The 72089-nt window shown below is 44.0% G+C and overlaps 3 protein-coding genes across 3 annotated transcripts; 2 read left to right on the top strand and 1 right to left on the bottom strand.

Moving 5' to 3' along the window:
* The first annotated feature begins 5646 nt into the window (after positions 1-5646).
* LOC146072868 (olfactory receptor 11L1-like) lies at positions 5647-6417 on the top strand. The gene has a single exon (XM_083180052.1). The coding sequence runs from the start codon at positions 5647-5649 to the stop codon at positions 6325-6327; it is 681 nt and encodes a 226-aa protein (XP_083036178.1). The 3' UTR covers positions 6328-6417.
* Positions 6418-40182: 33765 nt separating this feature from the next.
* LOC146073405 (olfactory receptor 11A1-like) lies at positions 40183-41112 on the bottom strand. Its single transcript, XM_083180582.1, has one exon. The coding sequence runs from the start codon at positions 41110-41112 to the stop codon at positions 40183-40185; it is 930 nt and encodes a 309-aa protein (XP_083036708.1).
* A 3858-nt stretch (positions 41113-44970) lies between these two features.
* Positions 44971-60566, top strand: LOC146073403 (olfactory receptor 11L1-like). Its single transcript, XM_083180581.1, has 4 exons — positions 44971-45061; positions 58484-58872; positions 59453-59594; positions 60298-60566. The coding sequence occupies exons 1-4, from the start codon at positions 44971-44973 to the stop codon at positions 60564-60566; spliced, it is 891 nt and encodes a 296-aa protein (XP_083036707.1).
* Positions 60567-72089: the final 11523 nt, after the last annotated feature.

The following is a 72089-nucleotide window of genomic DNA, read 5'->3' as shown; positions in this document are numbered from 1 at the left end:
AATCTACATAAACAAACATTTTAATTTTAAATTGCGCAGAGATCTGACAAGTCTGTCTGGGGAGTGGATGTGGTATATGATTGTAACAAGGAGCCTGTGCTTGTAATGAGCCCGGTGGGGACCGGTTAGTCACAATGGGTCTCTGTGGGTGACAGGGGTATTGTCAGATCTGCAACACAAACCATCGGGAATTAATAAGTAAATCAGTGTAAGTGAAAGACATACAGGTACATGGTGACAAAGATGTACATGTAATGGGCCCTATACATCAGCAATCACAATTTATGGATTTCCAGATACAGGGATTTTTTGGCCAGATAAATGGATTTTACAATCTATCTGACTTTGCCCACACATTACAGATTTATTTCAGTGATCGGCAGATTTTTCCATCTAAAGATTGCATCTTCATATCTGGAAATTGCCCAATCGATTGTCATTTCAGCTGTTCATAATGTAAATAGATGAAGAAGACGAATTGGGAATGCCCACACATATAAAAAAGATCTGCAGATAATACCAGATTATTAAACATGTTTAAAAACCTGATTAAGCAATCGATTGGAGATTTTGATTGGGATTGCCAAAAGGGGGAGCCCACACATCTAAAATTAATTGTGGCAATCATCTCCATATCTGAAAATTGTCACAATTAATTGCTGATGTATGGGGCCCATAAGGACACCACGGAATGTCTATATTGTTGTTTTTGTTCAAAGAAAGGTGAATAGACGATCTGCCAAGGCTGAACGGGATACATACAGATGACCGGTGGTCAGAATACCAACACCAGCATCCCAAAAAGGGTCAGGAAAATATACTGACCATCCTGCTGCCTCCTGATATCCCTATTCCTCCCTTCTAGCAGCTTAACGCCAATAGTACCTAACTCTTGTACCCTGCCACCTATATCTTACCACCCCCCACCCTGCAACCTATCCCTAACCCCCCTCAGCCATAACACTCCCCGCTAATGCCTAACCCGTTCTCTCGTACCCCCACCTATATCTTACCACCCCCCACCCTGCTACCTATCCCTAACCCTCCTCAGCCATAACACTCCCCGCTAGTGCCTAACCCGTTCTCTCGTACCCCCCACCTATATCTTACCACCCCCCACCCTGCAGCCTATCCCTAACCCTCCTCAGCCATAACACTCCCCGCTAGTGCCTAACCCATTCTCTCGTACCCCCCACCTATATCTTACCACCCCCCACCCTGCTACCTATCTCTAACGCCCTTCTAGTTGCCTAACTCCCTCAGCCATAACACTCCTCGTTAGTGCCTAACCCATACTCTCATACCTCGCCACTTACAGTACATCTTACCACCCCCCACCCTGCAACCTATCCCTAACCCCCCTCAGCCATAACACTCCCCGCTAGTGCCTAACCCGTTCTCTCGTACCCCCCACCTATATCTTACCACCCCCCACCCTGCTACCTATCCCTAACCCCCTTCTAGTTGCCTAACTCCCTCAGCCATAACACTCCTCGCTAGTGCCTAACCCATACTCTCAGACCTCGCCACTTACAGTACATCTTACCACCCCCCACCCTGCAACCTATCCCTAGCCCCCTCAGCCATAACCTTTCCCGATAGTGACTAACCAATACTCTCGTACCATGTGCCTGATTCAGGCCTGTTCGCTAGGCTAGTGAACAGGTAAACACCGCCCTGCCATTCACTCGCATGCCAGGGGATGTGTACACTAACAAATCCCCTACCAAACGGCCGCAAGGAGGAGTCATAATTTGATGGTCGCATCACCATCGAGTGATTTCGAAAAACCTTTGCTAAGAAAAGTCAGCCTGGATCTCACCTCTCTAGTGGCTGCTGTCCGCCGAATCAGGGACGGGCACAGATGTCATGTGACATCAGCCGCTCACCTCAAGCAGGAATCAATATGTCTGTGTCTGCAGGTGGACACCCAGCATTTTTGTGGGAACGCACATAAGACACGTTCCCTATTTCCTCCCCCTGGCCGCCCATCTTGGAGCTTGGTGTAAAATACTAGTGCTGTCTATGAAGTCTACGGACAACCTAATGCAATATGTTCACACTACCAGTCCATAGGTATAGTCAACAAATATAGACAAACTGGATGCAATGATACAGTTACAAATGCAGCTTCAATTGTTATGCATCCCAACCAGTGGTGGATCCAGAGGTGGGGCTGCAGCACAGTTCACAATTCAAAAAGCCAACTGGCACCAACTGCCACTGAGTCAGATTGGAATTTAGATCTCTGATGCCACCCCTGGACTCAACTTAATTTCTGTCTAAAGGGGATTTTGATATATCTTAGGAAGATGTGCCCCTGGATTCAATGTTCCAAAAACAAGAGCAACATTCCCCATTAACCCTGACTATCTCCAGTACACAATTGGTACGGTACGGTTAGCAACACGTAGTAAATATTAAAAGTTGTGAAGTTTGTAACTGTCAATACAACAAACAAGCGGACACTAGTAATACATAATGAACTTCAGTACATTCCTTCAGTGGAATGCCTACAATAAAGATACTTCCAGTTCTACACATTGCGGCCAAGAAGATAATCAGCAATGGACCAATAGTTACTGGCACTAGTTGGGTTCATGGATGGTGTCGCACAATGCCAGAAAGTGAAGGGGTCCCTCCAGCTCGAGCACACTGACCAGAGGAGCTTCCTGAGCAGAGGAGAGATACAGTATTAGTGGGTAAAGAGCTGTTATATATCCCATATATCCCAGCTTTTTCTCTTGCCTGTCTGGTTGTCTGGGTCCTGTGTAACTTGTTAGAGCAGGGTCAATAGTTCGGCACAAGCATTAAGTCGACATTGGGAAAGTCGACAGTCGAAAGGCTGACATGGGTTTTTCATGTTTTTTTTTGGGGGGGGGGATACGAACATGTGCCAACCAATAGTATTTCATGTCCTACCATCCACCAGGGCATGGAAGGAGAATAAAATAGCTGAGCCCGAAGCATGATGAGCATAGCGAGCCATGAGGATGCGGTGCACTTTTTCGGTGTCCATGTTGACTGTGTCGACATTCGGGGCAAAAAAATTTGAAAAACCCACGTTTACATTTTGACTGCTGACCTTTCCAATATCAATCTAATGCTGACGTGGACCATTTGACCCTGTCGACCTAAGCCATGTTGACTTTTTTCATGTGTTGACCTAAAGCCTGTCAACCTTCCGTGGTCAACTCAATGCACTTCAACCTTCCTCCAATCAACCTAATGGTCCACACCCCTGCTGCCATCATTGTATTCCCTCCTGAAATAGGCATGGTGGAAGCTATGCCCAACCTAATATATAACACCCCCTCCCCATCTTCAGTGTCTCACCACACTTAATCCAGCCCTGTAGCGCATTTTGGGAACCTCTTCTATTCCTCAAGACGCCGCCTTGTAACTCTCTCTAATCTGTTGCATTTTTGTCTGTTATTTTTATTTTATTATTTATTAACAGTTTCTTATATAGCGCAGCCTATTACGTTCCGCTTTGTTGTGAAATGTAGTCAATTGTATCGTTCTGGAAATATGATATTGTAGAATTTTAGACAACAATTCATAGATTTTATATTAATAAGCACTAAATTAAAACCATTTACTTTTAAAATTAACGAAGCCAGACCTTTCCCTGGATAGCCTATTTATACTTAAATATAATCAGGCAACTCCCATGTAGGCAATCAGCCCTAAATACCTTATTAATGCAAAAATATGATGAAAAAAAATAAATAAAAAGCAATCCTCGTGGCATTCGGCAATACATTAAAAGCTCAGACACATCCGTAAACCTACAGATATTACACTCTGCCATAACTCCGCAACAGTTGCCACAGCTTGTATTAGGTAAATACCGGTAACTAGCAATTCAAATTTAATCTCCTTAATAACATGGAAGACCACAAGTCAATGGAACATGCATTACCTCCAACTGTGAGCATCTACTCTACTGCAAAGGTCTCCTGTGAACATGCACTGAATGATTTGCACATGTTCCAGTGTTTTGAGTTACATCTAACTAAAGAATGATTTTATATGGGAAGGAAAATATTTAATAGTCCTGAAAAAATAACCTGTGGTTCATTGGTGAAGGCAACAGGCAATTCTAATGGTGGCTGTGAAATGCAAACAGGTCCTTGTTTGTCAGCCTGACTATAGTAATATAATTTCCTTATCTTCATTCTAGCAAGGCTTGAATTCCAGAATTACTGTATCACACTGAAGTTTCCTAGTATACTATAATTATTCCATGACAGGTGAAACATACTGTAGGTGATCACTAAGAAGAGCAGTCAATGAAGAAAAGTTCTGTGCCCAACACAACCATGGTCCGATGATCTATTTCTCTTCAGAGGTCTTTACAACTTTTGGTACTCTTTACCTAGAAGGGCGCCCGTCGCGGGCATCGCGGGTACATTTATGTATGGCCGCGACGCGACCGACGCGATGCCCGCGATTTCCCATTGAAACCAATGTTAAACTTTGAAATCGTGTCGGTCGCGTCGCGGCCGTCCATAAATGTGCCCGCGACGCGATGCTCCCGATTTCCCATAGGAATCAATGTTAAAAGGCGCGATGGACCGGATTTTACTGTTAAATGGCTCAATCCACCCGATTTGGCCATAGGAATCAATGTTAAATGGGCCACAGAGCCCATTAACCCTTAAATGTCCCCCCAAATTTTTAACGCCACCCCACGATCCACGCCAACCCGAAGCGTGGCGAGCGCAGGGAGCCCGCGAGGGGCGGCGGTACGCGTCCTCCGACCTTTTCATGCCCTACTATCCACTAGGGCGTGGTGTGAGAATATAATAGTGTGGCGAGCGCAGCGAGCCACCGAGCCCGAAGCGTGGCGAGCGCAGCGAGCCCCGCGAGGGGACGCGGATACCTTCACAGTTATACGCGTCCCCTCGCGGGCTTCACAGGTGTCCGTGGCGAGGTGGACACCTGTGAAGCCCGCGAGGGGACGCGTCTACCTGTGAAGGTATCCGCGTCCCCTCGCGGGGCTCGCTGCGCTCGCCACGCTTCGGGCTCGGTGGCTCGCTGCGCTCGCCACACTATTATATTCTCACACCACGCCCTAGTGGATAGTAGGGCATGAAAAGGTCGGAGGACGCGTACCGCCGCCCCTCGCGGGCTCGCTGCGCTCGCCACGCTTCGGGTTGGCGTGGATCGTGGGGTGGCGTTAAACATTTGGGGGGACATTTAAGGGTTAATTTGGCCTATTTGGCCCCAAATCGGGTCCATTGAGGCATTTAACAGTAAAATCGCGGTCAATCAGCCGTTTTAACATTGTTCCCTATGGGAAAATCGCGGTGATCGCGGCCATCCCGATTTACCCGCGATGACCGCGATGACCGCGATCACCGCGATTTTTACCCACGACGCCCGCGATTTCAATCGCTGGCGCCGTTCTAGGTAAAGAGTACCCAACTTTTTCTGTAGGCGCTATGGCTAATTGTGTACATTCAGAGAAATAACGAAATAACTTCTGATCAGTTTGTCAGGCTCAAAATAAGTATGACCAACCAAACCTTGGTCAATGCATTCGTACTATTGGGTTTCCCAAACATCAATGGTTCCAATGCCATCATGTTATTTCTACTGACACTGATTGTCTACTTTATAACACTTATACTCAATTATATGATCATCGTATTGGTGTCAACCAGACCACAGCTACAGTCTCCCATGTATTTCTTCCTCCAACAGTTGTCATTCAGTGAGGTTGTGTTCCTGGCTGTTATCATCCCCAACATGCTACGTGTCATATGGTTGGAAGGAGCCACCATCTCCATCATGGGTTGTATAACTCAGACTTATCTTTATGTTGCTGTAGGATGTACAGAATGTCATCTCCTCGCAGTTATGTCTTATGACCGATACCTGGCCATATGCAACCCTCTTCGCTACAGCACCATCATGACCATGAAACAACAGCATTCCCTTGTTATCTATTGCTGGGTGTTTGGCTTTCTTATCACCCAGATTACTCTTATTTTTCTGTGTCAACTTCAGTTCTGTGGACCCAACGTCATTGACCATTTCTTCTGTGACCTTGTTCCTTTCGTTGAACTTTCCTGCTCTTATAAATATGGCCTACAAGTAGATATTCTAATTCTTTCTATCCCTATAATAGTCATGCCATTTATCTTTGTATTTATTAGTTACATCTGTGTCTTCTTAACAATTCTTAGGATCTCCTCTACAGCTGGTAGGAAGAAGACTTTCTCCACATGCAGCTCCCACCTCTCCGTGGTGACTATGTACTATGGAACCTTGATTGCGATTTACTTGGTCCCAGCTAAAGGACATTCCCTGACGTGAACAAATTTATCTCCTTTCTGTACATTATGGTTACACCCCTGTTTAACCCAATCATCTACAGCTTGAGGAATAAAGAGATGAGGGCCATCATGGGGTATTTATTTGGGATTAAAAGACTATGACAAAAATGAGACATATTTGCTTGTAAGGTTTATCTGAGACTTGAGTGAATTTACAGTAACTACAATTTAATATTATGTTGGCCATATCTACTCATATACATATACATATACTTGTAGAGGCTTGGGGTCATCTTGAGATTTGGCTGCAAGCTAAAATATTTGTATCTGAATATTGTCAAAATTCTCATGCCTTTATTTGCAAGATAGCCACATATTTGTAGTATATTGTTAACAGTGATGGCAAAAGTTTTTTCTGTTTTATATGCATTGAGTATACAGCATTAATACTGTACTAGTATCATGCAGAATAGGGATAAAAAGGAGAAGGGTGCATTTCTTTTCTCATTCCTCTCTGTTATACATATTTGCTGTTAGGTCAGAGCTTGGACACGCGAACAAATTTGAGAATTACTCCAAATTATTGGCTGCCAAACTCTATGGAAACCACAAAATGTATCAAATTCAGTGTCATAAACTCCTCCCACACATGGTGCTGACAACAGAGTTGGACATCGCTGAGGTCTACCAAATGACCCTTACAGTTATCCCTTCCTAAAAGTAAACTAACTGGGCCTAAACCATTGTCACACGCTACACATAAAAGATTTGCCTTTTGCACACGCAACTGTGTCTGTTGTCTACTAGAAGGGGCTAATTTTATTCATAGAATTGCAAGTCAAATTTAGAGACCATGGCAGCAGAAATGTACTGTAAGGGGCATTCCTTGATGGTACCGTAGCTTAGAAAAAACAAGGGTGCAGCTGGCAAGACTCATATCTCCATGCATCATGCCAGCTTCGCCCTTGTTTTTTCTAAGCTACGGTGCATTTTATGGGAATGTTGTGGGCACGTTGAAGGTGTGCCATAGTGCTGGTTCATGTTACGGTGGTGTAACTGGTGGTGCACTCAAAGCAGTATATCAGTCTCTATGGTCACCAAATTTGGGCTTCCCAGCTCTTGCATATTTGGGTGCAGGGATTTACACTGTGAAAGGGGCTAAATAAATAATTAGGCTAAGGCCAACATCCCATCTTCAATAGAACTCTGATTTTAGTAAATTTACACCTACATCTTCTTGAACTTAATTTGCTGTTTTTTAGAGAATGCGAACAGTGAAAATCCCTACATCCAATCCACAAACATGACTATGGTCAACTCTATTCTACTTAAGGAAGCCCTAGGTTATTCATGATTTGGTGATGAAGGAGTGGGTGGGGGGGATAGGTCAGGGGAGAGAGTTAATTTGAGTCTCTTTAGCATGAAGCTTTTAATGGAGGCTGAAGGAGGTGATGAGATTTTTTTAAAAAGTAGAAGAGTTGAGAAGAGTGACAATTCCAGATCTACGGGGAAAACTGAAAGCAAGAACAATGGGGTAAAAAAATCAAAATAAATTATTTTTTTATTTTATGTATTAACAAGTTCTTATATAGTGCAGGAAATTACATTTACAATTGGAAACAATGATACAACAAAACTGGGTAACAATAGACAGGCATAGAGGTAGAAGGGCCCTGCTGGCAGCTTAGCAGGCATTTATACACATGGAAAGGTATTATTTATTGCAGTGGTCAGGGATCAGGGGTAAATTACCCCAAATGTGGTCAGAATTAAATTCCTGGGAGTAATACACGGTGGCGCTGCCAAGACACAGCCAGGCATGTATATGTATCTATATGCATGCCCGGCTGTGTCTTGGCAGCATGGCGGTTTCAATACCCCCAGGAATTTAATTTCATTGCATATAGAATCTATATATATATAATATATGCATGCCCGGCTGTGTGTGTTACAGTACTGCAGTGAACAAGAACCTAAAGCAGTGCAATTTGTCAGGCCCCTGTGTATAACATGCTTCCCTATTTGAAGCCCCGGGCCCTGCCACAAGTCCACCCACTTCTTAAAGTAGAGTCAACTAGTTGCTGCACCATCTCGGCAGCGTGAAGCCTGTACTGCCGCTATGGCGCCGAGTTTCTTTGCCTTGATATAGGTTCCTGTCAAGGTATACCCATCTCTAGTCTAGGGGAAAACATTTGCACAGGCTGTCACTGTATCATCTTGTAATACTGACACTAATAGTTACCTGGACATCACATTATACCACACACAGCCTGGCAGCCATTGATGATGATGACTACCATGTGTGGCTGTGTGCGGTACACATTTTGTACCACACACAGCCATACATGGTAATTGTCATCATCATCTTCAATTGCTGCCAGGAAAAGAGGAGAGAAAGGGATTGTACGGTCGGATGCACACCTTTGATTAAATCTACAGGAAAATGGAGTAAAATTTTCTCTTTGTTTTTCATAAAATGTCCTTCTAGTTTTTCTTTTAGTAATTGAAACTAGGGGACATGAGGACTTTTAGATATGATGAAAACAAGAGGTTAAAATGACGTACAGTTAAAAGATAAATAGACCATAAAGTGCTAGAATAGATTGAAAAGTGAGACAAGTAGTATTAAAATTGTACAATATATATATATATATATATATATATATATATATACTAAATTCAACTCCTGAGTGCCCGGCACAGATATGTTAAATTTGTAGATATACAAACTGATAGCCAGCAACATTAGATAAATGCAAAAAAGATTTTTCTGGCATATTAATAAAGTGCAGAAGTGACAATGTACACATAAAGTATACAAAAAGAGATCCGGTACATGCAAATATAGTGCAGTAAAAAAATACTTAGCAGCATAGTGGGAACCGATGCATCTCCAATAAGGTCATGGCACGACGGCCGTTTCGGTGCAACCAAGCACCTTAGTCATGTGCCATGTGCACATGACTAAGGTGCTTGGTTGCACCGAAACGGCCGTCGTTATTGGAGATGCACCGGTTCCCACTATGCTGCTAAGTATTTTTTTACTGCACTATATTTGCATGTACCGGATCTCTTTTTGTATACTTTATGTATATATATATATATATATATATATATATATATATATATATATATATATATATATATATATATATAGATATATAGATATAGATATAGTAGATTCGAAGAACCGCACTCCATCCATTTTCTTAAGGACAACTTTGTGGTGCTCCGCTCTAAAGGAGAATGTCCCAAATATAGCAATTTTGTGGAAGCAGGCACTCACCATAGACACCAAACGTAGTTGAAGCAAGGATTTATTGCATTGTAATGGACCATTACAATGCAATAAATCCTTGCTTCAACTACGTTTGGTGTCTATGGTGAGTGCCTGCTTCCACAAAATTGCTAGATATAGATATAGATATATAGATATAGATATAGATATATATATGGAATATACAAGTGTAGGTGTAATGGTAAAAACAAGACATAAGATTTTTATCTTACAATAAAGAATTTAGAACAATTTTTTCCAACATTATTATGTGCTTTATTACAGGTAATATAAAGTGTCAAATGTACATTTAAAAAAGTTTTTTTTGGGTGACAATAAATTACATGTATTCCCTGACAAGAGATTAATGGGTCTATTTACGAAGATTTGGACAGAGATGACATAGACAAAGTACCATCCAATCAGCTCCTAGTTGTTTTTTTTAAAAACACAGGCTGTGTTTTTGGCACTTTGGAGCTTATTGTCTGTTATTTATTGTCTGTTATTTATTTTTATTTTTTAACTTTTTAATACTAACAATGTACTGTTAGTGAATAGACTTTGTGGGGGACCGAGTAATGTGTGTATGTGCGTTCTGCCGGGTACAATACTCTCCATGCATCAAATAGATTATATGACGTGATGGTCTCGATCAGTCTTTTTGATTCTCTAGTTGCGGCATGGCTAGGAGGATTTAGTGATGATCCGACCCATTGTATATCTGGAACTGCATTAAAGTCACCTCTGTGATTATCCTTCCCTTTGCTATTTTATTAAATTGTAAGAAAAAATCTTTATGAAAGACACTTTGTTCCATATTTGGAACATATACTGATGCTAGAAAAGATTGACCCAGGGTGAAAACCAGGATGCTGAACTGTCCTTTCGCAATCAAATAAGATCTTTTTGGCATACCAATGATTTATGTAACAAGATGGCCGTTCCTTTATTTTTTTGTGAAAGATTAGCAAAAATGCCTGGGGAAAAGTAAGTGAGGTCAGAGAGGGGTGTAAAGTTTTAAAGTGAGTTTCTTGTAATAATAATTTATCTATCTTCTGGACTGTATCGCCATGGTTCTTTTGCACGGAGAATTTAATTCGTTCACATTTAACAATGTTAAATTTAGCGTGAACGCGTGAACAAAACAAGTGAGCTGTGTAAGTAGCATTTAAGACAAGGGGAAAGGGAAATTTGGTGAAAATAAACAAAAAGACATATTGGTAAAGATGACCAACTGGACATCAGAGTAACTAAAGAATGGCCGATGGCTCAAGGACACAGCTACCCGCAAATTTAGTAGGTGTCACACTATCCAGTTTTTGTGGGGGTCTCAAAAATAAGGGCTTTGCTGCCGCTATAGATTCTATGTTTTAACACTCCTTTAACTTAATTTGAGGAGAGCGGGCTATTAACTTTATAGATTAGCTTTTCCTTTGACAACTTTCTCCTGAGTATTCTATTAAACAGTTTATTTCTTGAGTAAAATAAGAAATAATAAAGGAAAAAGAATTTAAAAAAACTAATATTCGACAGAGGGAGTCTTCCTGGGAATCCATCTTTGCTGCCACCAATGAAAATTTAACAGCTACTGAGGGATTCAACCCAATGGAAGAGAATAACCTGGTTAACTTCATTTTTTTAGTTTTAATCTTACCCCTTAATTTGACTCTGATTCTCTTCTGAGACTGGATAATGCTTAGAGAAGGAGGTAACCTCTACATAGGTGCAGGTATTACATTTAACCCTATTAGGTAGAAAAAAAGAAAAAAGGGGGAAAGTTTATAAAACCGTGAGCCGTATATACCGTATATACTCGAGTATAAGTCGACCCGAATATAAGCCGAGGCACCTAATTTTACAACAAAAAAACTGGGAAAACTTATTGACTCAAGTGGGACCCTCACTCGAGTATAAGCCGAGGGGGGCTTTTTCAGCATAAAAAATGGTCTAAAAAAGTAGGCTTATACTCGAGTATATATGGTACTTGTGAAAATCTAAACCGTGAAGATGTGTGAGCAATAACTATCCAAAAGAGAAAAGGAAAAAAAAAAAAAAGGTGAAAAAATGTACAGGTAAACTACAAGTGCCAGCATGCGGGACATTAATGGGCCTGCTGGGACTTGTAGTCCACCTGTAAAAAGAATGTTAAAATAAAACATACACACACACACACAGAAAGTACAACTTTGTTACACACACACCTCAATTTTACACCAATATACTTACAGCACCAGGGTCCAGCGCAGCCTTCCTCCTCCACTGCCTTCCTCCTGTCACAGCACTATAGAGGCTGCTAGTATGGTTGGCTCTATGTGTCTCCATGGAGACGCATAGCTCAGCCATGATTGGCTGAAAGCATCTACATGTGACAGCGCTATAGAAGCTGTTAGCAGCAACAGAGGAAGCCGGCTCACCCCGGAGGAGGAAGGCAGCGTTGGACCCTGATGCTGTAAGTATATTGGTGTAAAATTGAGGTGTGTGTGTAATAAAGTTATACATTTCTGTGTGTGTGTTTTATTTTAAAATTCTTTTTACAGGTTGACTACAAGTCCCAGCTGACCCATTAATGCCCCGCATGCTAGGACTTGTGGTTCTCTAAGTCCCAGCATGCGGGGGAGGCCTGCTGTCACTTGTAGTTTACCTGTATAAAGCAATGTTTGGTATAGATGATTTAACCCTATAAGGCCGGTGTCCACAGCCCACGGACACCGGTGAAAGCCCCGGGCTTCAGCCCTGGATGGGTGAAGCCTGGGGGAGACCCCATTATTGGGGGTTCCCACTCCCCCCAGGTACCCAGTCCAAGGCTGACCAGCCACGGTGCTCATGGTACGGCCGGGTGACCTTATGTAAAAAGTGTCCCCTGGCTGTGTAATGACACCGCGGGCTGTTGGAGCCCAGTGCTGATTCCAAAATATGGGGATCCTCAGATTTTTTGTCCCCCGTATTTTTGGAACCATGACCGGTCCAAGAGTCTGGGGCTGGTTTCAAAAATACAGGGGACCCCTACACTTTTTGTCCCCTGTATTTTTGGAACCAGGTCCAGCTCCATGCAGCTGGTTATGCTCAGGAGGGGGGACCCCATGCCATTTTTTTTTACATTTTTACTTTTACACATTTTTAAAGACAGAACCACGCACAGATCTCAATGATCTGTGCATGGTTCTGTCAAATTCGCCTGTCAGAACCTGGTTTATTTTTTGGGCGATTTTTGGTAACGTTTGCCAAAAATCGTACCCTATTACTTTTGCGAGTTGTATACTTTATAATGGGAAAACACCTGGATGCGAATTGATGTGTGAATAAAAATCGTCATTTCAAAATGTGCAAATTCAGGGCAAAAATATTTTTTTACGGCAAATCACACCTTATTAGATGTGCGATTTTCGGAAAATGTGCGATTTCGGACGTTTTTGGCGATTTAATCACAAAAGTCACAAATTTGGACCCTATTACATTTTGCCCATTATGTTGTCTCTCTCTAGGGCCTCTCATGCATTGGACCATTCTGCTTGTGGGGGTGCTCTGTCTTTGACCTTATCCGTTTCTGTTGCGTTTGGGGGTAGCAAAGAAGTTCCCTTCAGGCTCAAACGTTTAAGGGTCTCCAGTCCCATTTCAGGGCTTTTTTCTATCTGTATAGTTCTGTTTAGGGTGAACTGAAGTGAAAATGGGAATCCCATCTATACAAGATCTTCTGTTCGTGAAGAATTTTACTCACAGGACCCATCTCTCTTCTTTTTCTCAGGGTCGAGGGGGCTAAGTCTTGAAATATCATCAGGTTTGATCCCTTATATGAGATCGGTGATGTCTATCTAGTTGCTTCCATAATTTTTACTTTGATATGTGAATAGTGCATTTGCAATATAATGTCTCTAGGAGGCTGATCTGTAGAGGGTTTGGCTCTGAGTGCTCTATGGGCTCTGTCCAATAGGAGTTGATTTTCTGTGCTCTCTGGGAGTATTTGATGAAAGAGACACATCAGATAGCTCTTGAGCTCCTGATTATCTACTAATTCAGGAACATTTCATATACGCAAATTGTTTCTTTGCAATCTGTTTTCAAGATCCTCGATATGGTCCCGCATTTGGTCCATTTCTGCTCTCAGTTCTGTGATCTCTTGTGACATACAGATGGAGCCGGCCTAGGTCTTCCAGGGGCTAGCGATTCTACCGCCAGCCCCCGCCAGTGGCTGGCTTTCACCAGGGGCAAGCATGAGATGCTCCTTGGCTATGGTGATTTCTCCACCGCCCGCCGTCTCCCCCAGTGACCCTCGCCGCACCGCCGCCCCCCCCCCCCCCCCCCCATCCCTGCTCGTCTGCCTGAAGTGGAGACGGGCAGGGACCCACAGCGGTGCCGTCCAGAAACTGGGACATGCGTGCGTGCGAGACGCATGCGCATCCCAGTCAGATGGAGCGCCTCTGTGCCGGGGATCGCCAGCGCAGGCATGCTGGCGATCCCTGGGGAAATACCAGGGGCGCTCCATCTGACTGGGATTATCTGTTTTATGTTCTAGCGTATCTGTGTATGTGCCTAACAAGGCAATTTCTGTTTTCAGTTCTTTTGTGACCGCTTTAAGTTCAACTTTTTAAAGTGGTTATTAATCTCTGGATCAGTGATTCATATGGATCTATATCATGGCTTCTGTTAGACATTTTTATATTAAAATGTTAACGAATAGTAGCTTATACTAGTAGTAGCTTGATTTTACTGTTCCATAGTTAATTATCCGCTATTATCGATTTTAAACAGAGGAGGCAACCCATAGGCCCTTTTTACTTGATGTATTCCATCTTAATCAGTCATTGAGGGAGAGGAGGAGGTCTATGAATAAGTGCCGGGTTTAATGTGATCCACTTCATTGGACTGCCTGTTGCTTAAATTATATCATTTTACCACCCAATAAAAGTCTTGCTCAAAATCAATTATTATTCAAGATATGACTGTTTTTTCTTAGTTGACCCTTTAGGGCTGATAGAAGCTTCTGTGTGGCCCCTTGAGGAAGCTGATTATAATCTAAGCACAGAGTTCACCTTTCCAGCTGATCGCAGCAGAGGCAGGTTGTCAGGGTTTCCAGCCCTCTGTCCTCTCCCGCTCAAGCCGGGCACGGAGAACCCCTCGAGCAGGTGAAGGCAGGGGATGTACAAGTCCTGTTAGTTGCTGTAGTATTCCAGCCCTGATTAGACTCACTGCTCAGGCATTGTCCGATGGGGTGCAATCCACGGGAGCTCCAAGGTGCTTCACGATTCTGCATCCCTTGTACTCTGTGGTCCACTGTATCTTAGAGCACTCCTCAGTCCTCCGTCATTACCCTAAATCAGGTAAGGATCTCCCCTCAGCAGCTGTATCCCAAAATGCCGCTGCCTCCTCTATCTCTCCTCCCGGCTACTATTCTGACCACTCAGCTTTGCTGTGTCTCTGCCATCTGGCCTCCTGGTAAGAGCTCCTGTATCCTACCTCACTCCCTTCATTGCAGGCCGCCTCAATCCACAGTGCACCCAGTTCTGAGGATTCCGCGATGTCCCTAGGGGGGCGAGAGGGTGGTATTTTCCCAGACAGGGAACCAGGATGCCAGTCACACTCCAGTCCAAGTGCGTGGTCTTCAGCACCCGCCGGAGATGCCAGAGCATACCAGGACTCGGGTTTGCTCAGGCAAGCTCTGTCAGAGTGGAGGTGAGGGGGGTTTCCAATGTCCTGTGGTGGGTTTTGCTGGGGCAAGACAAATCTGCCCTGGTCGGTTTGTCCTGCCCTCGCAAAACCCACCACTCAAGGGGTTAAAGGTCACAATAAAATTATATGCCCAACCCAACCCAATATAAGCCGCACATGCTTCCAAATGGATATTAGAGTGTTTCTATCACCAGCCATTGCCAAGGGGTACGAGTGCATTAGATGCTCACGCACCCTGTTGTGACAGAGCTCCCCGACGCCATCTGCCGCCACCCCCACCACCATTGTCGTTCCCCACCGCTTCCCCAATCCCCCTAACCCTGCCCGTCTCCCTGAAGTGGAGACAGACAAGGTCCTGCTGCCCAGCAGCTGAGAGACTGGGACGCATGTGCGTGTGAGATGCATGCTCATCCCAGTCTGAGTCCCTCTCTGATGGTGCTCACCATTGGGGATGTTCTGGCGAGTGCCGGGCAAAGAAGAGAGGGGCTCCATCTGTACGTTGAGCCTGTGGGGTCGACCGAAAGACTGTCGACCATCTTTAGGTCAACCAACTGTCCGTACCCCTCCAAAATACAGGGGACAAAAGTAATAGGGGTCCTCCATATTTTTAAAACCATCATGGACTCAAACAACCAGCAGGGTAATGCCATTACCTGGAGAAACTATTTATATCAGTTCCCCCGGCCAAAGCATTAACCCTGTGGCTGGTCAGGTCAGACAGGGACTCTGTAAATAGTTAAATAAAACACACAGACACACACAAAAGTACAAGTTTATTACACCCAGAGTCCATACATACTGATACTTATCTACCTTCAAACAAATCATCGGTCCCCTCTCCAGTAGAGAACCATATGGGTTACCTGTAGAAGGAAATTATACTTACGAGCTCCTCTGGCATGGATCAGTCCTCTTCATGAAATGTGGCTCCTGATTGGTCACAGCACAGCCAATCACCCATTTCAAGGGAGGATCGGAGAATATAAACATTACATGGGAGAGGGACCCTACGCCATTTTTTAAAATTATTTATTTATTTTTACTATTGCTTAACACTGCAGCCTGCAGGAGTCTGACTGATCTGGGCAGGCTGTCTATTTATATTTGTATTTGGCAGCCATATATACAGCAGACATTCCGAATATGAATGCCGAAATACACTAGAGAAGTGACGTTTAAGAGGGGACATGCTCAACATGTACAAATATATCAAAGGCCAATATAAGGAACTGTCAAGCACAATTTTTACTGCAAGGAAAGGAGTCTAGGCCATGTGGGAACGAGTTTAGATTAGAAGAAAGAAGATTTCATTCCCTTAGAAGGAAAAATTACGGACACTACTCACCACCGCCTCCGTCGACATCCAGCGGCCGCAGCTGCTCACACAGTACAGCATTGCCCAAAACAAATATGGCTGCCAATGCTGCCGTTCGTGACCAGGCTGGGCTGCGGCCGCTTCTAACGAAGCTAAGCGGCCCAGCCAGAGTGAAATCTGGTCCGGCCCACCGGGAAACGGCCCGGTTTTCCGGTGGGCCAAATCGTCTCTGATAGACAAGCATTTACTGGTTAAAAACATCCAAGGGTACAAATAAGAATTATAAACTGTCTTTAAAAATATCAGAATATACTATATAACAAGGGAAAAGCTATTAAAACCTAGGTTGAACTCGATGGACGCAAGTCTTTATTCAGTCTGACCTAATATGAAACTATGTAACTATGTAACTATGGTCCTTATTCTGGTTGGTGCGGTAATATCCGCGTGCGTTCGTGCCGCCGATGTTTTGTGTCTGCGCATGTGCAGAGGCGTCTCTGCGCATGTGCAAGCGGGACGCACAGCATCATTCCGCATGAAATGTGTACACTATGAACAGGGGGTGGAGAGGGGTGTGAAGGGCTGTTTGGGCTCATTACCACCCCGCGTTTCATGGGCGTTCCCATGCAAACGCTGGGCGTACGTATGGTAATGCGGCCGTGACGCACGTGTGGGGGGCGGACATATGACATTGCCGGATGTCAGCTACCCGCTCAGATCCCTGCTTTTGCACGGAGAAATGCCCGTGTGGTCTGAGGTTGCGGGTGCTGGTGGAGCACACGGTCCTGCATTCGATGGTCTGCGACCATCGGATGATGGGGGAGGTTCCCTGAGATGGAGGAGGTGTATTCATGAGAAATACACGTGCGGTCCGTTCGGACAGCGTCTTACCACGTACGGACGGAGTTGGCGATCCGTATGGAAGGCGGGGTTTAGGACGCACGGTGCTGGCCGCATATTCGGATCCGGCCGCACCGATCAGAATAAGGCCCCATGTGACTGAAAAAATCCAGAAATAAAGCAGATTATTAAATTTGCCCTATTTACAAATTGTATTTTCCAGAGAATATGGCTGATGCTGGTCGTATGAAGTCGTACCTGGCATGGGCCATATTCAAAATTTTTTAGTAGTTCCCCCCCATAAGTGAAGATATGTGTGGACTGTACAGTGGGGATGTAATTTGATAGGACAGAGGATATGTGTGGACTGTACAGTGGGGATGTGATTGGATAGGAGAGGATATGTGTGGACTGTACAGTGGGGATGTGATTGGATAGGAAAGGATATGTGTGGACTATACAGTGGGATGTGTTTGGATAGGAGAGGATATGTGTGGTCTGTACAGTGGGGATGTGATTGGATAGGAAAGGATATGTGTGGACTGTACAGTGGGGATGTGATTAGATAGGACAGAGGATATGTGTTGTCTGTACAGTGGGGATGTGATTGGATAGGACAGAGGATATGTGTGGACTGTACAGTGGGATGTGATTGGATAGGAGAGGATATGTGTGGCCTCTACAGTGCGGATGTGATTGGATAGGAGAGGATATGTGTGGTCTGTACAGTGGAGATGTGATTGGATAGGAGTGGATATGTGTGGCCTGTACAGTGGGGATGTGATTGGATAGGAGAGGATATGTGTGGACTGTACAGTGGGATGTGATTGGATATGAGAGGATATGTGTGGACTGTACAGTGGGGATGTGATTGGATAGGAGAGGATATGTGTGGACTGTACAGGGGAGATGTGATTGGATATGAGAGGATATGTGTGGACTGTACAGTGGGATGTGATTGGATAGGAGAGGATATGTGTGGACTGTACAGTGGGATGTGATTGGATAGGACAGAGGATATGTGTGGCCTCTACAGTGCGGATGTGATTGGATAGGAGAGGATATGTGTGGTCTGTACAGTGGAGATGTGATTGGATATGAGAGGATATGTGTGGACTGTACAGTGGGGATGTGATTGGATAGGAGAGGATATGTGTGGACTGTACAGTGGGGATGTGATTGGATAGGAGAGGATATGTGTGGTCTGTACAGTGGGGATGTGATTGGATAGGAGAGGATATGTGCGGTCTGTACAGTGTGGATGTGATTGGATAGGACAGAGGATGTGTGTGGACTGTACAGTGGGATGTGATTGGATAGGAGAGGATATGTGTGGTCTGTACAGTGGGGATGTGATTAGATATGAGAGGATGTGTGTGGACTGTACAGTGGGATGTGATTGGATAGGAAAGGATATGTGTGGACTGTACAGTGGGGATGTGATTGGATAGGAAAGGATATGTGTGGACTGTACAGTGGGATGTGATTGGATAGGAGAGGATATGTGTGGTCTGTACAGTGGGGATGTGATTGGATAGTAGAGGATATGTGTGTGGACTGTACAGTGGGATGTGATTGGATTGAAGAGGATATGTGTGGCCTGTACAGTGGGATGTGATTGGATAGTAGAGGATATGTGTGTGGACTGTACAGTGGGATGTGATTGGATAGGAGAGGATATGTGTGGACTGTACAGTGGGATGTGATTGGATAGGACAGAGGATATGTGTGGCCTCTACAGTGCGGATGTGATTGGATAGGAGAGGATATGTGTGGTCTGTACAGTGGAGATGTGATTGGATAGAAGTGGAAATGTGTGGCCTGTACAGTGGGGATGTGATTGGATAGGAGAGGATATGTGTGGACTGTACAGTGGGATGTGATTGGATATGAGAGGATATGTGTGGACTGTACTGTGGGGATGTGATTGGATAGGAGAGGATATGTGTGGCCTGTACAGTGGGGATGTGATTGGATAGGACAGAGGATGTGTGTGGACTGTACTGTGGGGATGTGATTGGATATGAGAGGATATGTGTGGTCTGTACAGTGCGGATGTGATTGGATAGGACAGAGGATATGTGTGGACTGTACAGGGGAGATGTGATTGGATATGAGAGGATATGTGTGGACTGTACAGTTGGGATGTGATTGGATAGGAGAGGATATGTGTGGACTGTATAGTGGAGATGGGATTGGATAGGAGAGGATAGGTGTGGACTGTACAGTGGGATGTGATTGGATATGAGAGGATATGTGTGGACTGTACAGTGGGGATGTGATTGGATAGGACAGAGGATGTGTGTGGACTGTACAGTGGGATGTGATTGGATAGGAGAGGATATGTGTGGACTGTACAGTAGGGAAGTGATTGGATAGGAGAGGATATGTGTGGCCTGTACAGTGGGGATGTGATTAGATAGGAGAGGATATGTGTGGTCTGTACAGTGGGGATGTGATCGGATAGGAGAGGATATGTGTGGTCTGTACAGTGGGGATGTGATTGGATAGGACAGAGGATATGTGTGATCTGTACAGTGGGGATGTGATTGGATAGGAGAGGATATGTGTGGTCTGTACAGTGGGGATGTGATTGGATAGGACAGAGGATATGTGTGGCCTGTACATTAGGGATGTGACTGGATAGGAGAGGATATGTGTGGTCTGTACAGTGGGGATGTGATTGGATAGGAGAGGATATGTGTGGTCTGTACAGTGGGGATGTGATCGGATAGGAGAGGATATGTGTGGACTGTACAGTGGGGATGTGATTGGATAGGACAGAGGATATGTGTTGTCTGTACAGTGGGGATGTGATTGGATAGGAGAGGATATGTGTGGCCTGTACAGTGGGGATGTGATTGGATAGGTGAGGATATGTGTGGCCTGTACAGTGGGGATGTGATTGGATAGGACAGAGGATATGTGTGGTCTGTACAGTGGGGATGTGATTAGATAGGAGAGGATATGTGTGGCCTAAACAGTGGGGATGTGATTGGATAGGACAGAGGATATGTGTGGTCTGTACAGTGGGGATGTGATTGGATAGGACAGAGGATATGTGTGGTCTGTACAGTGGGGATGTGATTGGATAGGAGAGGATATGTGTGGTCTGTACAGTGGGGATGTGATTGGATAGGACAGAGGATATGTGTGGCCTGTACATTAGGGATGTGATTGGATAGGAGAGGATATGTGTGGTCTGTACAGTGGGGATGTGATTGGATAGGATAGGATATGTGTGGTCTGTACAGTGGGGATGTGATCGGATAGGAGAGGATATGTGTGGTCTGTACAGTGGGAATGTGATTAGATAGGACAGAGGATATGTGTGGTCTGTACAGTGGGGATGTGATTGGATAGGAGAGGATATGTGTGGCCTGTACAGTGGGGATGTGATTGGATAGGTGAGGATATGTGTGGCCTGTACAGTGGGGATGTGATTGGATAGGACAGAGGATATGTGTGGTCTGTACAGTGGGGATGTGATGAGATAGGAGAGGATATGTGTGGCCTGTACAGTGGGGATGTGATTGGATAGGACGGAGGATATGTGTGGTTTGTACAGTGGGGATGTGGTTGGATAGGATAGAGGATAAGTGTGGACTGTACAGTGGGGATGTGATTGGATAGGACAGAGGATATGTGTGGACTGTACAGTGGGGATGTGATTGGATAGGAGAGGATATGTGTGGACTGTACAGTGGGGATGTGATTGGATAGGACAGAGGATATGTGTGGTCTGTACAGTGGGGATGTGATTAGATAGGAGAGGATATGTGTGGCCTGTACAGTGGGGATGTGATTGGATAGGACGGAGGATATGTGTGGTCTGTACAGTGGGGATGTGGTTGGATAGGAGAGGATATGTGTGGCCTGTACAATGGGGATGTGATTGGATAGGACAGAGGATATGTGTGGACTGTACAGTGGGGATGTGATTGGATAGGACAGAGGATATGTGTGGACTGTACAGTGGGGATGTGATTGGATAGGAGAGGATATGTGTGGCCTGTACAGTTGGGATGTGATTGGATAGGAGAGGATATGTGTGTGGACTGTACAGTGGGGATGTGATTGGATAGGACAGAGGATGTGTGTGGACTGTACAGTGGGATGTGATTGGATAGGAGAGGATATGTGTGGACTGTACAGTGGGGATGTGATTGGATAGGACAGAGGATATGTGTGGTCTGTACAGTGGGGATGTGATTAGATAGGAGAGGATATGTGTGGCCTGTACAGTGGGGATGTGATTGGATAGGACGGAGGATATGTGTGGTCTGTACAGTGGGGATGTGGTTGGATAGGAGAGGATATGTGTGGCCTGTACAATGGGGATGTGATTGGATAGGACAGAGGATATGTGTGGACTGTACAGTGGGGATGTGATTGGATAGGACAGAGGATATGTGTGGACTGTACAGTGGGGATGTGATTGGATAGGAGAGGATATGTGTGGCCTGTACAGTTGGGATGTGATTGGATAGGAGAGGATATGTGTGTGGACTGTACAGTGGGGATGTGATTGGATAGGACAGAGGATGTGTGTGGACTGTACAGTGGGATGTGATTGGATAGGAGAGGATATGTGTGGACTGTACAGTGGGGATGTGATTGGATAGGACAGAGGATATGTGTGGTCTGTACAGTGGGGATGTGATTAGATAGGAGAGGATATGTGTGGCCTGTACAGTGGGGATGTGATTGGATAGGACGGAGGATATGTGTGGTCTGTACAGTGGGGATGTGGTTGGATAGGAGAGGATATGTGTGGCCTGTACAGTGGGGATGTGATTGGATAGGAGAGGATATGTGTGGTCTGTACAGTGGGGATGTGATTAGATAGGAGAGGATATGTGTGGCCTGTACAATGGGGATGTGATTGGATAGGACAGAGGATAAGTGTGGACTGTACAGTGGGGATGTGATTAGATAGGAGAGGATATGTGTGGCCTGTACAATGGGGATGTGATTGGATAGGACAGAGGATATGTGTGGACTGTACAGTGGGGATGTGATTGGATAGGAGAGGATATGTGTGGCCTGTACAGTTGGGATGTGATTGGATAGGAGAGGATATGTGTGTGGACTGTACAGTGGGGATGTGATTGGATAGGACAGAGGATGTGTGTGGACTGTACAGTGGGATGTGATTGGATAGGAGAGGATATGTGTGGACTGTACAGTGGGGATGTGATTGGATAGGACAGAGGATATGTGTGGTCTGTACAGTGGGGATGTGATTGGATAGGAGAGGATATGTGTGGCCTGTACAGTGGGGATGTGATTGGATAGGAGAGGATATGTGTGGCCTGTACAGTGGGGATGTGATTGGATAGGACAGAGGATATGTGTGGTCTGTACAGTGGGGATGTGATTGGATAGGAGAGGATATGTGTGGCCTGTACAGTGGGGATGTGATTGGATAGGACGGAGGATATGTGTGGTCTGTACAGTGGGGATGTGGTTGGATAGGAGAGGATATGTGTGGCCTGTACAGTGGGGATGTGATTGGATAGGACAGAGGATATGTGTGGACTGTACAGTGGGGATGTGATTGGATAGGAGAGGATATGTGTGGCCTGTACAGTTGGGATGTGATTGGATAGGAGAGGATATGTGTGTGGACTGTACAGTGGGGATGTGATTGGATAGGACAGAGGATGTGTGTGGACTGTACAGTGGGATGTGATTGGATAGGAGAGGATATGTGTGGACTGTACAGTGGGGATGTGATTGGATAGGACAGAGGATATGTGTGGTCTGTACAGTGGGGATGTGATTGGATAGGAGAGGATATGTGTGGCCTGTACAGTGGGGATGTGATTGGATAGGAGAGGATATGTGTGGCCTGTACAGTGGGGATGTGATTGGATAGGACAGAGGATATGTGTGGTCTGTACAGTGGGGATGTGATTAGATAGGAGAGGATATGTGTGGCCTGTACAGTGGGGATGTGATTGGATAGGACGGAGGATATGTGTGGTCTGTACAGTGGGGATGTGGTTGGATAGGAGAGGATATGTGTGGCCTGTACAGTGGGGATGTGATTGGATAGGAGAGGATATGTGTGGACTGTACAGTGGGGATGTGATTAGATAGGAGAGGATATGTGTGGCCTGTACAATGGGTATGTGATTGGATAGGACAGAGGATAAGTGTGGACTGTACAGTGGGGATGTGATTAGATAGGAGAGGATATGTGTGGCCTGAACAATGGGGATGTGATTGGATAGGAACAGTATAAGAGGGTATGTGTGGCCTGTACAATGGGGATGTGATTGGATAGGACAGAGGATAAGTGTGGACTGTACAGTGGGGATGTGATTAGATACTGTAGGAGAGGATATGTGTGGTCTGTACAGTGGGGATGTGATTGGATAGGACAGAGGATATGTGTGGACTGTACAGTGGGGATGTGATTGGATAGGAGAGGATATGTGTGGCCTGTACAGTGGGGATGTGATTGGATAGGAGAGGATATGTGTGGCCTGTACAGTGGGGATGTGATTGGATAGGAGAGGATATGTGTGGCCTGTACAGTGGGGATGTGATTGGATAGGACAGAGGATATGTGTGGTCTGTACAGTGGGGATGTGATTAGATAGGAGAGGATATTTGTGGCCTGTACAGTGGGGATGTGATTGGATAGGACGGAGGATATGTGTGGTCTGTACAGTGGGGATGTGGTTGGATACGATAGAGGATAAGTGTGGACTGTACAGTGGGGATGTGATTAGATAGGAGAGGATATGTGTGGCCTGTACAATGGGGATGTGATTGGATAGGACAGAGGATATGTGTGGACTGTACAGTGGGGATGTGATTGGATAGGAGAGGATATGTGTGGCCTGTACAGTTGGGATGTGATTGGATAGGAGAGGATATGTGTGTGGACTGTACAGTGGGGATGTGATTGGATAGGACAGAGGATGTATGTGGACTGTACAGTGGGATGTGATTGGATAGGAGAGGATATGTGTGGACTGTACAGTGGGGATGTGATTGGATAGGACAGAGGATATGTGTGGTCTGTACAGTGGGGATGTGATTGGATAGGAGAGGATATGTGTGGCCTGTACAGTGGGGATGTGATTGGATAGGAGAGGATATGTGTGGCCTGTACAGTGGGGATGTGATTGGATAGGACAGAGGATATGTGTGGTCTGTACAGTGGGGATGTGATTAGATAGGAGAGGATATGTGTGGCCTGTACAGTGGGGATGTGATTGGATAGGACGGAGGATATGTGTGGTCTGTACAGTGGGGATGTGGTTGGATAGGAGAGGATATGTGTGGCCTGTACAGTGGGGATGTGATTGGATAGGAGAGGATATGTGTGGTCTGTACAGTGGGGATGTGATTAGATAGGAGAGGATATGTGTGGCCTGTACAATGGGGATGTGATTGGATAGGACAGAGGATTAGTGTGGACTGTACAGTGGGGATTTGATTAGATAGGAGAGGATATGTGTGGCCTGTACAATGGGGATGTGATTGGATAGGAACAGTATAAGAGGGTATGTGTGGCCTGAACAATGGGGATGTGATTGGATAGGACAGAGGATAAGTGTGGACTGTACAGTGGGGATGTGATTAGATACTGTAGGAGAGGATATGTGTGGTCTGTACAGTGGGGATGTGATTGGATAGGACAGAGGATATGTGTGGACTGTACAGTGGGGATGTGATTGGATAGGAGAGGATATGTGTGGCCTGTACAGTGGGGATGTGATTGGATAGGAGAGGATATGTGTGGCCTGTACAGTGGGGATGTGATTGGATAGGACAGAGGATATGTGTGGTCTGTACAGTGGGGATGTGATTAGATAGGAGAGGATATGTGTGGCCTGTACAGTGGGGATGTGATTGGATAGGACGGAGGATATGTGTGGTCTGTACAGTGGGGATGTGGTTGGATAGGATAGAGGATAAGTGTGGACTGTACAGTGGGGATGTGATTAGATAGGAGAGGATATGTGTGGTCTGTACAGTGGGGATGTGATTGGATAGGAGAGGATATGTGTGGCCTGTACAGTGGGAATGTGATTGGATAGGAGAGGATATGTGTGGCCTGTACAATGGGGATGTGATTGGATAGGACAGAGGATATGTGTGGACTGTACAGTGAGGATGTGATTGGATAGGAGAGGATATGTGTGGCCTGTACAGTTGGGATGTGATTGGATAGGAGAGGATATGTGTGTGGACTGTACAGTGGGGATGTGATTGGATAGGACAGAGGATGTGTGTGGACTGTACAGTGGGATGTGATTGGATAGGAGAGGATATGTGTGGACTGTACAGTGGGGATGTGATTGGATAGGACAGAGGATATGTGTGGTCTGTACAGTGGGGATGTGATTGGATAGGAGAGGATATGTGTGGCCTGTACAGTGGGGTTGTGATTGGATAGGAGAGGATATGTGTGGCCTGTACAGTGGGGATGTGATTGGATAGGACAGAGGATATGTGTGGTCTGTACAGTGGGGATGTGATTAGATAGGAGAGGATATGTGTGGCCTGTACAGTGGGGATGTGATTGGATAGGACGGAGGATATGTGTGGTCTGTACAGTGGGGATGTGGTTGGATAGGAGAGGATATGTGTGGCCTGTACAGTGGGGATGTGATTGGATAGGAGAGGATATGTGTGGTCTGTACAGTGGGGATGTGATTAGATAGGAGAGGATATGTGTGGCCTGTACAATGGGGATGTGATTGGATAGGACAGAGGATAAGTGTGGACTGTACAGTGGGGATGTGATTAGATAGGAGAGGATATGTGTGGCCTGTACAATGGGGATGTGATTGGATAGGAAAGAGGATATGTGTGGACTGTACAGTGGGGATGTGATTGGATAGGAGAGGATATGTGTGGCCTGTACAGTTGGGATGTGATTGGATAGGAGAGGATATGTGTGTGGACTGTACAGTGGGGATGTGATTGGATAGGACAGAGGATGTGTGTGGACTGTACAGTGGGATGTGATTGGATAGGAGAGGATATGTGTGGACTGTACAGTGGGGATGTGATTGGATAGGACAGAGGATATGTGTGGTCTGTACAGTGGGGATGTGATTGGATAGGAGAGGATATGTGTGGCCTGTACAGTGGGGATGTGATTGGATAGGTGAGGATATGTGTGGCCTGTACAGTGGGGATGTGATTGGATAGGACAGAGGATATGTGTGGTCTGTACAGTGGGGATGTGATTAGATAGGAGAGGATATGTGTGGCCTGTACAGTGGGGATGTGATTGGATAGGACAGAGGATATGTGTGGTCTGTACAGTGGGGATGTGATTGGATAGGAGAGGATATGTGTGGTCTGTACAGTGGGGATGTGATTGGATAGGACAGAGGATATGTGTGGACTGTACAGTTGGGATGTGATTGGATAGGAGAGGATATGTGTGGACTGTATAGTGGAGATGGGATTGGATAGGAGAGGATAGGTGTGGACTGTACAGTGGGATGTGATTGGATATGAGAGGATATGTGTGGACTGTACAGTGGGGATGTGATTGGATAGGACAGAGGATGTGTGTGGACTGTACAGTGGGATGTGATTGGATAGGAGAGGATATGTGTGGACTGTACAGTGGGGAAGTGATTGGATAGGAGAGGATATGTGTGGCCTGTACAGTGGGGATGTGATTAGATAGGAGAGGATATGTGTGGTCTGTACAGTGGGGATGTGATCGGATAGGAGAGGATATGTGTGGCCTGTACAGTGGGGATGTGATTGGATAGGACAGAGGATATGTGTGATCTGTACAGTGGGGATGTGATTGGATAGGAGAGGATATGTGTGGTCTGTACAGTGGGGATGTGATTGGATAGGACAGAGGATATGTGTGGCCTGTACATTAGGGATGTGACTGGATAGGAGAGGATATGTGTGGTCTGTACAGTGGGGATGTGATTGGATAGGAGAGGATATGTGTGGTCTGTACAGTGGGGATGTGATCGGATAGGAGAGGATATGTGTGGTCTGTACAGTGGGAATGTGATTAGATAGGACAGAGGATATGTGTTGTCTGTACAGTGGGGATGTGATTGGATAGGAGAGGATATGTGTGGCCTGTACAGTGGGGATGTGATTGGATAGGTGAGGATATGTGTGGCCTGTACAGTGGGGATGTGATTGGATAGGACAGAGGATATGTGTGGTCTGTACAGTGGGGATGTGATTAGATAGGAGAGGATATGTGTGGCCTGTACAGTGGGGATGTGATTGGATAGGACAGAGGATATGTGTGGTCTGTACAGTGGGGATGTGATTGGATAGGACAGAGGATATGTGTGGTCTGTACAGTGGGGATGTGATTGGATAGGAGAGGATATGTGTGGTCTGTACAGTGGGGATGTGATTGGATAGGACAGAGGATATGTGTGGCCTGTACATTAGGGATGTGATTGGATAGGAGAGGATATGTGTGGTCTGTACAGTGGGGATGTGATTGGATAGGATAGGATATGTGTGGTCTGTACAGTGGGGATGTGATCGGATAGGAGAGGATATATGTGGTCTGTACAGTGGGAATGTGATTAGATAGGACAGAGGATATGTGTGGTCTGTACAGTGGGGATGTGATTGGATAGGAGAGGATATGTGTGGCCTGTACAGTGGGGATGTGATTGGATAGGTGAGGATATGTGTGGCCTGTACAGTGGGGATGTGATTGGATAGGACAGAGGATATGTGTGGTCTGTACAGTGGGGATGTGATGAGATAGGAGAGGATATGTGTGGCCTGTACAGTGGGGATGTGATTGGATAGGACGGAGGATATGTGTGGTTTGTACAGTGGGGATGTGGTTGGATAGGATAGAGGATAAGTGTGGACTGTACAGTGGGGATGTGATTGGATAGGACAGAGGATATGTGTGGACTGTACAGTGGGGATGTGATTGGATAGGAGAGGATATGTGTGGACTGTACAGTGGGGATGTGATTGGATAGGACAGAGGATATGTGTGGTCTGTACAGTGGGGATGTGATTAGATAGGAGAGGATATGTGTGGCCTGTACAGTGGGGATGTGATTGGATAGGACGGAGGATATGTGTGGTCTGTACAGTGGGGATGTGGTTGGATAGGAGAGGATATGTGTGGCCTGTACAATGGGGATGTGATTGGATAGGACAGAGGATATGTGTGGACTGTACAGTGGGGATGTGATTGGATAGGACAGAGGATATGTGTGGACTGTACAGTGGGGATGTGATTGGATAGGAGAGGATATGTGTGGCCTGTACAGTTGGGATGTGATTGGATAGGAGAGGATATGTGTGTGGACTGTACAGTGGGGATGTGATTGGATAGGACAGAGGATGTGTGTGGACTGTACAGTGGGATGTGATTGGATAGGAGAGGATATGTGTGGACTGTACAGTGGGGATGTGATTGGATAGGACAGAGGATATGTGTGGTCTGTACAGTGGGGATGTGATTAGATAGGAGAGGATATGTGTGGCCTGTACAGTGGGGATGTGATTGGATAGGACGGAGGATATGTGTGGTCTGTACAGTGGGGATGTGGTTGGATAGGAGAGGATATGTGTGGCCTGTACAATGGGGATGTGATTGGATAGGACAGAGGATATGTGTGGACTGTACAGTGGGGATGTGATTGGATAGGACAGAGGATATGTGTGGACTGTACAGTGGGGATGTGATTGGATAGGAGAGGATATGTGTGGCCTGTACAGTTGGGATGTGATTGGATAGGAGAGGATATGTGTGTGGACTGTACAGTGGGGATGTGATTGGATAGGACAGAGGATGTGTGTGGACTGTACAGTGGGATGTGATTGGATAGGAGAGGATATGTGTGGACTGTACAGTGGGGATGTGATTGGATAGGACAGAGGATATGTGTGGTCTGTACAGTGGGGATGTGATTAGATAGGAGAGGATATGTGTGGCCTGTACAGTGGGGATGTGATTGGATAGGACGGAGGATATGTGTGGTCTGTACAGTGGGGATGTGGTTGGATAGGAGAGGATATGTGTGGCCTGTACAGTGGGGATGTGATTGGATAGGAGAGGATATGTGTGGTCTGTACAGTGGGGATGTGATTAGATAGGAGAGGATATGTGTGGCCTGTACAATGGGGATGTGATTGGATAGGACAGAGGATAAGTGTGGACTGTACAGTGGGGATGTGATTAGATAGGAGAGGATATGTGTGGCCTGTACAATGGGGATGTGATTGGATAGGACAGAGGATATGTGTGGACTGTACAGTGGGGATGTGATTGGATAGGAGAGGATATGTGTGGCCTGTACAGTTGGGATGTGATTGGATAGGAGAGGATATGTGTGTGGACTGTACAGTGGGGATGTGATTGGATAGGACAGAGGATGTGTGTGGACTGTACAGTGGGATGTGATTGGATAGGAGAGGATATGTGTGGACTGTACAGTGGGGATGTGATTGGATAGGACAGAGGATATGTGTGGTCTGTACAGTGGGGATGTGATTGGATAGGAGAGGATATGTGTGGCCTGTACAGTGGGGATGTGATTGGATAGGAGAGGATATGTGTGGCCTGTACAGCGGGGATGTGATTGGATAGGACAGAGGATATGTGTGGTCTGTACAGTGGGGATGTGATTGGATAGGAGAGGATATGTGTGGCCTGTACAGTGGGGATGTGATTGGATAGGACGGAGGATATGTGTGGTCTGTACAGTGGGGATGTGGTTGGATAGGAGAGGATATGTGTGGCCTGTACAGTGGGGATGTGATTGGATAGGACAGAGGATATGTGTGGACTGTACAATGGGGATGTGATTGGATAGGAGAGGATATGTGTGGCCTGTACAGTTGGGATGTGATTGGATAGGAGAGGATATGTGTGTGGACTGTACAGTGGGGATGTGATTGGATAGGACAGAGGATGTGTGTGGACTGTACAGTGGGATGTGATTGGATAGGAGAGGATATGTGTGGACTGTACAGTGGGGATGTGATTGGATAGGACAGAGGATATGTGTGGTCTGTACAGTGGGGATGTGATTGGATAGGAGAGGATATGTGTGGCCTGTACAGTGGGGATGTGATTGGATAGGAGAGGATATGTGTGGCCTGTACAGTGGGGATGTGATTGGATAGGACAGAGGATATGTGTGGTCTGTACAGTGGGGATGTGATTAGATAGGAGAGGATATGTGTGGCCTGTACAGTGGGGATGTGATTGGATAGGACGGAGGATATGTGTGGTCTGTACAGTGGGGATGTGGTTGGATAGGAGAGGATATGTGTGGCCTGTACAGTGGGGATGTGATTGGATAGGAGAGGATATGTGTGGACTGTACAGTGGGGATGTGATTAGATAGGAGAGGATATGTGTGGCCTGTACAATGGGTATGTGATTGGATAGGACAGAGGATAAGTGTGGACTGTACAGTGGGGATGTGATTAGATAGGAGAGGATATGTGTGGCCTGAACAATGGGGATGTGATTGGATAGGAACAGTATAAGAGGGTATGTGTGGCCTGTACAATGGGGATGTGATTGGATAGGACAGAGGATAAGTGTGGACTGTACAGTGGGGATGTGATTAGATACTGTAGGAGAGGATATGTGTGGTCTGTACAGTGGGGATGTGATTGGATAGGACAGAGGATATGTGTGGACTGTACAGTGGGGATGTGATTGGATAGGAGAGGATATGTGTGGCCTGTACAGTGGGGATGTGATTGGATAGGAGAGGATATGTGTGGCCTGTACAGTGGGGATGTGATTGGATAGGAGAGGATATGTGTGGCCTGTACAGTGGGGATGTGATTGGATAGGACAGAGGATATGTGTGGTCTGTACAGTGGGGATGTGATTAGATAGGAGAGGATATTTGTGGCCTGTACAGTGGGGATGTGATTGGATAGGACGGAGGATATGTGTGGTCTGTACAGTGGGGATGTGGTTGGATACGATAGAGGATAAGTGTGGACTGTACAGTGGGGATGTGATTAGATAGGAGAGGATATGTGTGGCCTGTACAATGGGGATGTGATTGGATAGGACAGAGGATATGTGTGGACTGTACAGTGGGGATGTGATTGGATAGGAGAGGATATGTGTGGCCTGTACAGTTGGGATGTGATTGGATAGGAGAGGATATGTGTGTGGACTGTACAGTGGGGATGTGATTGGATAGGACAGAGGATGTATGTGGACTGTACAGTGGGATGTGATTGGATAGGAGAGGATATGTGTGGACTGTACAGTGGGGATGTGATTGGATAGGACAGAGGATATGTGTGGTCTGTACAGTGGGGATGTGATTGGATAGGAGAGGATATGTGTGGCCTGTACAGTGGGGATGTGATTGGATAGGAGAGGATATGTGTGGCCTGTACAGTGGGGATGTGATTGGATAGGACAGAGGATATGTGTGGTCTGTACAGTGGGGATGTGATTAGATAGGAGAGGATATGTGTGGCCTGTACAGTGGGGATGTGATTGGATAGGACGGAGGATATGTGTGGTCTGTACAGTGGGGATGTGGTTGGATAGGAGAGGATATGTGTGGCCTGTACAGTGGGGATGTGATTGGATAGGAGAGGATATGTGTGGTCTGTACAGTGGGGATGTGATTAGATAGGAGAGGATATGTGTGGCCTGTACAATGGGGATGTGATTGGATAGGACAGAGGATTAGTGTGGACTGTACAGTGGGGATGTGATTAGATAGGAGAGGATATGTGTGGCCTGTACAATGGGGATGTGATTGGATAGGAACAGTATAAGAGGGTATGTGTGGCCTGTACAATGGGGATGTGATTGGATAGGACAGAGGATAAGTGTGGACTGTACAGTGGGGATGTGATTAGATACTGTAGGAGAGGATATGTGTGGTCTGTACAGTGGGGATGTGATTGGATAGGACAGAGGATATGTGTGGACTGTACAGTGGGGATGTGATTGGATAGGAGAGGATATGTGTGGCCTGTACAGTGGGGATGTGATTGGATAGGAGAGGATATGTGTGGCCTGTACAGTGGGGATGTGATTGGATAGGACAGAGGATATGTGTGGTCTGTACAGTGGGGATGTGATTAGATAGGAGAGGATATGTGTGGCCTGTACAGTGGGGATGTGATTGGATAGGACGGAGGATATGTGTGGTCTGTACAGTGGGGATGTGGTTGGATAGGATAGAGGATAAGTGTGGACTGTACAGTGGGGATGTGATTAGATAGGAGAGGATATGTGTGGTCTGTACAGTGGGGATGTGATTGGATAGGAGAGGATATGTGTGGCCTGTACAGTGGGGATGTGATTGGATTGGAGAGGATATGTGTGGCCTGTACAATGGGGATGTGATTGGATAGGACAGAGGATATGTGTGGACTGTACTGTGAGGATGTGATTGGATAGGAGAGGATATGTGTGGCCTGTACAGTTGGGATGTGATTGGATAGGAGAGGATATGTGTGTGGACTGTACAGTGGGGATGTGATTGGATAGGACAGAGGATGTGTGCGGACTGTACAGTGGGATGTGATTGGATAGGAGAGGATATGTGTGGACTGTACAGTGGGGATGTGATTGGATAGGACAGAGGATATGTGTGGTCTGTACAGTGGGGATGTGATTGGATAGGAGAGGATATGTGTGGCCTGTACAGTGGGGTTGTGATTGGATAGGAGAGGATATGTGTGGCCTGTACAGTGGGGATGTGATTGGATAGGACAGAGGATATGTGTGGTCTGTACAGTGGGGATGTGATTAGATAGGAGAGGATATGTGTGGCCTGTACAGTGGGGATGTGATTGGATAGGACGGAGGATATGTGTGGTCTGTACAGTGGGGATGTGGTTGGATAGGAGAGGATATGTGTGGCCTGTACAGTGGGGATGTGATTGGATAGGAGAGGATATGTGTGGTCTGTACAGTGGGGATGTGATTAGATAGGAGAGGATATGTGTGGCCTGTACAATGGGGATGTGATTGGATAGGACAGAGGATAAGTGTGGACTGTACAGTGGGGATGTGATTAGATAGGAGAGGATATGTGTGGCCTGTACAATGGGGATGTGATTGGATAGGAAAGAGGATATGTGTGGACTGTACAGTGGGGATGTGATTGGATAGGAGAGGATATGTGTGGCCTGTACAGTTGGGATGTGATTGGATAGGAGAGGATATGTGTGTGGACTGTACAGTGGGGATGTGATTGGATAGGACAGAGGATGTGTGTGGACTGTACAGTGGGATGTGATTGGATAGGAGAGGATATGTGTGGACTGTACAGTGGGGATGTGATTGGATAGGACAGAGGATATGTGTGGTCTGTACAGTGGGGATGTGATTAGATAGGAGAGGATATGTGTGGCCTGTACAGTGGGGATGTGATTGGATAGGACGGAGGATATGTGTGGTCTGTACAGTGGGGATGTGGTTGGATAGGAGAGGATATGTGTGGCCTGTACAGTGGGGATGTGATTAGATAGGAGAGGATATGTGTGGCCTGTACAATGGGGATGTGATTGGATAGGACAGAGGATAAGTGTGGACTGTACAGTGGGGATGTGATTAGATAGGAGAGGATATGTGTGGCCTGTACAATGGGGATGTGATTGGATAGGAACAGTATAAGAGGGTATGTGTGGCCTGTACAATGGGGATGTGATTGGATAGGACAGAGGATAAGTGTGGACTGTACAGTGGGGATGTGATTAGATACTGTAGGAGAGGATATGTGTGGTCTGTACAGTGGGGATGTGATTGGATAGGACAGAGGATATGTGTGAACTGTACAGTGGGGATGTGATTGGATAGGAGAGGATATGTGTGGCCTGTACAGTGGGGATGTGATTGGATAGGAGAGGATATGTGTGGCCTGTACAGTGGGGATGTGATTGGATAGGAGAGGATATGTGTGGCCTGTACAGTGGGGATGTGATTGGATAGGACAGAGGATATGTGTGGTCTGTACAGTGGGGATGTGATTAGATAGGAGAGGATATGTGTGGCCTGTACAGTGGGGATGTGATTGGATAGGACGGAGGATATGTGTGGTCTGTACAGTGGGGATGTGGTTGGATACGATAGAGGATAAGTGTGGACTGTACAGTGGGGATGTGATTAAATAGGAGAGGATATGTGTGGCCTGTACAATGGGGATGTGATTGGATAGGACAGAGGATATGTGTGGACTGTACAGTGGGGATGTGATTGGATAGGAGAGGATATGTGTGGCCTGTACAGTTGGGATGTGATTGGATAGGAGAGGATATGTGTGTGGACTGTACAGTGGGGATGTGATTGGATAGGACAGAGGATGTGTGTGGACTGTACAGTGGAATGTGATTGGATAGGAGAGGATATGTGTGGACTGTACAGTGGGGATGTGATTGGATAGGACAGAGGATATGTGTGGTCTGTACAGTGGGGATGTGATTGGATAGGAGAGGATATGTGTGGCCTGTACAGTGGGGATGTGATTGGATAGGAGAGGATATGTGTGGCCTGTACAGTGGGGATGTGATTGGATAGGACAGAGGATATGTGTGGTCTGTACAGTGGGGATGTGATTAGATAGGAGAGGATATGTGTGGCCTGTACAGTGGGGATGTGATTGGATAGGACGGAGGATATGTGTGGTCTGTACAGTGGGGATGTGGTTGGATAGGAGAGGATATGTGTGGCCTGTACAGTGGGGATGTGATTGGATAGGAGAGGATATGTGTGGTCTGTACAGTGGGGATGTGATTAGATAGGAGAGGATATGTGTGGCCTGTACAATGGGGATGTGATTGGATAGGACAGAGGATAAGTGTGGACTGTACAGTGGGGATGTGATTAGATAGGAGAGGATATGTGTGGCCTGTACAATGGGGATGTGATTGGATAGGAACAGTATAAGAGGATATGTGTGGCCTGTACAATGGGGATGTGATTGGATAGGACAGAGGATAAGTGTGGACTGTACAGTGGGGATGTGATTAGATAGGAGAGGATATGTGTGGCCTGTACAATGGGGATGTGATTGGATAGGAACAGTATAAGAGGGTATGTGTGGCCTGTACAATGGGGATGTGATTGGATAGGACAGAGGATAAGTGTGGACTGTACAGTGGGGATGTGATTAGATACTGTAGGAGAGGATATGTGTGGTCTGTACAGTGGGAATGTGATTGGATAGGACAGAGGATATGTGTGGCCTGTACAGTGGGGATGTGATTGGATAGGAGAGGATATGTGTGTGGACTGTACAGTGGGGATGTGATTGGATAGGACAGAGGATGTGTGTGGACTGTACAGTGGGATGTGATTGGATAGGAGAGGATATGTGTGGACTGTACAGTGGGGATGTGATTGGATAGGACAGAGGATGTGTGTGGACTGTACAGTGGGATGTGATTGGATAGGAGAGGATATGTGTGGACTGTACAGTGGGGATGTGATTGGATAGGACAGAGGATGTGTGTGGACTGTACAGTGGGATGTGATTGGATAGGAGAGGATATGTGTGGACTGTACAGTGGGGATGTGACTGGATAGAAAAGGTTTATGTAGGTTATGTGGGTGGTGCTGGAATCTGATAAGCTGCCTGAAGTGGTGAGTTTTCAGGGACTATTTGAAGTTTTGGACACTAGAGGAGAGTCTTATTGTGCTTGGGAGAACATTCCACAGAATGGGTGCAGCCCGAAGAAAGTCCTACAGTCACATGAAATAGTCTTAACAATACACTATAATAATACACTATAAATTGCTGGAGCAGGAAGCGTTATCCCAGACTGCATGGATGTGGATAAACTTTGTGCGCAATTAGTGTATAAGGTGTCGGGAGTCCCACAATAGTTCTATTAATTATCGAAGTAGACGGCTTTACAAGCAGATTAAGTGGATGTGTAGTATCGCCAAGCCCCTATGCCATAGCCTATAAAGGAGTTGTGGGTACCAGGGCCGGATTAACAATGGGCCTGATGGAGCTACAGCTCCAGGCCCACTCTCCAAATAGGCCCATTTTATAGCTGAGGGCCGGGGCTTTCCAACGAGACTAGCCCCGTGTCTCTAGCCCCCCGGAAACCGGAGACACAGTCGGGAAAAGCTGGAACGTTTTCTCCATAGGATAACATGGGACCCACTAATTCCGACCCCCACCCGGTTCCAACGGCTGCCAGCATCACAGACGCTTGAGGTTGATCTCAAACCCAAATCGCTGGGCCTTCAATCTGATACCAGACTGGTCCATATGGGTTAATTGGTTCCAGAGATATTGCCGGTAAACCAAATTTTTCATTTCTGAAATGTAATTTCATGGCTATTCATGTTGTTTGAGGGCAGATTACTCTGGAACCAAATGGCTCAGTTTCACGGGACCAAAATAATTCAAAGCCCATTCAAAAGTTCTTCAATATGATACTGATCTCATGTAAATGGGTCAGTTGGTTCCGAAGCTATAACTGGTTAAAGGGGGAGGGGGTTATTATAGCTGGGACCTGTAGTGCTCTGAATACAGCCGGGCAGCGCCTTGCTCTCTGCACCGCTGTCAATGGCTGTCACTTCTGCCCGGCGACAGCTGTCCTCCAGTTACCGCAAGCATGTATTCTCCCTTGGCAATGAGCATGTAATCCCACATGGCAACAAGCATGGAACCCCTGGCAATGAGAATGGAACCCCTGACAATGAGCATGTAGGTAAGCAGCACTTATGTAGCATAATTTTTAATAGGCACTATGCTGTTTGGCATAATACATAATGGAGATTATGGTGTGTGGCTTAACATGTAATGGGCAAATATTTAATGCGTGCCTTTGGCGCGCAGTGCCCCTATTTATAAAGCATATTGGGGCAGATGTATTAAGCTTTAACAAGAGATAAATCCAAGGGTGATAAGGAGAGATAAACGTCCAGCCAATCACATCCTAACTGCCATGTTACAGGCTGTGTTTGAAAAAAGTCAGTAAGGAGCTGATTGGCTGGACTTTTATCTCTCCTTATCACCTTTGCATTTATCTCTTGTTAAGGCTTAATACATCTGCCTCATTGTGCATTATTGCTCAATCTGTTTGGTATAGTGCAGGCATGTCCAAACTATGGCCCTCCAGCTGTTGTGAAACTACAAGTCCCATCATGCATTGCCACAATTTTGTTATTAGGGGATGCTAAAACTATGTCAAGGCATGCTGGGATGTGTAGTTTCACAACAGCTGGAGGGCAACTATTTGGAAATGCCTGGTATAGTGTGTATTTTGGCTCAATCCATGTGGCACAATGTGAATTTTGCCTTAATCTGTGTGGCATAACGTGAGTTTTGAATCAATCCGTGTGCCATAGTGTGAATTTTGTCTCAGTCGGTGTGAATTTTGGCTCATTCCATGTGGCACTATGTGTAAGAGGCAAGTACAGTATAAGGGGGTTACTATTGTGTTGCATGATTTTTATAAGGGGTATATGGTGTGGTAAACTTATATGACCAAAAGGTGCTGAAGTCAACCAAGTTTCGGCTTTCAGTATTTTTGTTATGACTGGAGTGCCGCCTCACCCCGCAAGTATGTTAGGACATTGGCATCCTGCGGGTACACTTTTGTAGTGCACCCGCCAATATATCTCCCTGCATTTTTCTTATGCCAGCCCCTGCCTTTTCCAGGTATATATAATTAGTTAAAAAGTATTTACACAAATACAGACACACCCATGAGCAGACCACCCAACCAGAACACTGGTCACTCCCCCCACATTATTAGGAGCTAGCAACAACCCCAATTATTGCGGATAATAGGCCCTTGATAATTGTCAGCTCCAGGCCCATTTAGACCTTAATCTGGCTCTGGTGGGTACCCATGTCCACACTGTCATATATATATAGAGTGCAGGGTGTGTTGTGCACACGGATCCCTGTGTCCATGGGTGCTCACACACCTGACACCCTGCAATCATTTAATTACACTCACCCCTCCATTGATCTGGCAGCACAGAGTCAAAAATCACTGGAAAAATTAAACTACTGCAGCCATTTTTAAATGTGATTCATGCATGTGCAATAGAGGTGTCCTCGGGAACATGGCACGGGCACCATTTTCCTGGAGACCTGCACATGTGCAGAAGACTCTGGCATGTTCACAGGTTTTAGTGCACCGCCGGAGAGGAGAGAGTCCAATCAGAACCTGCACACAGGCCCCTCCTCTCGTAAATCGCCTCTGTATGTTGGTGGCAGCCCCATGCTTGGAAGAACTGCATTCTGATCAATAATTTGAGAGCAGGGAATTCCCCCAAAAGTCAGGGATAAAGTGAGGTCCCCGACATCTGGCATTTAAGTAGTTTATTTTATTATAATTTAATATAATTGTTTATATTATATAATTATTTATATTCTGTAAAGTATATTATCTGTTGTTGTTTTGGTGTGATCCTAAATATTAGGAACCATGCTTTACCAAGTCATCCTCATGTATAGCACCCAAGGCACCTCACAATGGGGTTTATTCTAGTTCATTCTTTCTGACAAAATCCTTCTTAGATGGACAAAACCACGTGCACTGCAGGGGGGCAGATGTAACATGTGCAGAGAGAATTAGATTTGGGCGAGTTATTTTGTTTCTGTGCAGGGAAAATACTGACTGCATGATTTTACACTTCAATATAGATCTCACTTTGAAGAAAAACCCCACCCAAATCTAATTCTCTCTGCACAAGTTACATCTGCCCCACCCGCAGTGCACATGGTTTTGTCCATCTAAGAAGGATTTTGTCAGAAAGAATGGACTAGAATAACCCCCAATATGTGCACTGTAAGATATTACTGGTTGAGTATTTAGTGCTGCAAAAAATGTGTGTGCTATATAAATAACAATAAATAAAAAAATATTGTCTTATTGGCACCATGTCCATGTTTATTGTGCATTTCTACAGATTACATCACTATACTATTGTTTATAAAGGCAATTCCAAATGATAATGTTTTGGAATTTTAAATAATGGAATAATTATCCAAAATTTGTCTACACATATTTGTGTTTTGAGTTAAAAGTTTGAAGACAACTTCTCTACATCCAACTTCTCTACATCCTTCTCCTCTACATCCTTCTCCTCTACAGCCAACTCATTTACATCCAACTCATATACAGCCAACTCCACAACATCCAACTCTCCAACATCCAACTCCCCTACATAGAATTCCCTATAATCCAACTTCTCTACATCCATCTCCTCTACATCCAACTCCTCTACATCCAACCCCCCCCAACATCCAATTCATCTATGTCCGACTCATCTTCATCCAACTCCCCTACATCCATCTCCCCTACATCCAACATCTACATCCATCTCCCCAACATCCACATCCAACTCCTCGACATCCATCTCCTCTACATCCAACTCCTCTACATCCAACTCCTCTACATCCAACTCCTCTACATCCAACTCCTCCACATCCATCTCCTCTACATCTAACTCCTCCACATCCATCTCCTCTACATCTAACTCCTCCACATCCATCTCCTCTACATCCAACTCCTTTACATCCAACTCATCTACATCCAACTCCTCTACATCCATTTTGTCTACATCTATCTCCTCTACATCCAACGTCTCTACATCATCTCCTCTACATCTGGATCCTCTAAAATATTTATTTCCTCTTTACCTTTACCTTTATGACACTACTAAATTTTGCCATTCTACAAGAAAAGATACTTTTTTGTAATTTAGGATGCATTTGACACTTTCCCTGATATTCATACAGTATTACTTTTAATAGTACAAGTGACATTGTAAAAGAAAAAACTGTGTAACATAATTAAAATACATTAATTTCTTGACATTTTCATGGTCACTTAAAGCTTAATAATTTTCCAATGATAAGTCTCATCTCTTTATTCCTCAAGCTGTAAATGATTGGGTTAAAGAGAGGAGTTACCACAATATATGAAAATGCAATCAATTTATTTATAGTCAAGGAATGTCCGTTAGCTGGAACCAAGTAAATAGTGATCAAGGTTCCATAGAACATGGTCACCACGGAGAGGTGGGAGCTGCAGGTGGAGAAGGTCTTCTTCCGACCTATTTTAGAGGAGATCTTAAAAATTGTTACGAATATATAGATGTAACTAATAACAACTAAAATAAATGGGATGACCATTATTGGAATAGCAACAATCAAAATCTCTAATTGTAGTGCATAAGTGTAAGAGCATGACAGTTCAACAAAAGGAACAAGGTCACAGAAGAAATGGTCAATGACGTTGGGTCCACAGAATTGAAGTTGGCAGAGAAAGTTAAGGGTGATCTGGGTAAGCAGAAAGCCAAACACCCAGCAATAGATAACCAGGGAATACTGTAGTTTGGTGATCATGATGGTGCAGTAACGTAGAGGGTGGCATATGGCCAGGTACCGGTCATAAGACATGACTGCGAGGAGATGACATTCTGAACACCCTATAGCAACATAAAGATAAGTCTGTGTTATACATCCTATGACAGACACAGTGGCTCCTTCCAACCATATGACACGTAGCATGTTGGGTACAATTACCGTCAGAAACACAATTTCATTGAATGACAACTGCTGGAGGAAGAAGTACATGGGAGAGTGCAGTTGGTGCCTGGTTGACACCAATACTATGATAATAATATTTATTATGAGTGTTACGATATAAACAATCAGTATTAATAGAAATAAAATAGCAGCATTAATACCATTTATTTGTGGGAATCCCAATAGTATAAATTCAGTGACGGTTGTGCGGTTTTCTTTGATCATTGTGAGACCCTAGAAAATAAAACATTGTGATGTCACCATGTATTTATATTACACAATGATGTTCGTCCTCTTTGGACATTTTTGTACATTTTTCTTTATATATACTTTACGTTTGATTATCGGTACATGATTCACGTTTCTGTCTGCGTGAATGTAAAACCCAACCTCATTTAGGAATATAACCATTTTATCGAGTACAAGGGTGTGTACATAGAACAGTTTAGATGAATCTCATTATCAACCTCACGGCAATGTTCACACTTCTTTCTTTTCATTGCCACTACTGTAGTTTTATTTTTTTAATGGTTTATGTAAGTTTTTTTCATTAAAAGTGAAACCAGAATTTGTCGATTTCCACAATAAATCAAAAATCCTGTCCTTTTTTCAGAATGTATCAGTTGCAGAGCATAGAGCAATGGGGTTCTGCATAAGTCTGTATAGGTGTGGATAATATCGGAAGTAGCTTTGTGGAAAAGGCATGGCTTCAGGTGTGGCTATGTGTCTTGACCTGTGTTTCCATCACTCCAGGCAGTGGCGCCGGAACGGGGGGGGGGGGGGCGAGGGGGCAGCTTGCCCCCCCTAAAATTACTGAGGCGCTAAAGCAGCTGTGCGGGCGGGCGGCTGATTAATCAGTAATATAGGCGGGCGGGCGGTGGGCTGATTAAGCTTGATCCAGCCTCCCGCCCGTCCGCCTATATTACTGATTAATCGCAGCCGCCCGCCGAGCAAGAATCCGATTCCTATTCGCAGCCGTCCGCCCACATGGATGACTGCTGCGGGGAGATGTTGAGAACCAGCGCCCGCCAATCACAGTGGCTGTGGATGTGATGCGTCCACAGTGATTGGCGGGCGTGATGCGGGCCGTAGGGAGGGAGACTGGTCGCATGGATCAGTGCATGGGCGGGAGCCGCGGGAGCATCCTACAACAGCCGCAGCAGCAGCCATCACGCTGTGCTGCCACAACTAAAACTTAAAGGTAAATGCTGCTCCTCTCACCCTCCCTTCCCCAGTGACTGACAGATCCAGGGGTTGTCATTTACCCCTGGATTCACACCCAAACAGGTTTATGTAATTATGTCTGATCATCATAATCAGACATAATCACATAAATCTGTTTGGGGGTGACACTGCCACTTTTTCCACTTTTTACGAGTAAATGACAACCCCTGGATTAATGTCAGTCCTGGTGTCTCTGGCCCCATGTATATGCCGCTGCCCGGTGTATAATGCCCACGTGTATATGCCGCTGCCCTGTGTATAATGCCCATGCGTAAATGCCACTGCCTTGTGTATAATGCCCACGCATATATGCCGCTGCCCTGTGTATAATGCCCATGCATATATGCCGCTGCCCTGTGTATAATGCCCACGTGTATATGCCGCTGCCAGTGTGTATAGTGCCCGGGGGGAACATATAGCAATTTAGGGGGCGCCAAAATGAGATTATATCTTGCCCCCCCCAACCTAAAAACGTTCCAGCGCCCCTGACTCCAGGGATCCAGGAGACGTTTGCCTTGTTGTCAGTGCTGGGTTCTACACATTGACCCAGCCCTGGTCACTAAGATGGAGCCGGCACATTGGTTTCACCCCTTAGAGGGTGACACCTGTGTGCTGCCCACACTTCTTGTCATGCCACCAGAACTTTCTCAAGTGGAGGCACTCGCCATACTTGCTCATAATTAACTATTTTGGCCATTTCAGATGCTTGAAAGGGAGGAGTTGTTAAAGACTTTGTTTCATATATAGTATTCATGTGATTTTAAATTGAGAGTAAATACTGACCTGGAGGCACAGCAGGATCAACCAAGATGGCACTACAAGGATCACCAATACCTTCAGCTACTGAGACTATACCTCTTAGAAGAGCGAGAAACAAACTGGAAGTTATTCATAATCAATTTATTGACTCATCACAGGTGATTGTAAGTGGGGTTAGTCTAGAGTAGTGGACAAAAAATCCCCCAGGTTATTTACAAATATGTCCAATTGAGTCCTCCAGATGAGGTGGTTCTCTGCGTAAAGCTATTTTTCTGTAAAGTAAGACCACCTGAGCGGGGAGCCCCTGGTCATATATCATACATTGGCAAATCATTTATCAGCTGGAGCAAGGGCCATTTTCTAGAAGAAAATGGCAAATGCAACAGTGGCTCCAGTATTTGCACGGTACACCTATAGTTTGTATTCTGGTGGAAATATGGGTGCAGTCCCACAAATCACGTGTATAGCGGGGGCAGGCCAATAAATGCACTGCAGAGATATATTTTTACCTTTTGCAATAACATTTTTGGTTTAAAATTACTTTTTGGGAATTTAACCTAACATACAGTATCGATCCACCAAGAGTAATATACACCTATCTAGAGATGCGGTTAACAATATACATTAGCATTGCATTCAGCAAACAGTCGTGAGCAAGGCTGGCATTACTGACATTGTTTTCATAGAGAATAATTACAGTAAACAGCAATCAGGAAGAAAAATGTGAAAATTAGGTCCTCATTCATGTTCATTTGGAACGGGGCAAACTCATCCCCTTTCAGATGTTTGGTGGTCTGACAATGTGCAAGCGCATATTTGCACATGTGCAGACCCTGACAACCAACGGCTTTGGTGATTTACACACTCACAGGGCCATATGTTGTGGTAAGGGAGGCCCAGGGGATTGAAGGGGCCAGTGACGGCGGTGAGCCAAGGGAACGCCCAGAATTTTATCGGCATACCCAAGAAAATGCTGGTCATTTCCATTATTATGCGGGCAAATGGATACCTGCCAGGGGTAGGCGGCTGATGTCACAGGACATCAGCAATCCCCGTCTTCGTCCAGGTGCACGCAAACTGACTTCTATTTGCGAATGCATGAGAAATCATTCCATGGTCGGCGACCATGGAATATTTTCCCCTGCTAGCGGAGGCATGTGAGGGGATGTGTCCCCTTGCATAGGGCGTTCAGACGGATGGCGTCTCAGGCACTCGGTAAGCTGCAATGTTTGCAGATTACCTGAGCAAACTTGAAGCAGGCCCTTAGTGAAATCGCAGCACAGAGACCTGGTCTAGGCAGTAGAGCAGTGCATGCGTAGCACTTAAAACTTGATCCTGAGGAAGCCGGACTTCAAATTATCCGGGGAAACGCGTTTAGCTAATTTACTCCATTTGGACCCATCCATCCACCTATCTGAAGTGACCTGTCCTATCTCCCACCGACGTTTGTACTCCAATTACTGGACTCTTGCTACTGGGACTTTGCATGTTCCTAATCCAAACAATCCAGCACGAAAAGGAGGTTTAACATGCCAAATCGGGAGGCCCGAGCCCTTGGAATCATAGGGCACCAAAGGACACCTACAGTCACCATCTACTGGACTCACAAAATTCCAGCAGATTTAAACGGATGGTAACTGATTATACAATTTCTAATATTTCCAAAAGTTGGAGGTTCCAATTTGCTCCTATATTCAGCTCTGAGTACTCTCTTTCATATTGCTCTTTTTAACCATATGTTTTTATGTTATTTTGTACATTTAATATGTTAGAATTTACTAATTATTAAATATTATCAATTTAGAACCGTCTTGTCTTAATCATTGGAACAGCTAGCGCTGGCACATCCTCTATACAGTTATCAAGACACCAAACAGGATCTATTTTGCTTATCTCTAATTTGTTAAAAAGTATATTTATGACTGGTTGACACATTGTTAAAGGTCCACATGTGGAGCTAAGTATTTGACTTGTGACACTGATGTAATCTGTAACACATGTGCTGTTAGGGTGCCCTGAGGATTGGAATTCTGAAACATTGGTCTACATGGCAAATGCACATTTAAGATATTTTTCTCACCATGAAAATTAATTCCTAGAATGGTTGTGACTTTGGACACTTTCAGCTGTTCTTCAGAAACCTTGGAAATGAGTCTGGGAGATGGAAATGAGTTTGATTCAATTTTTGCAGGTGAGAGCATTTCATGTTCCGCTTTCTTCTGTTGGACCACACAATCTCCAGCTGCGGGTGGTGCCCTGTTCCCAGCTGTCAGAGCAGCTTTCCGCAGTGTGGAAGTTACTGCAGATGGCTTATGAAGTTCTCAGGGCTTTATATATCTTACCGAATACCCTGTGGATCATCTACATTTGAAACATTAATAAGCTTCAGCATCCAGAGAAATAATATTTACATGAGATTTGTTTTATGCTAATTAAGTAACCGGGGAAAAATATTCACATGAGATTTTAATACACATTGACACAAATGTGCTAGACTATCTGGACAGAGTATTGTGACTTTATTTGTTTTAATATAAACATTGTTTTCTTACTTAATATAGATATAACATTTTATTATGAGATTTCTTATCAATTTATTATTTTGTTATTACCAGTTTCTTATATACAGTAGCACAAACATATTCAGCAGCGCTGTACAGAGTATAGTTGAACAGTCACATCAGTCCCTGGCCCAGTGGAGCTTACAATCTATATTCCCTACCACATGTACACCCACACACAGACAATCTAGGGTTAATTTTCTTAGGAGCCAATTAGCCTACCAGTATATTTTTGGATTGTGGGAGGAAACCGGAGTACCCGGAGGAAACCCACGCATGCACGGGGAGAATAGGCCTGTAGCACTGACATCGGTGGTGATGACGACATTGGAACGGCTGGTACTGGCTAACCTAAAGCCCACAGTGGGTTTTCTCCTCGACCCTCTCCAGTTCGCCAACAGAGCCAACAGATCGGCAGAGGACGCGGTTCCACTGCACAAAAGCGGAAGCAAAGAAGAAGCAAGTAACTACAGACAAGTGAGCCTTAAATCAGTAGTAGGGAAATTAATGGAAACACTATTAAAAGAAAGAATAGTGGATTATGTTAAATTAAAAAAAAATTACAGGATCCAAAACAGCATGGTTTTACTGCAGGGAGATCATGCCAAACAAATCTTATTTACTTTTTTGACTCTGTGACTTTAGTAAGGCATTTGACACTGTCCCACATCGCAGGCTGCTAAATAAACTTGAAAGTGTGGGATTGGAGTATAAAACAATTAAATGGATAAGAACCTGGTTGCAGGATAGTAAACAGACAGTTGTAGTAAATGGAGTGCATTCTATGGAGGGACATGTTACCAGTGGAGTACCCCAGGGATCTGTACTTACATAGTTACATAGTAGGTAAGGCTGAAAAAAGACTTGCGTCCATCTAGTTCAACCTGGTATAGATATCTCCATTGCTGATTTGGTAGGTTCTGGTATTTTACAGACAAATTATATTTCTTATTTGTACCCATGGATGTTTTTCTCCAGTAAATGTTTGTCCAACTTTGCCTTGAACGTATTTAATGAGCCAGCCGTTACCACCTCTCTGGGAAGAGAGTTCCAGAGTTTGACTGTTCTGACCGTAAAGAAATTCTTTCTACTAGCTGAATGAAATCTTTTTTCTTCTAATCTATACTCATGCCCTCGCGTCCTAGATTCCTTTCTAGTAGAAAATAGGGTGTGTGACAGTTCCTTATATTGGCCCTTGATATACTTGTACATGTTGAGCATGTCCCCCCTTAAACGTCTCTTTTCTAATGTAAATAGTCCCAAATTGCTTAATCTCTCCCTGTAGCTTAAATTCTCCATTCCCCTAATAAGCTTTGTTGCTCGCCTTTGGACTTTTTCTAATTCTATGATGTCCTTTTTATAGTGTGGGGCCCAGAACTGTACTCCGTACTCTAGGTGAGGTCTCACCAATGCTTTATATAGTGGCATAATTACCCTTGAGTCCCTAGTTTCCATTCCCCTCTTAATACATGCCAGAATTTTGTTGGCCTTTTTGTAGCTACATTACAATGGGCACTACATCCTAGATTGCTGTCTATTTGGACTCCTAGATCCTTTTCAAGTATGGAATTACCCAGTTCCTCTCCGCTAAGGTTGTAACTTGCACACTGGTTGTGTCTCCCAAGGTTGGACCGGTGCTCTTTAATATCTTTGTTAGTGACATTGCAAATGGTATTGAAGGGAAAGTATGCCTTTTTGCAGATGACACAAAGATATGCAACAAAGTAGACCCACCAGGAGGGGTAAATCAAATGACTGATGATCTAGGTAAACTTGAGAATTGGTCAAGAGAATGGTAACTACAGTTTAATGCTAAAAAATGTAAAATTATGCACTTGGGACTCAAAAACCCAAAGGCTCATTATAGTATTAAGGGTACTATAATGGAAACTACTGAGGAGGAAAGGGATCTAGGTGTCACTATTTCAAGTGACTTAAAGGCAGGAAAGCAATGTAGCAAAGCAATGAGGAAGAGTAGTCAGATGCTTGGTTGCATAGGGAGAGGAATCAGAAGCAGAAAAAAAGACGTAATAATGACACTTTATAGGTCATTGGTACGGCCTCATCTGGAATACTGTGTCCAGTTGTGGAGACCATATCTTCAGAAGGATATAAATACATTGGAGACTGTACAAAGAAGGGCAACTAAAATGGTGCATGGCCTACATCACAAAACGTACCAGGAAAGACTAAAATATCTTAACATATATAGTTTGGAGCAGAGAAGGGAAAGGGGGGACATGATAGAAATCTTCAAATATATTAAGGGTTTTAACATAGTACAGGAGGGAAATTTTCTTCAAAGGAAAATAAGTAATAGAACACGAGGACATGCACTGAAACTGGAGGGAGGTAGGTTCAGGGGAAATGTTAGAAAGAATTACTTCACAGATAGAGTAGTAGATAAGTGGAATAGCCTCTAGTCAAAGGTGGTAGAGGCTAAGACAGTAGAACAATTTAAACATGCTTGGGATAGGCATATGAATATCCTTACAACTAAATAAGGATTAAAAATGGTTGAAATTACCTGTTGGGTAAAAAAAGGGGCAGACTAGATGGGCCAAATGGCTCTTATCTGCCGTCAAATTCTATGTTTCAAATTCTATTATACTGTTTGTGGACTTCAGCTTGGCATTCAACACCATCCTACCAGGCCTGCTGGACTTGAAAATGCGACAACTAGGCATCACAGAAGGTTTATGCTCGTGGGTGTTGAACTTCCTAACGGAATGGAAGCAGAGAGTCAGGATGGGTAAATTCACCTCTGGCATACGATCCACCAGCAAGGGAGCCCCTCAAGGGTGTGTCCTCTCCCCCTTCCTCCTCTCTCTTTTTACCAATGACTGCAACGCTGAGGACACATCGGTAAAACTCATCAAATTTGCAGATGACACCACACTAATTGGTCTGATCACAGATGGAGTAGAGTCTGCCTACAGGCAATAGGTGAATCGGCTAGTCATATGGTGCGGCGCCAACAACCTACAATAAAATGAATGATGAGCACTAATGTTACATAAGAACAGAGAAGAAAAAGTAAAGTGAAAAAGGAGGAAAAACACCTGAAAGAAAAAGTTATATTAATATGCGTTTACAGCTCTTCTGAGCAAATGTGAAAAAGTCCGTGGGGGCGCTGTGCTTTCCCTACCGCTATTGACCAAGGAGCGGGCTGCAGACCGGGACACAGTGTGATGCGGCTCTTCAATGCATTTCATGCTAGGGAGCACTTTTTCAAGAATGGATTGTTTGTGGTTTGATTCCGTTTTTTTATTTGAAAAAACTTTATTGGATAACCGGATGTGGTCATAAAAAGCGGTGGGAACCGCATGGTAAAAATACTATTTGGATAATAGGCATCATTATTATATATAAAAAAAGGTTGTTCAAAGACAATTGTCTTAAAAATAAGGGAAAAGGTGTTTTATTCAAAAGGTATAAAAAGAAGAAGGAAAAAGAAATTGGTAAAGATTAAGAAAACTATAAAAAGCATTTAATTCAAAACCGATGATTAATCCTTTTGGCAGAAATGTTTGCATTTCATAGATCCATTTAGTTTCTGTCTGTTTCAGTGATTTGATGAAATCGCCACCTCTCCAGTGTTGGCTTACTTTTTTTAATTCCAAAGCATTGCAGACCTGCTGGGTTTTTATTATGGGTTTGTAGGAAATGGTTAGACAGGCTGTGTGTGGTGAGACCTCTTTTGATATCGTAGATATGTTCGGAGAGTCTTATAATTAATTTTGGTTTGACCTGTATATTGTTGGCCACAAGGGCAGCACAGAAGGTATATGACTCCTTCGGATTCACATGAGATGTGTTCTTTGATGGTGTATTCTTTGTTTGTGACATTGGATGAGAAAGCAGTGATTGGTTTTGTTAAGGTATTGTGTTGGTTTTTGCAAGCTTTACATTTGAGACAGCAGTGGAACCCTTTAGTTAGTTTTTTGGTACTTATATATTAGTTGGGCGCCCGTTACGTAGTTTGCGTAGTGGTGTATTGAGAATACCAATACACCACTATGTTAGTTACGTAAACTACGTAATTTACGTAAACTACGTAAATTACGTATTTTGACCTACGTTAATGCATAATGTTTCATACCTCCACTATCCACGTCATACCTCCACTATCCACGTCATACCCCCACTATCCACGTGGGCGTGGAGTAAATTTTCTAAAGTGTGGCGAGCGCAGTGAGCCACCGAGCCCGAAGCCTGGAGAACGGCCGCATATCCCCTCACAGATGTACCCGCGTCCGTTCACCACGCTTCGGGCTGGCCACACTTTATTAAATTAACTCCACACCCACGTGGATAGTGGGAGTATGACGTGGATAGTGGAGGTATGACGTGGATAGTGGAGGTATGAAACATTATGCATTAACGTAGGTCAAAATACGTAATTTACGTAGTTTACGTAAGTTACGTAGTTTACGTAACTAACATAGTGGTGTATTGGTATTCTCAATACACCACTACGCAAACTACGTAACGGGCGCCCAACTAACATATAAGTACCGAAAAACTAACTAAAGGGTTCCACTGCTGTCTTAAATGTAAATCATGCAAAAATCCACGTCATGTGGATAGTTGGGGTATGACGTGGATAGTGGGGATATGCTCTCCGTGGGTCCGCCATGACAGTCCTAGCGCTTAGAGATGGCCATCGACCATCGATGTTTACAAAAAATCCCTGGATTACCATTGATGTGTAAAACATCAATGGTCATCCATTGCATACGTATACACCATCGATGGTGAGTTGCATTTTTGCCATCGATGGCAACCATTGATGGCAAAGGCAATGATGGCCATCCCTGGATGACCATCGATGTGTAAAAACATCAATGGCCATCCATTGCATACTTATACACAATCGATGGTCAGTTGCACTTTTGCCAAGGTGGCTGGCTATTGCTGCTGGGGAGCCAGGAAAACATGTGATGCTCCCCCAGTGGCTGCATCGCGTCACCACCGCCCACCTATCCTCCCGTGTCACCACTGCCCACCCACCATCCCACGTCACCACCGCCTCACCGCCCACCCTCCCATCCACTGCCTAGCCGGCCGTCGCCACCCTCTGCCTCACCACCCGCCTGCCCGCTGGTAGCCGACTGCCGCCGCCCTCCCGCCTGCTGCCTCACCACCTGCTGGCCTGCCACTTAGCCGGCTGCCCGGCAATGGCTATGCTGACAATGTAGCCAAAGCTACGTTGTCAGCATAGCGTAGCCGGGCGCCCGGCTAACATATAAGTACCAGTTTTTCATTTTTCTGAGAAATGGGTTTGATGAAACTGGAGACAAGTTCTTGGCGAAGGTTCTTTGCTTTTTTAATAGATTATTCTTGGTTTTTCTGTTATCATTGGTTTAAGTCTGGGGTAGCCAACCCTAGTCCTCGAGAGTTACCAACAGTGCATGTTTTGCAGGTCTCCTCACAGAATCACTAATGAGCTAATTAGCTCCATCTGTGATCTTTTAAAATGTGTCAGTGTTTAATGACTGCAGCTGTGCAGCAGCTAGGTTGTCTGGAAAATGTGAACTGTTGGTAGCTCTCGAGGGCTAGAGTTGGATACCACTGGTTTAAGGTCTTTGTCCAATTAGAAAATGTGCCAGTTCTTTTTGAGAATATTTTAAAAAAATGTGGTGGTTGCTACAGTATTAAACTGGGTAATAAAAGTAATGTCTCTATTGGAAGCTTGATTCTTATTTTGATATTTGATGGTTTCTTGGCGGTTCAGATTTGTGACAGTTCTCAGTTGGTTACGTAATGTTATTTCTTTGTAGCCTTTCTGTATGTAATTTTGTGTTAGATATTCGCTTTGTTCCAAAAAAGTATTCTGATTGGTGCAATTTCTGCGCAGTCTTCTATATTGTCCAAGCGGTATATTTTTGACCCAATTCCTATGATGGTTGCTATAATTATTTTATAATAGTCAGGATGTGCGAAGCATCAGCCACATAGTGCACACACTAGATGATATTTAGATTTTGTTGTTCCGAACCACTGGAATTGGCAAAATCGGTAACAATATTGTTTAGTGCATACACAGATTTTCTCTATCCACCTGTTATACGTTCGTAAGGTCGATACTATTAAGGTCGACAAGCATTGGGTCAACCACTGAAGGTGGCTTGCGGTAAGAAGCCTGTAGGCTTCTGCAGGTAATCGCCAGCTTCTGCTGGTGATTCCCTCCACAGCGCTGACACTGTTTTGACCTAATGGCTTAGGTCAAAACATGAAAGTATGTAGGTCAACATGGCTAAGGTCGCCAAGGTCGGAAGGTCGACAGTCAAAAGGGCGAGTTTTCGCCTTTTTTTTTGCTGCCATGTGCCAACAGGCAGTATTTCATGTCCTACAAGCCACTAGTAGTGCCACTTAGCCCGAAGCATTGCGTGCACAGTGAGCCATGCATGGGGACAAGCAGCACTATTTCAGTGCTCATGTTGACTGTGTAGAAAAGAAGATGAGCTGTATTGTTTAATAAAAATAACCCAGTTGGTTGATCTATCACAATATTTATTTACTATTAAATGCTAGAATGTGGATTCAACCAGCAACATACAAAAACTTCAATGTTAAAAATTGATCAATTATCCATTAAAATAGTCAAGAGTCCTCACCAACCATGTAACTCTGGTGTTCTATCGAGTCCGGGATGTATGAGTCCATAAGGAAAAGCTTATTTCCCAAGCAATAGTACAGGGAGAGAACCACTGCGATGCAGATGTTAGCAGGAGTGGCCCAAGGTGGCACAAATAACCAACTCCTGCCGCAAAGCTTTTGAAGCAAAGTGATGTCCTCGACCTCCTGGTGTAGCAGTGAAATAGAGATTTGTATCCAAATTTGAAAAGTAAGGCAAAGAATCTGAGTAGGAATCACCGGGTCTGTGATCCAGGAACACATGGTTGGGAGAGTGTAGCAGTAGTCTCCTTACGCATTTTGCTACATCTGGTAGCTTTATCAAAGGATGACTCTTGCATAGACCTGGCTGGCTATCTATACCTATATTACATGGGTCATGTGACCAATCAATCCTAATTAGACCAACCAATCTGTAAAACTGAATAATAAAATAACGTCTGAGTAGGAGGCAAGGAATATTTATTAAATCTTATTAATATTATGCCTTAATGAATGCAAAAAATTCTAATGTAACAATTCCATAACTAATAAGATTTAATACATATTCCTTGCCTCCTACTCAACATTAGTTTATTATGCAGTTTTACAGATTGGTTGGTCTAATTCAGTGGCGTAGCTAGGGTGTCGCAGTCCTAGCGATCGTGGGGGGGGGGAGCCGGCGCCACGGGGGCACAGGGTCATGGTGCAGTGACTTGTGGAAGGCAAGATTATTGTGGAGGGCTGTGACTGCTCTCCGGCCATGAGAGCAATCACAGCCGGACAGTGAGAGAGAGCTTCCGTCGGTACTGCTGAGAGCAGCAGCAGGGGAAGTCCCACTCCCTGCACCTTCCTCTCCGTCTCTCTCTCTCTGTGGTGCAGAGCTCCTCTCTTCCTCATCAACTCAGCACAGCGTCAGGAGGACAGCATGTGCCTGCAAATGCCTAGCTGTGATTGGAGATGGTAGGCAGCCACATGCTGAATAGAAGTGCCCCTGATTGGAGGAGCTCATCTGATCCCTGGAACATGGAGGATCTGACAGCATGGACCTGCCTGTGCGTATTCCCTCTGCCTCCACTGTAGCTCCTGACTCTCAATGCAGTCTCTCTCTCTCTCACCCTCCCTGCCCAGCATCTTCCCCCCTCTCCATGCCTACCATGTCTCCACACTACCTGCCCACCATCTGTCCCATACTCCCTGCCCACCATCTGTCCACCCTTTCTCTTCCCAGCATATCTCCTCTCCCTGTGCAGCATCTGTCCCCCTCTCACTGCCCATTATCTGTTCCCCATCCCTATCTGCCCAGGATATGTCCCCCTCTCCCTGTCCAAAATCTGTACACCAATCCCTCTCTGTCCAGCAGCTGTCCCCACCTCCCCAGAATCTGTCTCCTCCCCACCCTCTCCCCACATACAGTATGTACCACATTCTCCCTGCCCAGCATCTAGTGCCCTCTCCCTGTCAAGCATCTACCCCCTCTCCTTGCCCTTCATCTCTCCCCCGTCTTTATCCAGCAGATTTCCCCCTCTCTCTGACATATTTCCCCCTCTCTCTGTCAGGGGAGCTAAGTGCATACAGTGACTGCAACCCATGGCAACGAGCATGTAACCCCCTGACGATGAGCATGGAAACCCCCGGCAAAGAGCACGTAGGTAAAAAAAACTTTTTTGACAGGGGGCGCAAAAATTCTAGTTACGCCACTGGTCTAATTAGGTTTGATTGGTCACATGACCCACGTAATATAGGTATATATAGCTAGCCAGGTCTATGCAAGAGTCATCCTTTGATAAAGCCAACAGGTGTAGTGAAACGTGTAGATTAAGCGAGGGCTGCATAGGCATGAGGGCATATAACAGCCTTGCAATTTTGTGATTGGTATAATAAAGTTAGTTGAAGTGTTTCTTACCCCATAGATTCCAGGGTTGTAGGTGTAGCCAATCAGGTGTAGAATGGGCGGTAGCTTATGCAGGGGTATATAAGGAGTAGTCAGGGTTTCCTTCTTCCTCTTGAGTCTGGATTCCCACCCTCCCTCCCTTGCTTTCTTCAATTACCACCTGGCCTTCCGGCCTTCACACAATTTGGGGTACTTGTTTCCTAGCACGACCACTACGATTTCTATCGTGGTGGTCGTGTCGGAAAAAATTGTGTCGGTCGCGTCTGGTGCATACCAAAACGCACACGACGCGACCGACGCGATGTACCCGATTTCTCCATAGGCTTCAATGTTAATATAATTTAACATTGAAGCCTATGGAGAAATCGGGTCCATCGTGTCCATAGGCTTCAATGTTAGATTATTTTAAAATTGAAACTGAGTCCATTTAACATAGTAAAAAATGGGTAAAGGGCCAATATGGGCCATTTCTCATTGGGTATGGCCCCGTCAAGTGTGTAACAAATAATGGCCCCCCATTGTGGCCGCCACCCCCACGATTGACGCGAACCCGAAGCGTGGCGAGCGCAGCGAGCCCGCGAGGGGCGGCGGTGCGCGTCCTCCGACCTTTTCATTCCCCTACTATCCACGTCGGCGTGGAGTTGAGAATAGATTAGTGTGGCGAGCCACCGAAGCGAAGCGAGGGGACGCGGACAGCTGTGAAGCCCGCGAGGGGACGCGGATACCTGTGAAGGTATCCGCGTCCGCTCGCCACGCTTCGGGCTCGGTGGCTCGCTGCGCTCGCCACACTAATCTATTCTCAACTCCACGCCGACGTGGATAGTAGGGGAATGAAAAGGTCGGAGGACGCGCACCGCCGCCCCTCGTGGGCTCGCTGCGCTCGCCACGCTTCGGGTTCGCGTCAATCGTGACGCGGCCATACCCAATGAGAAATGGCCCATATTGGGCCTTTTCCCATTTTTTGCTATCTTAAATGGACTCAGTTTCAATGTTAAAATATTTTAACATTGAAGCCTATGGACAAATCGGATCCATCGCATAGGCTTCAATGTTAAATATTTTAACATTGAAGCCTATGGAGAAATCGGGGGCATCGCGTCGGGCGCTCATAGGCTTCAATGTTAAAATATTTTAACATTGAAGCCTATGGCGAAATCGTGGGAATCGCGTTGGTCGCGTCGTGTGCCTTCTTAAGGCACACGACCGACGAGATGTACCAGAGTTGTGGTTTTTTCAAAGGAAATCGCGGGCATCGCGGGCATCGTGTGCCTTAAAGTTAAGGCACACGATGCCCGAGATTGTGGCCGTGCTAGGAAACAAGTACCCAATTTGGCTCCACAAATATCAAATTATAATTGGCGGGAGGGCGCTCTCGATCAGCGGTCAAGTTTGAGGTACAGGAGGTCACTGTGCGGTATTGCCACCCTCTGCCAGGACGGCTGGTAAGTCCCGCCCCCGAGGGGGGACGATGGCCACTTCCTTGTACTGTCCTCACCATGCAATAGGAGGGGTGGTAAGACCATCACAGTGTGGGCTGTGCCTTGAATTCAATGGGGGCGGTTCATCGCCCTGGTTACAAGTTGGGGCGTTGTAGTCGCCGCCATTGTTAACGTTTGTGACTTAGCTGGTCTCCAAGCGCTCTCCTGGCCATCACTTTCAACAGGGTCATACCAACAATAAATACTGTTGACCTTTTAAACTTATGCAGTGGTTGTCCGTGTGGTTATTTCAGGTCATGTGTCCGTGTGATTCATTTCAGGTCATGTGTCCGAGTGAGTTATTTCTAGGGGTAACAAATGTTAATGTTAAGGTAAAGGTCAATCACAATAATTCAATAGGCGCCATAAGTAGACTACTGCTACACTCTCCCAACCACGCATTCCTGGATTACAGACCCGGTGATTCCTACTCAGATACTTTGCCTTACTTTCCAAATTTGGATACAAATCTCTATTTCACTGCGACACTAGGAGGTCAAGGACATCACTTTGCTTCAAAAGCTTTGCGGAAGGAGTTGTTTATTTGTGCCACCTTGGGCCACTCCTGCTAACATCTGCATCGCAATGGTTCTCTCCCTGTACTATTGCTTGGGAAACTAGCTTTTCCATAAGGACTCATAAATCCCGGACTCTCCAGAACACCAGAGTTACATGGTTGGTGAGGACTCTTGACTATTTTAATAGATAATTGATCAATTTTTAACATTGAAGTTTTTATATGTTGCTGGTTTAATCCACATTCTAGCATTCAATAGTAAATAAATATTGTGATAGATCAACAAACTGGGTTATTTAAACTAAACAGCGCTACTCATCTTATTTTCTACATTTTTGTTCCATTATACAGGACTGATTATCCTGTTCCAGAGCAGCAGCTTGGTAAGGACAACTCCTATCAGGCACCACTGGTCCAACCTCACTGAGTAAACCGTGTTCCAAACCCACCTTTTCCCTTGATGACTATGTCAACCTTTAGGACAAAAAAGTGAAAACACTCATGTAGACCTTTTGACTGTCGAACTTTTTATTGTGACCTAATGCTTGTGTCAACCTTTTGGGTAGAGGGTGGCAGCCTGGTGATGTGGGCAACTTTTTGGAAATTTTCCCAGGGCCACCCATACGTGATCCCTATGCATATGTCAGTCAATATGATAAATAGTTTGGACGTTTGGTGTGACAATCAAGATTGGCGCCAAGAGTTAAAATATGACAGGGTTTATTGATACATAAACTTATATAAAAATGGTGTTTATAAAAGACATGAAACATGAAAAAAACATGTGAAATCTTCTAGTATTTGGAGCCAGCAAGGATGGAATATGGCAGGATGCATTCCGGATTGTGCACCCTGCTTGACTGCTTGATTGTGCCCAGAAAGAAGAGCACCCAGATGCTCGAAACGCATCGGAAGTGACTGGTATCCACAACCCGAATCAGGACCAAGCCCAGTGCTAAGGTATTTGGAGCCTCAAGCAGGGTGCACAATCCAGACTGCATCCTGCCATATTCCATCCTTGCTGGCTCCAAATACCCTTAGGGGTAAGAAGATTTCACATGTATTTTTCATGTTTTATATGTCTTTTATAAACACCGTTTTTATATATTTTTATGTATCAATAAAATCTGTCATATTTTAACTCTTGGCACCAATCTCGATTGTCACACCAAACTTCCTTTAACCTGAAGGTCTGAGGGTGACCTTAGTGATAATCTTTAGGCAGCCACAGTAGGCGCACAGGACCGAGTCCCCCCAAAAAACCATAACCAAAAAACCTATTAAATAGGTTTAATAATATATTACACACAAAGTAAAAAAGTGAATACCCACACACAAAGTAAAAAAAAAATTATTCTTCCAATTAGCAAAGCAATTAATTGTCCCTGGTTATGTAACTTATTTATATAAAAGACAAATCCCATGGTAATATGCGTCCCTGGGTACCTGATTAGTATTCAGTGACAGCCAATTTACACGGCATTCAGTAATACATAAAAGTCTCTAGGATCCGAATTCTGCGGTTATTACACACAAGTTTTGTGTTAACAACTCCCACAGGAAACTGCTCCCAAATCTGGAATCAATACACAGAATATGCGAAAAATGTGGAGCCCAGCAAATGAAACTTTTCCTTCATGAAATACTGAATCCAATACCCACAGTCAGTGGGTTAAGTTCTGCTATCTGTGTAAATCAAATTATACATCATCAGATTATTAAATGATATAATCAACATTATGCAATTATAGATCATCTCTAAAACCTTTTTTGACTTCCAAGATCTCTCAAGAATATCCATTATTGGCCGGCAAAATCATCAAATGTTGAACTTCTGTAACCGATATTTAATCAAACTTAAAAAGATTGTTCCATGATTTAGTCATTCTGTAAATTAAATTATTGTGCTAAAAAAGGAACATCCATTGCTAACTCATTGCTTTTTGTTGGTCAACGTAATTGTAGCAATTTCCCAATTTTACCAAAATTTTACATTACAGAAGTAGCTCTGAAAAATTCAGACTTCTATATAGCTTGTTATTTTAATTACCCAATTGAGTAGGTTAACATAGGTTCTTAACGGCTATGAAAATTAATGTTATCATGATTATACAGTATTGCAGTGTGATGTTGCAAGGTTTTGAAAAACACTTTTGTGTTGGGTGGACCTTGAGTTGTGTGAGGAACCGTTAAATTCCGAGAGCACAGTGGTTTGCTGAGCAAAATTGATACGATACTGGGGAACCTCATAAGACATACATGCTTCTCTGCACACCCTGGTGAGATCCTTACAATGCATTGATTTTAAACTAAAGGACTTTCTTACAGGTAAAGAGAGAGAGAGAGCTCTAGGACTGCATTCATTTAAAACTAAAGGACTTACTCATGGGTAAAGAGAGAGAAGGACAGAGAGCTCTACGACAACTCAACTGAAACATCAGCTCATAATAATCATATTGCAAAGGTTAATTATAAATATTGTAATTTCCCAAAGAACCCAGAATGATTCATGATAACCACACAGTCTATGACTTTTTACTATTAGGATTTTCACAAATGAATGGCATAAATGCTGCAGTTGTATTTCTACTGATACTGATTGTTTATATGATGATACTTATACTAAACTCTATGATCATCGTATTGGTGTCCACCAGATCACAACTATATTCTCCCATGTACTACTTCCTCCAGAAATTATCCTTAAATGAAATTGGGCTTGTGACTGTCATCATCCCTAACATGCTACGTGTGGTTTGGCTGGAAGGAGCCACCATCTCCGTCATGTGTTGTATAACCCAGGCTTATCTTTCTGTCGCACTTGGATGTACAGAATGTCACCTTCTGACCATCATGTCTTATGACCGATACTTGGCCATATGTAACCCACTACGTTACAGCACCATCATGACCATCAAACTACAAAATTCCATGGTTATCTATTGCTGGGTCTTTGACTTTCTATAATGAAAAAACTGGGGTGAAGGTTACCGTAGCGCTAAATGATCTGAAGTTCGCCCTTCTGAATGACTTGGGGTCTTACCCTCAAGTACCCCCACAAAGGAACACAAAATATACGCAAATTGTATTCAGACGCTAGGCGCTCTTCATATGAACATAATTTTGTGGATCATAGGGAAACATATGAAAAAAGTTTTTTTCTCTACTTCCCTTTATAGTGGACACCTCTTCTGATGATATTTCTTGTTCTTTTTTCCTCTCCTCTTTTTTTCCTTTTTTGTTCTTCTTTATTGGGTCTCCTCAAGTGGATTTTGGAATATGTGGAAAATACATATATATATATGGTGTTATATCCTTTCAGATGTTATATATAGAATAAAGACTTTCTTTTTCCTTGATAGTTTTAACGGCGTACCAAAACTCACTATAAGGATTGCATAAACAGGTTTATCAAGGTATCTTTGTGGGTGACACGCACCCGTACTCACGATGAAATCTGCAATATAACACTCATCAAGGTTTCTTTTTTTCTCCTTTTTCGTTTTCGTTTTAGCGTCTGCCTTTTTGGAGCTGTCGAGGGATGTGGAATAAAGGAGCCTTCTGCAGGAAGCAACTCTGTGTCTTCCCCAAACACACAGAGAAGCGGCAGCCAATCGCGCGTCACCTCCCAGAGAGCCGGTCAATCAATAGCATAGGTGCTATTGATTGACCGGCTCTCTGGGAGGTGACGCGCGATTGGCTGCCGCTTCTCTGTGTGTTTGGGGAAGACACAGAGTTGCTTCCTGCAGAAGGCTCCTTTATTCCACATCCCTCGACAGCTCCAAAAATGCAGACGCTAAAACGAAAACGAAAAAGGAGAAAAAAAGAAACCTTGATGAGTGTTATATTGCAGATTTCATCGTGAGTACGGGTGCGTGTCACCCACAAAGATACCTTGATAAACCTGTTTATGCAATCCTTATAGTGAGTTTTGGTACGCCGTTAAAACTATCAAGGAAAAAGAAAGTCTTTATTCTATATATAACATCTGAAAGGATATAACACCATATATATATATGTATTTTCCACATATTCCAAAATCCACTTGAGGAGACCCAATAAAGAAGAACAAAAAAGGAAAAAAAGAGGAGAGGAAAAAAGAACAAGAAATATCATCAGAAGAGGTGTCCACTATAAAGGGAAGTAGAGAAAAAAACTCTTTGACTTTCTAGTCACACAAATTACACTTAATTTTCTGTGCCAACTTCAATTCTGTGGACCCAACGTCATTGACCATTTCTTTTGTGACCTTGGACCTTTCATTGAACTTTCCTGCTCTTCCACCTACGCACTACAGTTAGAGATATTAATTTTTTCTTTCCCTGTAATCATCATACCTTTTATATTAATTGTCCTTAGCTACATTTACAACTATTCTTAGGATCCCCTCTAAAACAGGTCGGAAGAAGACCTTCTCCACATGCAGCTCCCACCTCTCCATTGTGACCATGTACTATGGGACCTTGATCGCTGTTTACTTGGTCCCACCTTCTGGAAACTCATTGACCATAAACAAGTTGATGGCCCTTTTGTACGTAGTGGTACCACCACTGTTTAACCCAATCATCTACAGCTTGAAGAATCAAGAGATGAGAGTTATCATGGGGAAATTACTTATGATTAAGTGAACATTGCAAAAAAATATATATTTATTTGTAGAAACGTATAATTCAGTGATATATTAGGAACAAGTATAAAATAAATCTCGACCCTTTTTGAACCATAAGTGTTTTGTAAGGATATCCTTATGTCTATCACATGCATGTATAAATTACTCTAATTGTTTTAGCATCTACCACTTCTGATGGTATGTTTGCTCATAACTATGATCTGTAATGCGCTGTGGAATTTGTATGCGCTATATAAGAAACTGTTAATAAATAAATAATATTCCACTTGTCCACTACCCTATTTTATGATGCTATTTTCCCCTAATTTTCCCCAGAAACTCCCTCCCCCCCAGTATCAGTTCAAGTCCTTGTATTCTAATACTTCTCTCCCTTTGAAGAATAGTTCTCTGCTGTACTTTCTTATACTGTATTTAAAAGTTTGTCCTATGTCCAAATCTTAAATCGCGATCTTAAATCGCCTTTCTTATAGCTTGTTGCTTACCGGCCTTGAAGTCACGTGATAAAGTGACTCCTAGATCCCTTTCCTCATAAATAGTTCCCAATATAGTGCCCTTTATACTATATTCAGCCTTTGTGTTAATAAGACCCAATTTAGCATTTTTTAGCATTAAACTGTAATTGCACCATTCCTAGTCTACCTAGATCATCAACCATTTGTGTTACCTCTCCTGGTGTGTCTACACAGTGGCGCATGCAGGGGGGGGGGGGGGTTCTGAGTACCCAGAAACTCCCCCCAAAGAAAAGTTTTTATTTTTATTTATTTTTGCTATGTAGGCACTGGCAGAGGCAGCTTTTCCGCCTTCTGTCTGCGCAGCGGCGGGACCTCGCAGTGGAAGTAGCCGTGGGCTTTCAGCCATGGTGAGGCGGACAGCTGCTTCAGTTCTAAGACCTGTGAGAGGTAATCTGTACCACTGGGAGCCGGTTCTTCAGCCACAGATTGTAAATGGCAGCAGCAGGTTTCCAGCAGTGGCAGGTAAAAGGCAGCCGCATGGGAGGAGAGGAGGGAACTGCGGGTCTTCAGATGCGGCCGGTAATTAGAAGCTATGGGGAAACTGCTGATCTTCAGCAGTATTGGGCACTTCACAACAGCTGGTATTTGGCAGCGGTGCGGGAGGGGGTGCAGGTTGGCAGCTATGGGAGCTGCAGCTCTTCAGGTACAGCAGCAGAGGTGAGGGTGTAGATGTTGGAATGTGAATGTATTGTTATGCAATGTTAGGAAGACCAGAGTGTGCCATTCCTCTTAGAAAATTCACTGTTAGTGTATAAATTATTGTCTTTGAAAAGTTTTCTGAGTAGCACCAGTGGGTGTTGGAAGCAGATGGGGCACTCACCACATCAATAGTAGAAAAGAGGTATTTGTCGCCATATCGTTGTAGCTGGTGGGAGATGGCAGACGGCAGGATGGAGATGCTTGAATGTCTCACATGCTCGCTAGTCCCATTATCAAGAATTGGGCATGCAAGCACCTTGTGCACACACGCCCTATTCTAGCGGACAGCACATGATGGATGGCACGATGGAAGTCACCAAGATAGATATTAGAGAGCAATGGTCCCAATACAGATCCTTGTAGTACTCAACTGGTAACATTGCCCTCCTGCGTGTGCACTCCATTTACTACAACTCTGTGTTTTATCCTACATCCAGGTTCTCATTCATATAATCCAGTCCCATGCTTTTATGTTTATTTAGCCACCAGTGATATGGGACACTGTCAGATGCATTACTAAAGTCTAGATAAGCTACATAGTTTCTTACTCTACTATTTTTGTCAATGAATCAAAAAAGTCAATACGATTTGTTCAGCACGATCTCCTTTCAGTAAATCTATGCTGTTTTGGGATCCTCTAAGTTGTTTTATTTAAGATATTTGATGATACACTCTTTTAATAGTTTTACCATTTTGTCTACCACTGATATACTTATTGGTCTGTAGTTACTCACTTGTTCCTTGCTTCCACTTTTGTGCAGTGGTATAATCTCTTCCAATAGTCTGGAATTGCACCTGTATCTAGTGACTGGTTGAATAGTTCTGTTAGTGGTGGAACCAGCAGCCCTTTAAGCACTTAGATTTAAATACTTTCAGTTTTATTGAGTTCTGCTCTACTTTTCCAATGTAAATGTAATTTTATGTACCTTGTGTTTATTAATGTACTTGCAACTTAACTGTGGCCCTTTCCTGTACCCCTCTGTAGTGAATAATGAGCAGAAATAATTATTTATATGACCTTTTATTGCCATGTCTCCTCCAAATTCTCACTCTCTGCCTTAAGTCTTAATAATTCCTCAGTTTCATTTTATCCTTTCACTTTTATACTAAAAACAAGTTCTGATGCCTTTACCTGATGTCTTGGCCATTTTCTCCTCAGCTTCTGTCTTTTCATGCCAAGTCACCTTCTTATCCTCCTTCCTTCTGGCTTGATACACTTCTATGCAGCATTATTTTTCAGGAAAAAATAGGTTCAGGAATTGAGAAGCTATTTAGGAAAAATATTATATTGATATATAGGCCCTTATTCTGGTTGGTGCGGATATGTCCGCGTGCGTTCGTTCCGCCGATGTTTTGTGTTTGCGCATGTGCAGAGAGGCATATCTGCGCATGTGTGAAAGGGACATACGTCCAAATTCCACATGAATTGTTTACACTACGAACAGGGGGAGGAGAGGGGCGTGAAGGGCTGTTTGGACTCATTAACATATGCATACGCCCCGCGTTAAATAGGTGTTCCCATGAAAACGCTGGGCGTACGTATGGTAATGCGGCCGTGACGCACGTGTAGGGGGCGGACATTGCCGGATGTTAGCTGCCCGCCCAGATCCCTGCTTTTGCACGGAGAAATGCCCGAGTGGTCTGAGCTCGCGGGAGCTGCCTGACCACTCGGTCCTGCATTCGATGGTCTGCGAACATCGAATGATGGGGGAGGTTCCCTGAGATGGAGGAGGTGTATCCATGAGAAATCCACTCGTGCTCCGTGCGGTCAGCGGCTTACCGCATTTGGACAGAGTGAGCGATCCATACGGAAGGCGGGGTTTAGGACGCACGGTCCTGGCCGCATATTCGGCTCCGGCCGCACAGACCAGAATAAGGCCCATAGATAGAGAAATATATATATATATATATATATATGTGTGTGTGTATATCACAAACAAAATAATGACATGTGCTAGTTTTTTAAGTAGTACCCAACAATAATGTATACCAATTAAAAGAATATAGACCACTCTTCATGTGTCCGATATCTGGATGTGGTCGAAATAAACTGCAGAATCCATTGTATGATGTAGCCATTTATTATAGAAGATAGCCTATGGGGTATCTTCTTTAATAAATGGCTACGTGTGGTTATCACCCACATACTGTACTGTGTAGGTCTCGTATCCTGTCACCATTTGTGATTATTAAATATAATATAGTGTTCCCTCACCAATTGTTTGAGGGATGCTCCTTGCAAGAATTTAGAAATTTGCCACTTGTTGTTATACTTGCAAAGACCCCTCCCAATATACATCAGGTAGATTTAAAATCTCCCATGATTACAACCTCTCCCTATAAAACCGATTTAGTGATACCCAGCAATAAGTTCTTGTCCAAATCCTGTCCCTGGCCTGTTGGCTCCAGTCCATGCTTTAGAGCAGCAGGAGAGAAACAAATGTGGTCAGGATTTGGCTGATTAGCAGCACCTGTGCTCTCCTGATATAAGTGTTTCTAGGGCTGTTCAAGTGATAAGCCAGGATGTGGGATACGGTAGAGACCACTGGAGCTTTCTGAAGAGTTTGTGCTTTGCTATAACATCTGTATCCTGCAATGCTATAACCATACTTGCTTATTCTGATTACCTGGTAAGCTGTTCACCGGCTCACAAATAAAGGCCAAGACTTTGTCATTTATTTATTTACAGTTTCTCATATAGCGCTGCATATTCCATTGCGCCACAGCAGACAGTGACACCCCAGGCAGGGAAGAGGAACTGCATGTATTTTCAAAGATCTGGCGGGTGCCAGAATGAACACTACACACGCATATCTTTATCTACGGTATGCTGTAGGTTGACAGTTAATAATCAACATACATATCGTTGACATACATATGGTTAACATGGTCAAAAGTTTGAAAGCAATATGGTCAACATAGCAATGTGCGACACTTGGAAAAGTTGACATGAGTTTTTCTTAGATGTTGGACTTTTTAAAATGTTACCATCCACGTGGACTATTCTCAGAAACGGTAAAGTTTGCCTGAAGCATGGGAGTGAAGTGAGCCACATAATTAGGTACACTAATTGGCAGCAATATATATATCAGCAAAATAGTGCATTTGTCCATACAACCTATCGGATTTGGCATTAACAGTGTCATCTAGTAGTGTCTTTTGTGTCTCCACTTGACCTATCTCCAATCTTTAGTAAATAGACGCCTAAATCACTATGTATCCCTTCCAATTTACCCCTATGCATAGACGTATTATTTAGTTTTATTTGGTCTTAGTGACATTTAATGTGAAACATACTTTTAGTAAATTAACACACGTACACAAAGTACAAAAAAATATTCTTCCAATTTGCAAACGCAAGTAATTGTCCCTTGGTACCTCGTTTATATGGAGGCATACAAATCCCATGGTAATATGTGTCCCTGGATATCTGATTAGTGTTCAGTGACAGGTCATTTACACGCATTCGGTAATACATAAAAACCTCAAGGATCTGATTTCTATGGTTATTACACACAAGATTGTCATTACCTCCCACAGGAAACTACTTCCACAGCTGGAAGCAGGTACATGGCAAAAGTGAGACCCATCAAATGAAGCTTTTCCATCATGAAAATACTCAATTATTTATTTATTATTATTTATGACCAGTTTCTTATATAGCGCACACATATTCCGCAGCGCTTTACAGAGAATATTTGAACACTCACATCAGTCCCTGCCCCAGTGGAGCTTACAATCAATATTACCTACCACAAGCACACACATTCAATCTAGGGTTAATTTTGTTAGGATCCAAATAACCTACCAGTATTTTTTTGGGATTACAATCTGTCATCAGTGAAAATCCAAGTATAAGTCATCTCTAAAAGCTTTTTCCAATTCCAAGATCTCTTAAAACTTTCCGTTACTGACTGGCAAAGTCGAAACTGCTGTCAACTATTGCAAAAGTTGATTGCTTTATTTACTTATTTGGAAAATGGAAAATTAAATTGGTTACTAACACATTACTTTTAGTTGGTCAACCTGACTGTAGTAATTTCCTAATGTTATCAATTCTTCCACTTACAGAATTAGCTTGGTGAATTCAGACTCTATATACTGTAGTTGGTTATTTTTATCACCAGATTGAGTAGGTCATAAACTCTATAAAGATGAATGAAATCATGTTCAGGAAATGTTCAATAATGGTTTATGCTACAAAGGTTCTGTAAAACAGTTTGGGGCTGGCTGCACCTTAATTTGTGTGAGGGACCAGAATATCCCCCAGACCACTTGATATGTTATCGGAGAACCTCCTTAGGAACTTCGGGCTTCTCGACACACCCTGGTAAGATTTGAGCTGGTGCTGCTATCAATGCATTGATTATAAATGAAAGGATTTACGTACAGGTAATGAGAGACAGATCTCTAGGACAACTTAACTCAATCATTGGCTCCTTATGATCATATTCCCAAGGTAAATTATAAATATTCTGAATTGTTTATTTCCCAGAATGAGTAACGATAACCACACAGTCTATGAATTTTTACTAGTAGGATTTTCACAAATGAATGGCATTAATGCTGTAATTGTCTTTCTACTGATACTGATTGTTTACTTGATGACACTCATACTAAATGCTATGATCATCGTATTGGTGTCCACCAGACCACAACTATATTCTCCCATGTACTTCTTCCTCCAGAAATTATCCTTAAATGAAATTATACTTGGAACTATTATCATCCCTAACATGCTACGTGTGGTATGGCTGGAAGGAGCCACCATCTCCGTCATGTGTTGTATAACCCAGGCTTATTTTGCTCTTGCAACTGGTTGTGCAGAATGTCACCTTCTCACCATCATGTCTTATGACCGATACCTGGCCATGTGCCACCCTCTACGTTACAGCACCATCATGACCATCAAACTACAAAATTCCATGGTTATCTATTGCTGGGTTTTTGACTTCTTGCTCACCCAAGTAATACTTGATTGCCTGTGTCAACTTCAATTCTGTGGACCCAACGTCATTGACCATTTTTTCTGTGACCTTGGACCTTTCTTTGAACTCTCCTGTTCTTCTACTTACGCACTACAGTTAGAGATAGGCATTTTTGCTGTCCTTGTAATCGTCATATCTTTTATATTAGTGCTCATTAGCTACATCTGTGTATTTACAACTGTTCTTAGGATCCCCTCTAAAGAAGACCTTCTCGACATGCAGCTCCCACCTCTCCGTGGTGACCATGTACTATGGAACCTTGATCGCTGTTTACTTGGTCCCACCTTCTGGAAACTCATTGACCATAAACAAGTTGATGGCCCTTTTGTACGTGGTAGTAACACCTCTGTTTAACCCAATCATCTACTGCTTGAAGAATCAAGAGATGAGAGTTATCATGGGGAAATTACTTAGATTTAAGTGAACATTACAAAAAAAAAACATATTTTTGAAGAAAATTATAATTCAGTGATTTTCATATATTAGGGACAAGTATACAGGTGGTTAAAATTTAAATAAAAAAGAGAAGAGGAACATATTGTTTTTAGGGCGGCACATGAAATAGTTCAACAAAGCTAAGGTCGAAAGGGTTGGAAGATCGACACAAGCATTAGGTTGACAATGGGAAGGTCAACAGTTAAAAGGTCAACATAAGGTTTTCATGTTTTTTTTGAGCTGACATGTGCCCAACCATCCATTATGGCATGGAGGGAGAACAAAATAGCGTGCCAGAGCATGGCGAGGCACTGTGCCCAGAGCATGGCGAGTGCAGTGAGACATGCGAGGTGATGTATTACACTTTGCGTTTTGACTGTCGACTTCTCCATTGTCGACCTAAAGCTTGTGTTGACCTTCCAACCCTTTTGATCATTAGCCATGTTGACTTATTTCATGTGTAATGTATCGACTTAAGCTCTGTCAACCTTCAATGGTAGACCCAACGCATGTTGACCTAAAATTGGGTCGATACGTTGAGATAGATAGATTGAACGCGATGGACTAATGGACTTAATTATTATGTTACTACTGTATGTTACAATGACCCATACCCCAAAACATATTTATAATCAGGGGTACATTCCGGCATTATACACATGTGTAGCAGTATATACTGCTGGAGATTCGCTGAGTTTTGATAAGAGATGTGCAGAAAAGGCAGCCAGGTGAGGCACTGCCTCACCTGCCATAGACTTTTTACTCCACAGTTTTGACTATAAAAGAATAATAAAAATACGATTTTTTTTTTACATACTTTATAAACTCAAAACTCCGGCGTATACGCTCTGCCTCACCTGCCTCACCCCACCGCACGCCACATAAGGTACATGATGCCCCCCACCAGAGTAATTTTGCACCTCAATTCCCTGACACTCCCAGAAAACAGCTCTACAACCCTCAAATGCCAGCTTTCTGCCAATCAGCTTGTGTACAGCCAGTAATAAAAAGGTAGCACGATTTTATCGCAGGATAGCCATGCGCATGAGCCTAGCCCAGCCTGAAAATTGGCAGCCATGTCAATAACCGGAAGAAGTGTGTCCCTAGGGGCACCTAGGAGTGCGGTGGGTACTGTACCAGGTGATGTATGACACAATAAAAGAATAAGGCAAGGCTGCTGCTTCTTTAATGAAGAGGATGTGTGGCCTCTTACTATTGGGAAAGAACAGACAGGGAGTGACTTAATCCCAGAATATGGGACGCTGTCACTTTAAGAAGCGCAGTTCTGCCTTATTTTTCACAATATTAATATACACAATAGTTAGAATATCAAATTGTATTTATTAAAAATGGGATACATATTAATATGAAGTGCACTTCAACAATCAACATTGAATACTACATAAAATCCACATACATGACAAACATGTTTGACTCAAACTGAGGAAGCCGCCGATAGCTACAGAAGGCGGAGAAACGCGTTTTTGAGCTCCATTGCTGCATCTTTTATCCATACATTTCCAGCCGGGTCACGCTCACAGTGGACAGCAGATATCCAGTTAACCTACTGGTAAAGGAGGAACAGTGACGTGCCACCAACAGAATTATACCTGCTTCAGGAGGCATCCCCATCCACAAACCATTGCTGGAAAACACTGACTGTGACATGGACTGGTAACTATACAAAGGATTATAAATTACAAACAAAGAAATAACCATCATGCCATAATATCTCAAGCCTGCCTAATTGCCTCAAACACTCAGCCAGTTATATATGTTACTGTCACTTTAAGAAGCGCAGTTCTGCCTTATTTTTCACAATATTAATATACACAATAGTTAGAATATCAAATTGTATTTATTAAAAATGGGATACATATTAATATGAAGTGCACTTCAACAATCAACATTGAATACTACATAAAATCCACATACATGACAAACAACAAATAACATATATAGCTGGCTGAGTGTTTGAGGCAATTAGGCAGGCTTGAGATATTATGGCATGATGGTTATTTCTTTGTTTGTAATTTATAATCCTTTGTATAATTACCAGTCCATGTCACAGTCAGTGTTTTCCAGCAATGGTTTGTGGATGGGGATGCCTCCTGAAGCAGGTATAATTCTGTTGGTGGCACGTCACTGTTCCTCCTTTACCAGTAGGTTAACTGGATATCTGCTGTCCACTGTGAGCGTGACCCGGCTGGAAATGTATGGATAAAAGATGCAGCAATGGAGCTCAAAAACGCGTTTCTCCGCCTTCTGTAGCTATCGGCGGCTTCCTCAGTTTGAGTCAAACATGTTTGTCATGTATGTGGATTTTATGTAGTATTCAATGTTGATTGTTGAAGTGCACTTCATATTAATATGTATCCCATTTTTAATAAATACAATTTGATATTCTAACTATTGTGTATATTAATATTGTGAAAAATAAGGCAGAACTGCGCTTCTTAAAATTACAGCGTCCCATATTCTGGGATTAAGTCACTCCCTGTCATGTCAATAACCGTTTGTGATGTTTTTAATTGATTAATATTTGTTATATACATGTATGGATCTACTGTAACATTACAATTTCCCCAAATAATCACCTTTTTTCCCCTAACCTTTTGTATTTCTTTCAATATTTTCTTAATACATTTTTCTTGTGCACTATTAGGGGCATATACAGTTATCAAAGTTACTGATTGTCCACTCAATACACCATTCAAAATAATATACAGTATCTACCTACTTTTACTACTATTTGCGATTCTATTTAAAAATGTATATTTGTCTTTATCAGAATGGCTGCTCCTCTTTTCTTACATAGCGCACGTTAAACATATATTTTTGTGTCATTTCGATCCCATCATTTAGTTGGGTTTATTTTTGAAAAGTAAGTTTCTTGTATTGCGGATATATCTATTTTTTGAGAATGCAAATAGAGGAGTTATATTCTTGTCTTCTGTGGGACATTTAGTCCCTTTACATTAAAAGTTAACAATTTTATCTTTTATTTATTCATAGGTTTGATCTTCAAATTCTTCTCATCCCTCACCGACTGCCCTATACATGTCTCCTGAAACATTTCTGTTTGGTCAATTCCTGGAAAAGCTATCATTCGTAACACACATACTTACATAAAATAACATAGTATACATTACACACCACACACTTATAGCTAGCTCTTTAGAACTTTAGGAAGAGTTTCATTTGTCTCTCTACCTGAGACCTTCTTTAATATTTTTGGGAGGGGGGGGGGGTAGTAGATTTACCCATCATCATATGCTTTTCATTATTGTAGACTAACCCGGTGGGCAGGGACACCGACAGGGGGTTTCCCTGGCTACAGCTGCCCTCCAGAGGCCAGGGCCCTGGCAGCTGCCCACAGCCCCCCGCACCCAGCCTCCCCCACCCGGTTCCGGTGGCCAGGCACGCACAATACACGGTGCAGCCAGCAGAGCCTAGGTCACAGAGGGGCTTGACGCACTGCAGGCTGCACTGTGCAGTGTACGCTCTGGACCTGACTGTGGATACTGAAGGAGATGGTGGACAATGCGTGACGCAGGTGATGGTAAGTAATGGGGATGGGGTAGGGGACTACCCCTGTAGGTCAGTCCCGGGTCCAAACATTTCTAGTGGCGCCCCTGCCGGGGGGGGGGGGGCAGTTGGGACTACTGTGGACATGATATGTAACTGGCACTACTGGGACATGATATGTAACTGGCACTACTGGGACATGATTTGTAACTGGCACTAATAGGGACATGACATGTAACTGGCACTACTGGGATATGCTTTGTAACTGGCACTAATAGGGACATGACATGTAACTGGCACTACTGGGATATGCTATGTAATTGGCACTACTGGGGACATGATTTGTAACTGGCACTACGAGGGACATAAAAACACACAAAAATAGTAGCGCTGAACAGTTAAACAATTAAACAGATTTATTACATGTAATGCACACATAGATTAAGAATATTATTAAAATATTAGCACCAGCACCTCAAACAATATTGTCTACAACAAGGTCCATTCCTAGTATGCCGCCTATTATCCGGAAAGGAAAGTCTCCTTGTAATTAAGGTGGAAATATATTTACCGCAGAGTAGTCCAAAAGTGGATTGTTCCTTTTTAAGGTTGCATATCAGCAGTGTCCAACAGTTGGTATTAGGGAGATTAACTCCAAGGTTCCATGGAAGCGGTTTCCTTATGAAGATGTAACACTCCGGTGGTGGCTGGTCTGGATCCTGAATTGGTCGATGGATGACAAGTAGGGTGGCTGGTGCAGTAGTGCCTCTAGGGACATGCCCTACTAGGGACATGATATGTAACTGGCGCTACTGGGACATGCTATATAACTGGCACTACTAGGGACATGATTTTTAACTGGCACTACTGGGACATGATTTGTAATTGGCACTACTGGGACGTGATTTGTAACTAGCACTACTAGGGACATGACATGTAACTGGCACTACTATGGACATGATACATACCTGACACTATTGGGGACACCTGTAATTGGCACTACTGGGACATGATATGTAACTGGCCCTACTGGGGACATGATATGTATCTGGCACTACTGGGGACATGATATGTGACTGGCACTACTGGGGACATGATATGTAACTTGCACTACTGGGGACATGATATGTGACTGGCACTACTGGGGACATGATATGTATCTGGCACTACTGGGGACATGATATGTAACTGGCACTATTGGAGACATGATAGGTAACTATCACTATTGGGGATATCTGTAACTGGCACTACTGGGACATGATATGTAACTGGCACTACTCGAGACATGATATGTAACTGGCACTACTGGGTACATCTGTAACTGGCACTACTGGGGAAATTATATGTTACTGGCACTAC

The sequence above is a fragment of the Crinia signifera genome, chromosome 4 (genome assembly GCF_055691185.1).
Source record: "Crinia signifera chromosome 4, ASM5569118v1, whole genome shotgun sequence".
In the NCBI taxonomy this organism is placed as follows: Eukaryota; Metazoa; Chordata; class Amphibia; order Anura; family Myobatrachidae; genus Crinia; species Crinia signifera.
Note: the sequence above shows the minus strand (reverse complement) of the source record. Positions and strands in the feature narration are given on the sequence as shown.

Coding starts and splice junctions, on each gene's coding strand:
- LOC146072868 (XM_083180052.1), top strand. CDS start 5,647: ATGATCATCGTATTGGTGTCAACCAGACCACAGCTACAGTCTCCCATG.
- LOC146073405 (XM_083180582.1), bottom strand. CDS start 41,112: ATGATCAAAGAAAACCGCACAACCGTCACTGAATTTATACTATTGGGA.
- LOC146073403 (XM_083180581.1), top strand. CDS start 44,971: ATGGTTGTGACTTTGGACACTTTCAGCTGTTCTTCAGAAACCTTGGAA. Junction 45,062..58,483: donor GTTTGATTCAATTTTTGCAG/GTGAGAGCATTT, acceptor TTTTACTATTAG/GATTTTCACAAATGAATGGC. Junction 58,873..59,452: donor TCAAACTACAAAATTCCATG/GTTATCTATTGC, acceptor TTTTCGTTTTAG/CGTCTGCCTTTTTGGAGCTG.